This window comes from Rutidosis leptorrhynchoides, chromosome 5, assembly GCF_046630445.1.
Source record: "Rutidosis leptorrhynchoides isolate AG116_Rl617_1_P2 chromosome 5, CSIRO_AGI_Rlap_v1, whole genome shotgun sequence".
NCBI lineage: Eukaryota > Viridiplantae > Streptophyta > Magnoliopsida > Asterales > Asteraceae > Rutidosis > Rutidosis leptorrhynchoides.
In genome coordinates, this window is record NC_092337.1 from 454,107,564 (window position 1) to 454,179,652 (window position 72,089).

The 72,089-nt window shown below is 32.8% G+C and overlaps 2 protein-coding genes and 1 long non-coding RNA gene across 3 annotated transcripts; all 3 read left to right on the plus strand.

Annotated features, from left to right (window-relative positions):
- The first annotated feature begins 2,063 nt into the window (after positions 1-2,063).
- On the plus strand, positions 2,064-4,693 carry LOC139847746 (uncharacterized). Its single transcript, XR_011759655.1, has 3 exons — positions 2,064-2,521; positions 2,730-3,129; positions 3,896-4,693. It is a non-coding gene; the product is annotated as an uncharacterized lncRNA (long non-coding RNA).
- A 4,455-nt stretch (positions 4,694-9,148) lies between these two features.
- On the plus strand, positions 9,149-12,709 carry LOC139850170 (BTB/POZ domain-containing protein At5g41330-like). The gene is made up of 3 exons (XM_071839758.1): positions 9,149-9,590; positions 9,883-9,983; positions 12,554-12,709. Exons 1-3 carry the CDS (start codon positions 9,149-9,151, stop codon positions 12,707-12,709), a joined length of 699 nt encoding a protein of 232 aa, XP_071695859.1.
- A 1,292-nt stretch (positions 12,710-14,001) lies between these two features.
- On the plus strand, positions 14,002-15,936 carry LOC139847856 (BTB/POZ domain-containing protein At5g41330-like). Its single transcript, XM_071837585.1, has one exon. It carries the CDS (start codon positions 14,290-14,292, stop codon positions 15,679-15,681), a length of 1,392 nt encoding a protein of 463 aa, XP_071693686.1. The 5' UTR covers positions 14,002-14,289; the 3' UTR covers positions 15,682-15,936.
- Positions 15,937-72,089: the final 56,153 nt, after the last annotated feature.

Below are 72,089 nucleotides of genomic sequence, written 5' to 3' on the forward strand. Positions count from 1 at the left end.
TCCATGACTTAATACATTTTAACTTATCTCAGATATTTTCACTAAAAACCAAATTTTCAAGCCTGTAAATAAGCACCATTTCTAACTCATTTTTACACATTCATTTTCCAAATTTTACTTCCAATTTTCACACACACTTGCAAGAACTCTCTCAAGTTTTGTTCTACTACTTCTTTCCAGCAACTTTACATTCTAAACTTGAGGTAAAAATGAAAGGATCCGTTCATATACATTATAAACGATTCACAATAGTTGATTACATCGCGAGGTACTTGACCTCTATATGATACATTTTACAAACATTGCATTCGTTTTTAAAAGACAAACTTTCATTTCATTTAAAGTTAACGGCATGCATACCATTTCATAATATATTCAACTATAATTGACTTAATAATATTCTTGATGAACTCAATGACTCGAATGCAACGTCTTTTGAAATATGTCATGAATGACTCCAAGTAACATCTCTAAATTGAGCAAATGCATAGCGGAAGATTTCTTTCTAATCGATCATTTTTATCATTTTAATAGACCACAAGATTTCCATTTCCATTTCTCATAAATATACGTCCCATGCATAGAGACAAAAATCATTCATATGGATTGAACACCTGGTAACCGACATTAACAAGATGCATATAGAATATCCCCATCATTCTGGGACACCCATCGTACATGATAAAATCGAAGTACTAAAGCATTCCAAATTCCAGAATGGGGGTTGTTAGTTCCCGTAGATCTACCTTTAGGATTCGCGTCAATTAGGGGTGCACTAACTCTCAAAATTAGTGATGTTCCCTAATTCTTAGGCTACCAAGCTAAAAGGGGCATATTCGGCTTCAATCCATTCAACCATATAATGTAGTTTCAATTACTTGTGTCTATTTCGTAAAACAATTATAAAAATAGCGCATGTATTCTCAGTCCCAAAAATATATATTGCAAAAGCATTTAAAAAGAGAGCAAATGAAACTCACTATACGATATTTTGTAGTAAAAATATGCATACGACGATACTGAACAATGCAGGGTTGGCCTCGGATTCACGAACCTATATCAATTATGTATATTAACATATATGATAACAACTAACAAGTTTATATATTAATAATTTACATATCATATTACTAAATAAGTTATATTTATCCTATATACTTTAAGTAGTAATTATTTATTTCTATAATACATTTATTAATATTAATATAGTAAATACTTATTAAAGTAGTTTAATAATATAATATTTATCATTTATCATAATCATAATCATCCCTCTTCTTATTAAATTAAAAGCTTAAATAAGTAATATTCTTTTCAAACAAAAAATCTTAGCCATCCATTAAAACTAATTAAATGATTACGTCCATTGGATCTAAAGTTGAAATGATTATTACTTAATACAAATTTCAATTTAATTTAATATTACATCACTACCCCTATTCATAACAAAAATTCAAAAAAAATACGACAAATAAGGAAAATTGCCATTTAAATTTGGGAAACACGTTTTTTTTTTTAAAAAAAAATATTAAATACGGATACAATCAACACGGCATTTAAATAAGGATACATTTATATAGGGATACAACTATCTCGGCCTTTAAATTAGGGATACACGTTTTCTTAAAAGATTTAAATCCATCAAATAGTTTTTAATAATTACCATAAGGGATTATAAAATAATTAAATAGTATAATCAGAAACATGGATTGTGTGTGTGGAAACAAAATATTAACTGAACGAAATAAGGGTATCATTTTTCAAATTATCACAATGAATTAGGTATGGGTGATGATATGTACACAACCCATTTTTGTTATGTACACAACCATTATATTTTACAGAGTATAACATTGTAAAGATTGTGCACATAACAAAAACAGGTTGTGCATTAGATATACTGCCATCAACTGAACGAAACAAAAAATTCGGAAATTATTAAAATTATAAATTATATTATACGGAGTATTATATTAAATTATAAATAATTTATATTTATGTTACCGAGTATAATTTGATTTAATTGCATTTATTTTATTAACATGGCTTATTTTGGCAAATCGTATTCAAACTATCAAAGTCAAACATCCCCCAAATCGCCCCAATTTCTTTTTCAATCACACACCTTCATCATCGGCTCATCGCTCATATAATCTAATCCCACAATAAGAGACATTTGATTATATCAAATCTATTAAATCTTATTCATATATACTCCAACGTGTTCAATAATTTTGGAGCAAATCTTATCCATCCAATATTAGCGGAAGTAATGGTAATATACATATACAATATACAATATCAATATCAATTACAATCGATCGTTTCATACGACTTGATCTTCCAGCCTTTTTCCCACCTCTCTGTTGATTTTTAGAATTTGCAATATTTCAAATTTGTACAATAAAAAGAGACCCAGCCACTTTGGATTCAAACAAATAAATTAATACTGATATTTTATCAAACGAATATTACTTGCTGATCGAGTCAACCGAACACTGAAAACCTTGGATTAAATCAGGTAAAGTTACACAAAATGTCGTAATAATTTGTTTTTAATGTTCTGTTTTTGTTTTCTCATATGTTCTAATATTTAGATTTATCGTTAAGAATTTGTTTTTTGTTTTTTTTTTCAAATTCTTTAATTTTATTAAGGTTGGTTAATAATGTAATTTCCAGTTTATTGATCCAATTTTTAGATTTGTTTTGTTATGTATTGTTTGTTGTAGCATGTTATGGTCAATGTATTATGTTTCTCCGCAACAAAAGTCAGCTAAGCGAGCTCTTTTCCATGAAGAAGGTAATCTGTCTAACTCCTTACAATAGTGGTAGTAGTAGTAGTAATAATTAATAATAATTAATAATAATAATAAGTTATGCATGTCAATAAGTTGTGTTAGTATTATTCTTTCATCTTGCACGTGTTTTTTCTTAGTGGTCACGGCGTTGATGTCATTTCAGCCAATGGGTCAAGTGAAGATATATTATCTCGGTTACTCAATTATGTTTATTACGTGTAGTTTCTGCATTTTTGTTGTTCATTTATTATGCAATTGTTTGCTGTCAAGTGAGTAGCTCTATGTTCTTCTGCTGCAGTTGATCATAGATTCTATGTTGAAGAACACGCAGGTTTGTTCCTAATGTTAAATTCGTGTTTAATTATTCGTCTATTTTTACTTTTTAACATACATAGGTTGGGTGTAGTATGCATTTTGTGGTTTAGTAGCTTTTTTCTAAATGCTTTGTGCTTTGTTGAATAAGTCATAATCTTTGAGCAATTGCATGATGTCGTTGACAATTCTATAATGATGAGTAGAAATAAGTGAACAAAATGTGATGGGATGGTAGTTGCTTTTCTTTATGTTGCTAAGTTTAGTTACAATACTATTTTGCTTTTGAACTTTTGTAACTGGTACTCTTCAGCCAAGAGTGAGTACAAATAAGTGAATAAAACGTGTGGGTATGTGAGTATTATGTTTCTTTGTATACACAGGTGGGAGATTCAAGTATGAGATTCTGACTTTGGGTTATATGATTTGGAAATTTGGCAGGATTGGGTAAAGGGCAGATAGGCTTGGGTCAAAACAGTATCATTAATGTGTAGGTCAAGATGGGTCGGTACATATCGGGTTAGGTAACAGTTAGATATATAAATATGGGTCAAATAGTTGACTTTCATATGATGATGTTTTACAGTTTAGGAAGTCGGCGGCTTTTCACATGTCTAACCGATTTTATTTTTTGTCGGTTAACTTTTGTCCATTTAGGTTTGGTTAAATGACATACCACATATATATGTTATTATGTTTATTTGTTTAGTATTTTGTGTTGCTTTATTTTTCTGCTTTGTTCATCCAAAAAAATTCCTGACCGTTACTTCATTGTGTTTGTTCAGGCGTTACGAGTTACTATTCAGACTAAGGTGACTGAACCTACATGTGTAGTCATTGTAATGCGTTATTGTGTAATCATTGTAATCGATCGTGTGATTATTGGACCTCATTTGGTACATACTCTAAGGTGACATAAATTTGCTGGCTACTTGATGGATATCATTAATATGTTACCATGGATAACAAGTTTGTTAATTTAGTATTAAAGAGGCAAGCATCAATGTTGAAGCCATCTTTGGAAAGGTTAGTCATGTGATTTTGTAACTTCAAGTGAACCCCGTGCTTATACTTTTTCTGTATAACGCCAAAGGTGCCTAACAGATTTATTTTAGTTAGAGTGTGACCGTAGGGTATATAATTCGTCCATTCCCCTTTACTATTTCATATTTTAGTTGTTAAAGCAATAACAAGAATGTTTATATAGTTCAATTAAATACCTATAAAAGTTAGAATGTGCTTGTGTAGAGATGGTGGATTAGAATTATGCTAATATTTGATGTCTTGCTATTAAAATATTGTTCACTTTGCACTATTTGATGGGTTGTTATAATAGTTGCAATATTGAATTTCATCTATTTTATTTTTTGGAATTTCTAATATAGGTCTTAAACACAAAGTAAGAAAGGAGGCAAATACGGGCTGCCATATGAGTCAACTCTACAAGTGGGTTATATTTATATTAGTACATTATGACATATTAGTCGGCATTTGATTTAGTTTAACAAATTTGATTATTGTTTCATTTTATTTCTACTTTATCATAACAAACTTTTTAAAAAAATCCCGCGAATTCGCGGGTCTTTAACTAGTAATATATTAAAATAGAAGTTTATTTCAAGATTTATATATGGTAAGAATATATATATATATATATATATATATATATATATATATATATTTATATTATTGATATAATTTATATATAGCTTACTTAATATTATTTTAGTTATAAAAACTTAGTAATATGTAATATTAATATATTTGTAATGTATTTTTGTAAAATAATATTTATTTGTAATAATAATAATAATAGTGATAAAAATAATGATAGTAATAATAATAAGAGTATTAATAAATACTACCTCACAAGAAAAACTCCAAAAAGAAATAAACTGCCTCAACCCGGGCTTGAATACATGCATTTTATGTTTTACGCCATGGACACAAGTACTAAAAATATATTCTACGTTGAGTTGTACCACATTGCATATCTTCCCTAATAGCTTGGTAACTAATATTTACATGTTGTAAGAACATGTAAGCGCGAATCCTATTGATAGATCTATCGGGTTTGACAACCCCAACCGGGCTAGTCGCTCTAGTATCGTAAACGGTTGCATAGTACTTCGTTTTTACTACACTTAGTACAGTGTAAGGAGATTTCATAATAAAGGGAATATGCTACATTAATGGTTAAGTATGGTTACCGAAGCGCTCAACAACTTATATAATACTTTTATACACTTGCGAGTGTACATATATTTATAACTATGAAATCTTATGGTCTATATTTATATCGATGCTAAACCTATATATCTCACCAACCTTGGGTCAAAACGTGTAAGTTGGCAGAGACACGCTAACCCTGTGTGCCGTAGCACCCACCAATCCCACCCCGAAAGGGACCTGTGCCGGAAAAGTACCTCCTCCCAGTACCCACAGTGATGGCAAGGCGATTTTTACCCCAGCTAGCTAGACCCCCGAAACACTTCACAAATTTCCCCCCGGAGGGAGAAATAATTCCATGCGGGGCGCCCAGACTGAGAATCGAACTTGCGCCTTTCTTGGGTAAAAGCTTCCCCCACTGTGGGCCCAGGGATCAAAGGCATCGGGTACCACTGAGCTATAAGCTCGTTGGTTATCTCGCCAACCTTTGTGTTGACTGTTTAAGTATGTTTATTCTCGGGTCCTTAAGAAAGTCTTTCGCTGTTGCATTATCTGTGCAAGCTGTGCATGGAGTCTCATGCTTTTAATTAAATAAAGTGTTGCATTCAATAAAACCTTTATCATGTATTATATTTGACTGTTATGTCACGTGTGTAGTATTTGGAAACCGATGTATTTTGGGGATTATTTCTTAAATAATCGCCCACTTGTTTAAAATATGCATTATGTATAATAATGGTGTGCTTTTTATGAAACGAATGCAATATTTTCTAAAACGTATCATATAGAGGTCAAATACCTCACTATGGGACCAATGACTAACGTACTGCGTTTATAGTAATATGGACGAGTCGTTTCAGTGTCAATCAAACTTCTTCTTGCGGAACACTCTTTTGTTGCACTGTTCGCGTGCCTTTTCTTTGTCTTTCGTTGGTGACTTCTTTTTCTCCTCGAACCACTGGCTTGCGTTTCTTGTTCAGTTTCTTGTTCGATTTGTTGTTGGTATTCATGTTGGGTTTCTAGTTGGCTAATGTTGAACTGTTATGAGTTTGTTGAAAAGGTCATTGTGGGGTTAACTCGAGTTCTCGTTGAATTTATTGTAGTTTTTGAAGTTTTTGTAGTTGATGTTGAATTTCTTGTTGGCTAATATTGAACGAGGTTGTTGTATAACCGGCAAAACCAAGTGAAGTGCGAGATTGGGTTGAAGATGAAGAGCCGAAAGTTGTTGGTTCGCCGGTGTTGATTAAAATGTTATTATACAACGGCCATTCGTTCGGTTTGAGGTTCACCATTGTTAAGTGTTGTTTAGAAAACATTGAAGAATTAAAAAATTGAGAGAAAATATGGATGAGATTGTATAAAAAAGGTGTTGAGTGGAGTTTATTTTTTTAGGTAAAATGGTATATATTTAATATTATTAAAATTATTGTATTTATTAACTTTTATATCCGTTGCATTTTGAAAATGAAAATGTTTGATTTTTGGTGTTTGAGTCAAACGGTTACCACCAACACCAATGACGAGAAGTCACATCGTCCAACACACCAACACGCGCAACCTTCTTCATCGTGCCAGCCACTAGCACGTCACCACTATTGACCCACCAGCACGCCGCGCTAGAGGCGTGTTGCCGGCGTGCAGGGTGAAAAACTCCTGGAGCACGATGCGTTATATATGGCCTAATATTATTTGGGAAGAAAAGTTAAGTGAGATGAAATCACCTGGGAACTAAAATTACTACTGTATTTGGGAGTAACGGGGTCACATGGACTTCTTATAATCTACCAATATTAGATAGCTTGCTGCGTTTTTCTTAGAAAAATAATAAGTATGGATAAGATATAGGAGTCTAGTGTAAAAGAAATGAACATGTGATTCGAAAAGACTAGTTTTGCAACTAACATGTTTGGGTCAGTTATGGGTTGGTATTTCTTCGCTTCGAGATTTTGACAGTTGGGTAGATTGGCGCGGGTGGTTAATTGTTGTTGGATCATTATCACACTGTTTTGTTTATTTTTTAATTTTATTCTTTATTTTTTACATATTTTTATATATGCATAAAGTATGAGTATTAAAGAAATTTATTATATTATTCTTATCTACTTGTAAAAATTGACAATTAATTTGGAGTAATCTAAAATGAAATACCCGACAATAAATTAGGGGCGGATGAAGTATTTTATTTGGATCCCTATACAATGCCATAGCCCATATATATATTTTTAATCACATCACCTAGTAATGTAATACTCGGTAATCAATTATGGAGTTCTTAGACCAGTGAGAGTTCTTAGACCAGTCCATATGGCTCGCCAAGTTGATGTGGCGTTCGCCAAACTCATGGTCCCATAGACACCAACTCCTCTTAGCATTCACCATAGAAATTTTACCATAGATATGACGAGCATTACTTAACCAACATGGGCTTGCATGCTTTATATTGTTTAGGTTTTATGCTTTAGTATTTGTACATTGTATATCAAGATGAATATTGTCGTAGCCATGATACTATGATAGTGAGTTTTTAATTATTAGTTAGTTATAAGATTTTGGTGATGATGTAAGACTGATCAGACAATTAAGAAGAGTAAAATTTTAGCCACGATTGAAAGTGGTCTTCTGAGATCAGATCGTGACCAAACCACCTGATTATTCATTCTTCATACTTTTATATATAGAGATTTAATCAAGAGGGAATCACTTTTTTGGGGAAAAGTGATTTTTTTCGTTTTTTGAAAAAATTTTGTTCACGAACATTATAGATTAGATGAAAATATGAACATTTAAAAAAGACACTTTGTGAGGATTGTCATTATTTTGGCGGGAAAAATGCTCGAAGAAAAAAATAAAAACATTCAATGCATTGAATGTTTTACTGCTGAGTTTTTTTAAGGGATTAGAAATTAGGGTTTAGAAATTAAGGTTTAGAAATTATGGGATTATAATTTAGGGTTTAGCTATTAGGGTTTAGAAATTAGGGTTTTGGGTTTAGAAATTAGGGTTTAGGGTTTAGAAATTAGGGTTTAGATTGAATATTTTAACACGAACGGTTTAGAGTTTAGGGTTTAGAGTTTTGGGTTGAGGGTTTACGGAGTAAACTCGAAAACCCAAAATCCAAAAACCTAAACTCTAAATCGGGCTAAATGCGAAAAAAACACTTCACACAAGATGAAAACAAAACGATGCAAATAAACTCAGCAGCAAAACATTCAATGCATTGAATGTTTTAATTTTTTTATTTGAGCATTTTTTCGCTAAAATAATGGCATTTATCACAAAGTCTCTTTTTTAAATGTCCATATTTTCATCTAATATATAATGTTCGTGAACAAAGTTTTTTCAAAAAATGAAAAAAAATAAAAAATAATTTACTTCCCCCTTCCTCTAAAAAAGTGCTTCTCTCTTGATTATTACCATATATATATATATATATATATATATATATATATATGTGAGTATATTTTTTGATGTTTTAAACTTATTTATCGATTATCGATTCATATCTTTTAAACTTCAAATTTCCTCTTCGAACATACAAATTATATGTTTTTGTGACCGGTCCAGATTTGTTCAATTGGCATATTTTTTTTTTAAGGGTCCCCAATTTGAAATATTTGTACAGCAGTGAAGAACCCGGACAGCAGTACCTAACCCTTAATATGTTCTGTTTCACAACTGAAATTATTCCACATCTCTTGATTCCTCTTCCATTGAAACGAAAACCAGTAAATTGAGAAGAACCAAAATTGAAAAGAACCAACTACCTATAAACCACCATAGTTGACCCACCATTAAATCCCCTTCAAAACCATCATACTAATCAAAAAGCTTCAGTCTTTCTTAAAAATTTGTTACAATTCTTGTTAAAGATGCCACCTTTTGGGAACCCAAAGAATCAAGAATTCAACAAACTCAACATAGTCACCATTGATGTGGGTGGTCAACTGTTTCAAACCACCATACAAACCCTAACCCTAGCTGGTACAAATACTTTTTTCTCTAAACTTTTCAATTCTTCTTCTGAAGTAAACAATATCCCTTTTATTGACAGGGATTCTGAATTGTTTTCAATTATATTATCTATTTTAAGAACTGGGAATCTGCCATCAAAAGCTAAAATCTTTGAAATCCAGAATATTGTTTTTGAAGCAAAATTTTATGGGGTTGAAAGTCTTCTTGTTCAATCTCAATCAAACCCATCTCAATTTGAACCTTTTGACCTTGAAAAGTTAATGATTTTGCCTGTAAGTGGTGTAAAGACTCACCTTCTGCAATTGCTAGTTTGCTACAACACCGAACGGGTCAGTTCATGTATCTCATGGAAGCAAAGTTACATCTTTTGATTGGTCTTTACAAAGAAAGTCAACTACTTTGACTCAATTTACTGTTATTGATTCATTATTAGCTATATCACCCAATATTTTAAGATAAATGCAGCAAACCATCTAATACATTAGTAATTTTAGTTCCTAGGCAATTTTATCTCACTTAACTTCTCTTCCCAAATATTATTAAGGGATGCTAAACCAATCATCTACTTGTTTTTAGATCAAAAGTATGTTAATTTTTTTTAACAAGCAATGATTTTTAATATATGAATTAGCTTTAGCTATTGAAGGCCATATGCATTCAGTGGGTTATGATTTGGTGCCATACATGGATTATGGTTTTCCACTTAATTTTCCTGTCCATAAAGGCGTTGAGGTAAGTGTGCAGTCTATCGGCCTATTAAAATTTTCTTTTGATTGCAATATGTAGAACTGCTGATACCTTTGAGCGGTTCCTAACAGGTTTCTTTATACTTTTATATCATACTATGAATACAATGAATTTGATTATATAAAAAGAAATCCAGATCTCTAATCTTGTTCTTTTCTTAATTTAATTTAGTCATGGGCATTTTCTTGACCGTCGTGCTATTGGGGTCTTTGGTTACACATGTCATCCAACATCAAATAAGTTTGATCAGCCATTCAATCTACAACGATTAAACCTTTATTAGATCACTTGAAATTTTTGCGTACTGTTTTGCAAGACATCAAAATCTGCTCCAACGGTATGTTTACCTTAGAAATAATCAATTAGAAATAATCAATGTAAGTATTTTTCTAATTATTGATAAGTGGAAAAATTTATGTTACTCCACATATTTTCTTTTAATTTTTATTGTTAAACTAAGTAGGTTTCATTTTTAAATAACATAATACATTTCGTTGTGCATCTTGAAGCTTTATTGTCAGCTTCATTATATATCTTGTGGGACCTGTATTGTGCTACCTTATATTTGGTACTGGCGTAGAGACTATATTTGTTCTAAGTATTCCCCGACGTGGGACAGGGGCGGAAACAGAGTGGGGTGCCCGCCCAGTGGATTTGAAATTTTCAGGCCTAAAATTTTGGATTTTCATATTTTGCCCTTAAAATCTTCAGATTTTGCCCCCAAAGTCTCCATTTTTGCCTCCGAAGCCTCCATATTTTTCCCAAAAAAATTGCAGTGAACGTGAACGCTTTTAGAAAAATTCGCCCCTGGTGAAAAAAATTTCTGGTTCCGTCACTTCGTGGGGTAATATTTATGTTGCCTTTTATATCACGGTGTGTAACCTGACTACTACTATAACTTGTACAAACATGTTTTATATATATTTTTCTTGTACTTATTTGCTTGTTATTGTGTAGAATGTTTCATATGGTTATCAGATTTTTTTCGAGTGTATTATCGTTGTCTAAGAGTGCATTTATTATGGTGGAAAAATTGACCGCCGAGGATAATACACTCGAATAGAATCTGATAGCTATTTGAAACATTTACGAAATAACAAGCTGATAATTACAAGAAATATATATAAAAAACATGTTTGTGTAAGTTATAATATTAATTAGGTTTACAATTCGTAGTATAGAAGGCTACATAGGTATCACCCCTGCATCAGAACATACTTAGAACTAATATAGTCTCCACGCCAGTACCAAAAATAAGGTAGCTAAATACAGCCCTCACAAGATATATGATGAAGTTGACAACAAAGCTTTAAGATGGACAACAAAATGTATTATATTATTCAAAAATGAAATTTAAATAATTTGACAATAAAAGTTAAAAGAAAATACGAGGAATGACATAAAATTTTCTACTTATTAATAAATAGAAATATGCTTACATTGTTATAACAATTTTAAAGTAATACTATTGTTTATCTTCGAGGGAAGCATAGTTGGGGAAGATTTAGATGTCTTGCAAAACGGTATGCAAAAAATCTAATTAATCTGATAAATGTTGAACTGCAGTAGGTTGAATGGCTGATCAAACATATTTGACCATAATGGTGGATAACGTGTAATAAAATCCCTAACAGCACAACTGTCATAATAACGGCTATGAGTAAATTAAATAAAAAAGAACAAAATTTGAGATCTGGAGTTTCTTTTTATATAAAATTTCATATTCATAATATATTATAAAAATATAAAAAAAATCTCTTAGGAACCGCTCAAAGGTACTAGGCGCCAGTTCTACTAATTGCAATCAAGAGAAAGATTGATCCAATTAGGTTGATAGACCCCACAATTACCTAAACTCCTTTATCCATAATCCCATGTATGCCACCAAATCATAACCGACTAAATGCATATGGCTTGTTGTAGTTAAAACCAACCGATATATTAAAAATCCATGCTCGTTAAAAAAATATATAACATATTTTTGATCTAAAAACAAGTAGATGAGGGTTTTAGCCTCCCTTAATATTATTCGGGAGGTAAGAACTAATTACTACTGTATTTGGGAATAACGGGGTCACATGCATTTCTTATTCTCTACCAATATTAGGCGGTTTGCTGTATTTATCTTAATAAATATAAATATGGATAAGATATAGGAGTCTAGTGTAAAAGAAGTGAGCAATATGTGTGATTAGAAAAGACTGGTTTTGCAACCAACATGTCTGGATCTGTTCATAAACATATACTGGGACTTACAAGGTACAATGTGTTTTTCCAGTCGAGATATATAGATCATGTTTATGGATTAACATGTGCAAAATCTTGTTTTAGACCGGCCATTATATGAATCAAGGTAACAAGCATAAGATATTTCAAGCTGGATGGCCTTTTAGAAAGTCTTATCACGATCTCTGAACAAAGCACTACAATAGTGAGGCAAAAGCAGACCATATACTTATCATGGTAGACTGGACATTACACACATTGTAGGCTGTAGCCAATGACAACGCCACAATTTCCCTACATTTATTATTGTAATTGCGTCTTTACCTTAGAGAATAAAATATCTCAGGGACCCTTGGTATTCAAGTGTTGGTTTACTTGAAATTCTGGTAGCCGGTCTCAAAGGTGGTGTTATTGGATTTCCTAGTATTGGTTTAGTGGAGATTTTGGGTGGTTTCTTTGGAGGATGTGTATTGCGGGTTTGGTAGATTTCCTAGTAATGGTTATACTGTTTCTAGTATGCTTAAGAGACCGGGAGTTGTTGGTCCTTGAAGTTGGGAGTTGTTTAGTTGGCTAAGGATCTCAATTGGTTGGCTTGTTTCATTGTTAGGTTTCTTTTTTCAATGATTAATCCCTCGTGATTTATGTGCGGTCTCAAGTTTCATCGGATTGGTACATGTTTATATTTTCAATTTGTAGTGCGGCAACTAGCTCTAGTGTTTCTCTAGTCCCGTAATACAAGAAGACTCGGGGGTTTGAAGGTCTCAATGGTTTTTTGTGTTTGTTTGTTTAGCTTTGTATCAACGTTGTTATTGTTCGAATCAATAGATGTTTGTATGGCAATTAGATCGTGGGATCTATTCAAAGAGACTAGTTAGGGTATGCATAATTTGTAACTCAAGTAGATTTTTGGATCGTTTCAATTTTCATAACTTATGGGTGATTTTTGGATCATGCCTTTTTTTTTTTTTCCTTCAACTTTTCAGTTTTATTTTTACTTTTTACATAATTTTTTGTTAAGTGTATGAAGTAGTAATCAAGAGTATAATAGAATTTTACATATGATTATTATATATTTATGAAAATCAACAATTAATTTTAAAAAATCTAAAATAAAATACCGGACAATAAATTAAATTACGGAAGAATAAAGTATTTGATTTGGAACCTGTACAATGTCATAATATATTTTTTAATCACAATCATCACTAATGTAAGACTCCGTAATCGGTTGTGGAGTTCTTATGAGATCAGATCCTGACCAAACCAGCCTGATTATTCATTCTTCAAACTCTTATAAATATAAGAGTATATTTTTTGAAGTGCAAACTTATACGGAGTATATCAATATATACCTTTTAAACCAACGGATCTTCGGTCCAGCGGTACCGCGGTTACACTTGTGTACTCGCAGGGCTAGAGGTCTCGGGTTCGAACCTCGTCACCCGCTCTAGGAATTGAAATATATTCCTTGAAGGTGGCCCAAAGGGAAGGTTTTACCGACCCGCTCCGGGACTAAGGTCCGGCCCGCCTGCCCCTCGGGATGGTTTAAGGGTCGGATCCTCAGAGTGTGGTTCGGGTTTCCTGCCCGAAAGCGCGTGTGTGTGTGCAAATGATGACTAGGCTTCGGTCCGGACTGATGCAAGCTTGCCTTTCAAAAAAAAAAAAAAAATTATATATATATATATATATATATACCTTTTAAACTTCCAACATACTATATGTTTTTGTGACCAGTCCAAATTTGTTCAATTGCCATATTCTTGTTTGAGGGTCCCCAATTTGAATATACGTACAGCAGTGAAGCCAACCCGGACAGCAGTACCTAACCCCTAATATGTTCTGTTTCACAGCTGAAATTATTCTACATCTCTTGATTCCTCTTCCGTAGAAACGAAAACAGTCAAGACTTTCATTATCCAATCCAGCTTGGCATCCTACGAAACCCTAAATTGAAAAGAACCAACTACCCACCATAGTTGACCCACCATTAAACCCCCTTCAAAACCATCATACTGATCAAAAAGCTTCAATCTTTCTTAAAAATTTCTTACAATTCTTGTTAAAGATGCCACCTTTTGGGAACCCAAAGAATCAAGAATTCAACAAACTCAACATAGTCACCATTGATGTGGGTGGTCAACTGTTTCAAACCACCATACAAACCCTAACCCTAGCTGGCACAAATACCCTTTTCTCTAAACTTTTCAATTCTTCTTCTGAACGAAACAATATCCCTTTTATTGACAGAGACCCTGAATTGTTTTCAATTATATTATCTCTTTTAAGAACTGGGAATCTGCCATCTAAAGCTAAAACCTTTGAAATCCAAGATATTGTTTTTGAAGCAAAATTTTATGGAGTTGAAAGTCTTCTTGTTCAATCTCAATCAAACCCATCTCAATTTGAACCTTTTGACCTTGAAAAGTCAATGATTTTGCCTCTAAGTGGTAGAGACTCACCTTCTGCAATTGCCACAACACCTAATGGATCAGTTCATGTATCTCATGGAAGCAAAATTACATCTTTTGATTGGTCTTTACAAAGAAAGTCAACTACTTTGACCCAATTTACAGCTATTGATTCTTTAATAGCTTTATCTCCTAACATTATTGCAGCTGGTGCCACTGATTTCAGTGGGTTGCAAATTATTGATCTTGATGTGGGTTCTGTTAGACAGACTTTAAATTGGGAAAATGTGACCAAATCTGGTTCAACTGTTCAAGCAATTGGAACATCCCCTGAGTTATTATTCACTAGTTTTGAATCAAGTCGTAGGAATTCGAACTCTATTTTGGTATCTGATCTCAACGATAGTTTTAAAGTTGTAACCGAAATTGGGCATAATGAAATATTCGGAGCTGATCTTGATTCTGCAATTCCATCAACAAAACTGAATTGGATTCCAAGTCTTAATCTTTTAATGGCTTCTGGGTCCCACAGTGGACCATCTGGGATTTCAGGAAACATCAAGTTTTGGGATATACGGTCTGGGAATCTTGTTTCGGAAATTAAAGAAAAATCCGATTGCTTTTCGGATATTACAGCTTCGGATACCCTTTCAGCTGTTTTCAAAGTTGGTATAAACTCAGGGGAGGTTTCTTATATCGATTTTAGGGACATATCGTCTAATGTAACTTGGAATTGTCTTGGTGATCCTAGAAAAATGTCAAATTTGAAGAGACAAGGGTTTGGTTACAAGATCGAAAACCATGGAAATCAAGTATTTTGTAGTAAAGAAGGTGAATTGGAGCTGTGGTCTGAGGTTTTAATGGGTTCATCGACAACGGGTCAAAATTTGAAGGAAGATAGAGTGTTTAAGAAGAACGTTTTGGGTAGGTCGATGGATATTGGAGGAAATAGGATAACAAATCTTGGATTTGGCGGAAATAAGATGTTTGTTACTAGGAAAGATCAGCAATTCGTCGAGGTTTGGCAAAGTTCTGTAAGAAAATGTTGATCAGTTTGTTGTTTTAATACCAATAAGCTATAAGCTATTGATTGTTGTGTGTGTACAGTATTATTGGTTTGTACTCATATGTGTAGAATTATAAGTTTGAGATTAATGTTGTACCTCATAATTTATAATCTTGAATCTGTTAGGAATGATAAGTATACATATACTGTTGGAAACAGAAGTTTGTACACACTACACAGTGATTAATTTGCTAATGTTTACGCTCATTGTTGGAATCCTTATTAAGTGTTCGATGAATTCATTTATACACTCTTGGTAGGCTTTTCGTACATACTTTTCCTCTAGAAAGCGTATAATGGTCTTTGTAACTGCTTAATTAGTTTGTTCATACTATATTGGGTATGGGTCACACTTGTTTAGTCGTGCTCGTGTGAGCTTTGTACAGATTGTTGTGCTCTGCATTGCTTGTGGAGAACAGGACTGTATAATAATAAATACTCCAAGATTTGTCTAATAATAACATGTAAGTTGTTTGTTGATATTTTGTATATGAAGTTGATGTTTACTAATTTTGATCAGTTATCTAATTGCCAAACTAGTTAGTAATAATGTTCTCTCTCGGAAGCTTTGTGTAATTCACATTCCTGTATTTACTTTACTGATTATAAACATTTATTTGAGTATGTTACATATGTGAAACTGAATTACAGTTGCAAATGTTGGAAATTTAGTGTAATTAAGGGATTTAATCTACACTTGTAAACGGGTTAGGAGGTACGGAGTGTACACCCATTAAGTGATAGATTGCCCGGACTCGAAAGTGGTTTTCCATTATCACAAATTTGAGTGATTACGGAAGTATTATTCCTGCAATAGGTGAAACATCTCCATCGTGGAAATAAAACAAACAACTTTATGTAAAGGATTTGTTTTAGATTTGAAAACGATTTCCTAGATTTGGTTGTTGGAAATAAAACAAACAACTTTATGTAAAGGATTTGTTTTAGATTTGAAAACGATTTCCTTGATTTGGTTGTTGGAAATAAAATAAACAACTTTATGTAAAGGATTTGTTTTAGATTTGAAAACGATTTTCTAGATTTGGTTGTTGGAAAATAAAACAAACAACTTTATGTAAAGGATTTGTTTTAGATTTGAAAACGATTTCCTTGATTTGGTTGTTGGAAATAAAACAAACAACTTTATGTAAAGGATTTGTTTAGATTTGAAAACGATTTCCTTGATTTGGTTGTTGGAATAAAACAAACAACTTTATGTAAAGGATTTGTTTTAGATTTGAAAACGAAATTAGTTAGTGAAACATCTCCATCGTGGAATAATACTTATTTTTGGGTGCCTATAAATAAGGACTATCATTTATGAGAATAAGATATACGAAAAACACCTTAATACTCTTATGCAAAAGAGTTCTTGTTTACTGCCAATAACAAGAACTAATCTCTGTCTTATCCCAAAGTGATATTCGTGTAACCCAGGCAATAAGGGTCGAATAATTACTTTCGGAAAGTGATACCACGATTCAGTGATTTATCCGGCTATCGATTATTTTACCCTACCCGAAATTTCAATAAAACCTCCAACAATCGAAAGTAATTATTCGTTATAATCGATGGCAGCTACGATGAAACACATGACGGCGAATTTCTCCAAACTTGATAAGTTTGAGGGAATTGATTTTAGGAGATGGCAAAAGAAGATGCACTTCTTTCTGAGCAGCATGAGTGTGGTGTACGTACTCAGCACACCAATTCCTGAAGATCATGGTGATGATGCCACTATTGAACAAATTCGAAAAAGGTGCAAGTGGGAGAACGATGACTACATCGCTAGAGGTTTAATCCTCAATGGTATGGCTGATTCCCTTTTTGATATTTACCTAAATGTTGAATCTTCTAAAGAACTATGGGACTGTTTAGAAACCAAGTATATGTCTGAGGATGCTTCTAGTAAAAAGTTCCTTGTGAGTAATTTTAATAATTACAAGATGGTCGATTCTAGACCGGTCTTGGAACAATACAATGAGCTCATTCATATACTTGGTCAATTCACACAACATAAGATGAACATGGATGAGTCTATTCAAGTCTCAAGCATAATTGATAAACTACCTCTATCTTGGAAAGAATTTAAACATTCTTTGAAACATAAGAAGGAGGAGTTAACTCTTGTTGAGTTGGGTAGTCATCTGCGTATTGAGGAATCCCTCAGGTTGCAGGATAATGACAAGCCAAAGAGCAACGAAGTTGCTGGTACGTCTGTTGTCAATATGGTGGAACATAAAAAGTTCACTAGTAATAATGACAAAAAGGGCAAACGTAAACATCAAGGTTATAACAAGGCTAATCCGAACAAGAAGTCTAAATTGACTTGTTGGAAGTGTGGTAAAACTGGACACATGAAAAAGGATTGCAAGGTTATTTTTGGTAATAATAATGCCAAAGGATCTAGCACAAGCGGTTCGGGAAATGGTTTAAACAACCACAACTCGAAAAGTCAGAATATATTTAATAATTCAAATGAGAATTATTATGTTTCATATATATCTGAGGCTTATTTTGTGCAGGATGATGATGTCGCATGGTGGGTTGACTCGGGAGCCACCACCCATGTATGCAAGGATAGATTTTGGTTCAAGACTTACGAGTCCGTGACTGATGGATCAATTCTTCATATGGGAAATGAGTCAACAGCCTCTGTTCATGGACGTGGAAGTGTGGATTTGTGTTTTAGTTCTGGAAAAACTATTTATTTGTTTGATGTTTTGCATGTACCACAAATAAGAAAAAATTTGGTTTCCAATAGTGTGTTAAATTGTTGTGGTTATAAACAAGTGATTGAATCTGATAAGTTTGTTTTGTCAAAACATGGTATGTTTGTTGGTTTTGGTTATTTATGCAATAGAATGTTTAGACTTAACATTAATCACTTGAATGTTAATTTTGCTTTTATATCTACTTCTAGCATAAATAATTCTACACTTTGGCATGCTAGACTAGGACATATACACTTTAAAAGAATGCAAGATATGTCTAAAGATGGATTAATACCGGTTTTTGACATGAACAATGAAAAGTGTAAAACGTGTATGTTAACAAAGATCACTAAGAAACCATTTCAAAATGTACATCGTGATACTGAAATTTTGGAATTAATACATAGTGATTTATGTGATTTGCATGCTACTCCTACTTTAGGGAACAAGAAATATTTTGTGACTTTTATTGATGATGCTTCTAGATTTTGCTATGTTTATTTGTTACATACTAAGGATGAAGCATTAGATAAATTTAAAATATTTAATACTGAAGTAGAATTACAACAAAAGGCTTTGATTAAAAGACTTAGAACAGATAGGGGAGGTGAATACATTGACCAATCGTATTTCCAATCCGTTGGTATTATCCATGAGACCACAGCTCCTTATACTCCACAACAAAATGGTATATCTGAAAGGAAGAATAGGGTCCTTAAGGAAATGGTTAATTCCATGTTATCCTATTCGGGTTTAAGTGAAGGATTTTGGGGGGAAGCTATGTTAACAGCTTGTTATTTGCTTAATAGAGTTCCTAACAAAAGAAACAAGATTACACCTTATGAACTTTGGAATAAAAGGAAACCTAACTTGAATTATCTTCGGGTATGGGGCTGTAGGGCGGTTGTAAGACTACCTGATCCCAAGAAGAAAAGTTTAGGTGAAAGAGGTATAGATTGCATATTTGTTGGATATGTTGAACATTCCAAGGCATATAGGTTATATGTAATAGAGCCTAATGAGTTTGTCTCAATCAATTCTGTGATTGATTCAAGGGATGCAATCTTTGATGAAAATCGATTTTCATCTATACCTAGACCAAAGGATATGATTCCAAGTAACAATGGAATCAATAAGGATTGTAATGATGAAGTCTCTGAAAAGGCTGTTGATCAGTCACTTGAGCTTCGAAAAAGCAAAATAAAAAGGAAACCTAAATCATTTGGACCAGATTTTCAACTATACTTAGTTGAAGGTTCTAGGGATGATGTTTCTACCCAATATTCGTATTGTTTCAATGTTGATGATGATCCTAAAACATATGATGAAGCAATGAGGTCTCAGGATGTTGCATTCTGGAAAGAGGCAATTAATGATGAGATAGATTCTATCATGGGCAATAACACTTGGGTGTTAGCTGATCTACCTCCTGGCTGCAAACCATTGGGTTGCAAATGGATTTTCAAAAAGAAGATGAAGGTGGATGGAACTATTGAAAAGTTCAAGGCAAGGTTAGTCATTCAAGGCTTTAGACAAAAGTCTAGAATTGACTATCTTGATACTTATGCTCCCGTGGCACGTATCACTACCATTAGACTGCTGATTGCTTTGACTACGATTCACAATCTAGTTATTCACCAGATGGATGTGAAGACAGCATTCTTGAATGGTGAATTGGATGAGGAGGTTTATATGAACCAACCTCAGGGCTTTGTCATGCCAGGAAATGAAGGCAAGGTGTGCAAACTTGTGAAATCCTTATATGGTTTGAAACAAGCACCTAAGCAATGGCATCAAAAGTTTGATGAAGTGATTTTATCTAGTGGTTTTAAATTAAACCAAGCAGATAAATGTGTATATAGTAAATTTGATGATTCTGGTAAAGGAGTTATAATTTGTCTATATGTTGATGACATGTTAATCTTTGGGACTGACCAAAGTCAGGTTGATTTAACAAAAGAATTTTTGTTATCAAAATTCTCCATAAAAGATATGGGGGAGGCTGACGTTATCCTTGGCATTAGGATCAAACGTGAAAGCAAAGGAATTTAGATTTGTCAATCTCATTATATTGAGAAGGTGTTGAAAAAGTTCAATTGCTTTGAATGTAATCCTGTGAGTACCCCTGTTGATCCAGGTGAGAAGCTTATGCCTAATCAAGGTGAAGCTGTATCACAACTTGAGTGTTCTCAGGTGATTGGCTGTTTGATGTACGCCATGACTTGTACAAGGCCGAATATTGCTTTTGCTGTGGGAAAACTGAGTAGATATACTAGTAATCCTAGTACTCATCACTGGCAAGCAATTAGGCGGGTACTGAAGTACTTGAAGAAAACTATGGACTATAGTTTATCTTATAATGGGTTTCCTTCGGTAATAGAAGGATATTCTGATGCGAGTTGGATAACCAATATTGAAGATCATTCTTCAACTAGTGGTTGGGTGTTCTTGCTTGGGGGAGGTGCTATTTCATGGGCTTCTAAGAAGCAGACATGTATTACCAACTCAACGATGGAATCTGAGTTTGTTGCTTTAGCTGCTGCTGGTAAAGAAGCAGAATGGCTTAGAAACTTGATCCATGAGATACCATTATGGCCTAAACCTATAGCACCCATGTCTATCCATTGTGATAGTGCTGCGACATTGGCAAAGGCTTATAGCCAGATGTACAATGGAAAGTCTAGACACTTAGATGTCAGACATAGCATGATTCGTGAACTCATCATGAATGGGGTGATTTCTATAGTGTTCGTGAGGTCACAATAGAATTTAGCTGATCACTTGACGAAGGGATTGGCAAGAGACTTGGTGAACAAGTCTGCTGTGGGGATGGGTTTAAAGTCCACATAAATTTCTAATTATAAGATACCCAATTCCCTTCTGATGAAAATTAGAAGTTGAATTCAATGTGGAAGGCTTATACTTAGAAATTTGGAGTACAAAATTTTGTATCATCCCAAAGTAAGGTATGTACTCGGACCTGTTGAAGGTGAGGATGAAGTTTAGCTTCTTAATGGTTTATTTGAAAAAGTGCAATAGCAGGTGCATGACTGAAATGAACTACCTATGTGAATGTGAAGTTTTGCCGCTTCAACAAAGCTTGGACTTTTGCTTTAGATACATTCATGAATGGATATGGACACATGGCTTGTAAAGTGTCAGGATAGCTTTAGAGTATTTGAAAACTTATGTGTATGTTATTTTCAGTTATTCAAATGGGTTGAAGGGTTCAATTCTTAGAACACCCCGATTCTCGAATATTTGGAATGTGTAATGTACTAAGGTGAAAATTCAATCTTCAAGATATTTTCATTTATGCATAAGTTTTTGTTTTAATTTGTTTAATTCTCATGAAACGAATTGCACTAAATTAGGGAGGATTGTTGGAAATTTAGTGTAATTGAGGGATTTAATCTACACTTGTAAACGGGTTAGGAGGTACGGAGTGTACACCCATTAAGTGATAGATTGCCCGGACCCGAAAGTGGTTTTCCATTATCACAAATTTGAGTGATTACGGAAGTATTATTCCTGCACTAGGTGAAACATCTCTATCGTGGAAATAAAACAAACAACTTTATGTAAAGGATTTGTTTTAGATTTGAAAACGATTTCCTAGATTTGGTTGTTGGAAATAAAACAAACAACTTTATGTAAAGGATTTGTTTTAGATTTGAAAACGATTTCCTTGATTTGGTTGTTGGAAATAAAACAAACAACTTTATGTAAAGGATTTGTTTTAGATTTGAAAACGATTTCATTGATTTGGTTGTTGGAAATAAAACAAACAACTTTATGTAAATGATTTGTTTAGATTTGAAAACGATTTCCTTGATTTGGTTGTTGGAATAAAACAAACAACTTTATGTAAAGGATTTGTTTTAGATTTGAAAACGAAATTAGTTAGTGAAACATCTCCATCGTGGAATAATACTTATTTTTGGGTGCCTATAAATAAGGACTATCATTTATGAGAATAAGATATACGAAAAACACCTTAATACTCTTATGCAAAAGAGTTCTTGTTTACTGCCAATAACAAGAACTAATCTCTGTCTTATCCCAAAGTGATATTCGTGTAACCCAGGCAATAAGGGTCGAATAATTACTTTCGGAAAGTGATACCACGATTCAGTGATTTATCCGGCTATCGATTATTTTACCCTACACGAAATTTCAATAAAACCTCCAACAGCAAATGCATAAACAAATTTGATACATATGTAAAGGTAGAAGGTGTTTACCTGTTCAAGCTACACGGGATGACGATTAATCTGACCTCATAGTCTCAGCCCAATAGGATTACTGTAATCAACCCTTTTTTCCTTGACCACCACAAAATATTCATTTATGTATGTAGTTTTCTAACTTGTGGAGGTGGTGGTGTGTGTGGAGATGATTTGTACACTCCTTTTTTTAGTCACACACAACTAAATATATATGCATTATATAATAATTACAATGCTTTAAAGTGCGGTTGGTGTTGGTGTTGTACGGTTAAAAAATGATAGGTGTAATATTGTGAGAGTTAAGTTACAAACTATTGAAGTTTAACATATACGTTCTATGTTTTAACACATTGTAACTACTTGGAAGAGTCTGCGACCACTTTCCTGATTCGGGTTTGTTGAGCTAAGCATTTTACAAATTATATTCATTATCCAATCTAAATTTAGTTTAAGGAATCAATTTTAGTAGGCCAAATGATACCTGCTAATACTGATCAAGAAGTATCAATCTTAAAATGATGATCAAGAGGTATCAATTTCTTTGTCCTTTCTTAAGGACACCAAAATACCTAAACTTATATTTTGGACATAAAGTTATAGCTCAAAGATTGAACTTGAATTTCTATTAACGATTCTTAAATCTTAACCACCGGGTTACCCCCTTTCGGTATCAAAAATAGAAGGAAAAATATATATATATATATATATATATATATATATATATATATATATATATATATATATATATATATATATATATATAAGAAGGTAACTTGGAGAAACCATATCAATTTTTTCTATTGATGTTTTTCTAAAGATTTATATAATTCTCTTTTAATTTCATAATTGTAATAGATAGATAGATAGAAGCATTTTTTTTCTCCATGATATGGGTGGCTCTTCCCTATCATTATATACATTGTAAATGTAAATTGTAAATTATAAATGTAATGTAATTAAATTACATGCTATAGTGACGCTAACGTAGAGGTATTTTGGGGTCTTTTTAGACCATCTCCATCCCGACGTCAGATTGGACCCGTCAGTCGAATTGGCATAAACTGACGAAAACTGATGGTCGTTAACACAGTGTTAGTTGTCGTCAGATTTGGACGTTAGTTGGACTATGAACGAAAAAAGGTTTATTACGGGTGTCAATTTTTGATTGGCCCACGTGTCTATAGCCATTTTCCAACGGCTATCTAGCCGTTTTCCTTTTTTTATTATTATTTAATTTCAATTATAAATACAACATTTCTTATTCATTTTTACACAACAAAACCATCAAGTTTCTCTCTATATTTATACAATTTACTCTATTAAATTACGACATCATATTTACTAGCTTCCGATTCCGATTCGGAGGATATTCGTGTTATCCTACTTATTCAAGAATTGGATGAAGAGTCCGAAGTCGAGTCCGTTCCTCGTATTCCTAGAGTTCGCGGGTACATTTCGAGAGATCGTGAGTCAGCAGCGCAATGACTGTGGAACGATTACTTTGCCGACGCACCAGTTTTCTTGGCTAAGAAATTTAAAAGGCGATTTCGTATGCGCATAAATTTATTTCTCCGTATAGCGCAGGGAATAACTACATTTAATGGTAATTATATTCCCAAGCATTTTATTTTTTTTAGAGAAAGTATTGATGCGCTTGGTAGGTAGTCGTTTATTACTTTACAAAAGTGTACTTCGGCTATACGTCAGTTGGCTTATGGATTGAGCCCTGATGCACTCGATGAATATTTACATATGAGTGAGCAAACATCAGTAATATGTTTAGACAACTTTTGTATATGTATCCTTAATTTATATAAAAGTCGATACATGAAATCTCCCACAGCAACCGATGTTGCACGATTATATAGTGCACACGAGAAGAAGCATGGATTCAAGGGTATGCTCAGTAGTATCTGAAAGGACCCGTTCATATACATTATAAACGATTCACAATAGTTGATTACATCGCGAGGTGTACTTGACCTCTATATGATACATTTTACAAACATTGCATTCGTTTTTAAAAGACAAACTTTCATTACATCGACAGTTGACGGCATGCATACCATTTCATAATATATCTAACTATAATTGACTTAATAATAATCTTGATGAACTCGACGACTCGAATGCAACGTCTTTTGAAATATGTCATAAATGACTCCAAGTAATATCTCTAATATGAGCAAATGCACAGCGGAAGATTTCTTTTATACCTGAGAATAAACATGCTTTAAAGTGTCAACCAAAAGGTTGGTGAGTTCATTAGTTTATCATAAACATTCATTTCCATCATTTTAATAGACCACAAGAATTTCATTTTCAGTTCTCATAAATATACGTCTCATGCATAGAGACAAAAATCATTCATATGGATTGAACACCTGGTAACCGACATTAACAAGATGCATATAAGAATATCCCCTATCATTCCGGGACATCTATCGGACATGATAAAACAACATCGAAGTACTAAAGCATCCGCTACAACGGATGGGGTTTGTTAGGCCCAATAGATCTGTGATGACCCAGAAAATTTCGACTAATTTAAACCAATTCTCTATATGATTTAATATTATGTAAACTGGTATATATATATATATATATATATATATATATATATATATATATATATATATATTATAAGATGTACAAGTAAAACACTAATTGCTACTGTTAAAATGACTTTGCTACAGTAAAACACTATTTGCTACAGTAAAAACGACTTTGCTACAGTAAAATATTATTTGCTACAGTAGCACTATTTGCTACAGTAAACACTATTTGATGTCGACGAACTAGCAAACAAAAATGGATAAGGTGGCCATGCGATCGCATGGCAAAAACACTGAAAACTCATGCGATCGCATGAGCTACAGTAAATGGAAAAGTATTATAAATATGCCAGTTTTCTCGACGAATTCCTTACACTTCTTTCTTCTGTAATTTATTTATATTTATATTATAATTATAATTTTAAATTTAAGTTTAATAATAATAAGGTATATACGAGAGTGTTTTTAATTCGGGTTTCAAACCGTTTTAAGCTAGACAAATATTGGGTATTGTTCGGGGTATTGTTCTTGAATCCAAGGCCAACCATACAGTCATCTACCATCATTACGTCTACGCAATTTGCCTACAATATTGAGTCTCAATATTGAACCGTGAGTTTATAGTCTCCCTTTTTAAATACCTTAAATATTTTTGGGCTGAGAATACATGCAATTTATTTTAAACGCAATAAGACACAAGTACATACTAAATTCTACACTGAGTTAAACCGAAAATCCCTTAACTTTGGTAACTAGTAGCTGCCAGTACATAGGATATGGACTGGTGGGCGCGAATAATTGTATATGGATCCATAGGTCTTGACATCCCCGTCCGAGCTAGAGCGCTAGCCTTTTAACGGACGTATGTTATTTGAGTTTATGACACGTTGGTTTGCGTGTATTAAAATGAATAGGGTAATTATCATTATAGCGTTAAGTTTAGTTACCAGGATGCTCTGTTACGTAGAATCTATTGATAAACTTTTGATGAAATCTTGTGGTCTATCTTTATATATGTTTATGACTCGAGCAATTAAACCTATAATTCACCAACATTAGTGTTGACTTTTTAGCATGTTTTATTCTCAGGTCCTTAGACTGCTTCCGCTGTAATGTGCTTGTTGCCTGCATGGAGTCTCTCATGCTTTGTACAAAGTTTATTGCATTCAAAATAAAACTGCGTTGTGTAATAAATAATTGGACTGTGATGTCAACCTGTAAATTAAAGACTTACGTATTTTGGGGTTTTGCTTATACCTAAGCACTCGCCCACATGTTTATAACTTTCTATGTTTAGAAAGTCACTTATTTTAATGAATGCAATATTTTATCAAAATGTATCATATAGAGGTCAAAAACCTCACTGTGGAATCAATGATTAACGTGCCGCGTCAATAGCGATTTTGACGGGTCGTTACAGTTGGTATCTGAGCTTGAGGTTATAGGGAACCAGAAATTACATTAGTGTGTTTAACTGGTAATTGTTAGGATGCATTAGTGAGTCTGGACTATGACCATATCTGTTTTTACTGATTTTTGCTTATCATTTGGTCAAAAACATTATATGTGATATATTTATATACTAACGTAATTGTTGTTTCAATTATGTGATAGATGACTTCTTCTAATCCTATCATTTTGTACGACTCGGAATCAGACACTGAATCTATTCTATCCACAACTGTAAAGAGCGTTCCAATACATATTAAAGAAGAAATTGTGTTAGCTGGGGAATCTCAACTTCAGGTTAACCCAGAGGAGGTCCCAGCTCCACCCAGATTTAGTTTTCTGGAGCCACAGTATCGTTGGCATGGACCCATGATCCCTAGATTAAACGAGGATCGTCCATTTCTAAACGAACATGGACATTGGGCCAGATACACCGCCGACGGGCGGGTTGTGCCAATTACGCCTGGCAGATTTCGGTTCATGACCACCGGTACATATTCTCGTACACATGATTCAGACAGTTCGTCATCATATTCTCCTACACATGACTCAGACAGTTCGTCATCAGACGAGATCAGTGAGGAAGAGGATTTCGCTAATGAAATAAAAGAAGTCACTAAGGAGAAATTCCAACTTGCTATAGATAATAAAAATAACCACAAAAATAAAAAGTCCTTAATTATTAAAAAGGAACAGGACCATTCGATCCATAACCACCCTTATTGTATTAAACCCACTGAGGCAACGGGTACCTCAAAACCCCAACCAAAAATTAAATACACTGCTAGAATGTCTGTCGGACCTTGCACACACAAACAATTGGCAGAGAGAACCAAATGGGAAGAAGTTTCTGATAGTTCCGAATAAACGACCTCGCAACCATAAATCTTCCATGCGCTATTCTATTGCTTATGAGTGCTACTCTATCTTGTTATGTAGAATAAGCATATGTAAAATATCGGTATTGTATGGTATTGTATTATTTTTGTTTATTAATAATAAATGCATGGAATTATTATTTGTATCATTACTACTTCTTATTATTATTATTACATAATAACATAGTAACCCGCTATAATTTTTCATAGTGGAATATTATTAGGATTTTAGTAGTTAATTCCTTGTACTAGCTATTATGTATGAACTTAACGGGTAGGTAATACCCTAGAAATAATTATAAAATGCTAATAAGAAGAAAAGGATTTTATAATAATTGGTTCATATTATTAATATACTACGATTAACTATTGACAACTCATTTTACCTATAATATTCTATATGATTAAATTATCTCTGTTGTATTTATTGAAGAAACATGTCTCAAATGTCGGATGCTGAGTTTGAGGAACTAGCCGAGAAACGTGTGAATGAAAGAATTGCTGCAGCTGAGGTAGCAAAAGCAACAGCCGAAGCAGCAGCCAAAGCAGCAGCCGTAAACACAAACTCACGAAACGGATGCTCATACAAAACTTTTCAAGGATGCAAACCACAGACGTTTAGTGGGACGGAGGGACAAGTCGGTCTAACCCGATGGTTTGAAAAGATGGAGTCCGTTTTCAAAATCAGTAATTGTGCGAACGGAGACAAGTCAAAGTATGCTTCGTGCACATTGCAAGACGGTGCACTTACTTGGTGGAACAATTATGCTAAAGCAGAAGGAGTAGATACGGCATATGATATCTCTTGGCAAGAACTGAAAAAGATGCTAATCGAGGAGTACTGTCCTCGAAACGAGATCATAAAAATGGAATCTGAGTTACGTAATCTGAAGGTTTTCGGCGCGAATCTCAATAACTATGAAAAGCGTTTCATGGAACTAGCCTTGTTGTGTCCCGAATTGGTGCCAAACGAGAAACGAAAGATAGAAATGTATATTGACGGTTTATCGATCAATATCAAAGGAAATGTTACATCGTCCAAACCGAATACGATGCAGGAAGCCATGACAATGGCACACCAACTCATGGACCAGATCACAGAGAGTTCGATTAAGGCACCAATTACCGAAGTCAAGACAACTGAAGGAAAGAGGAAATAGAAAGACTATAAGGGCAAAAGTACTCACCTGAAGAAACAAGAAACTTTTAAAGGTAAACAAGATGGGGCAACTGCAAGTCCAAACTATAAGGGACCCCATCCGTTCTGCAAAAGATGTTACACACATCATGCAGGTTATTGCCAAGTGGTCTGTGATAAGTGCAACAAGAAAGGACATGTGGCGAAAGATTGTTATGCCACCGTTTCTGAAGTGAAGACAAAACCGACCGATGTCAAGAAATGTTTTGGATGCGGGAAGTCTGGTCACTTTATAAATCAATGCCCTGATAAGGAGAAGAACAAAGAACCCGCACGTGGGAGGGCATTTAATTTTAGTGCCAGTAAAGCACGTGAGGATCCTAATCTTGTCACGGGTACGTTTACCGTTAATAATCAACTAGCTTCTATTATGTTTGATACGGGTGCTGATAGAAGTTATATGTGTAAATACTTTAGTTCTAAACTAAAATGTGCATCATTACCTCTAGACGATAAATATACTATTGAATTAGCTAATGGTAAACTGATAAAAGCCGATAAAATTTGCCATGGTTGCGAAATGAATCTCGCTGGTAAAACCTTCAAAATCGATTTGATACCCGTAGAATTAGGAAGTTTTGACGTAATCATTGGCATGGACTGGATGTCCAAAACAAGAGCGAAAGTTGTTTGCGCTGAGAAAGCAATCCGTATCCCTCGTAAGGATGAAACGTCATTAATGATTTATGGGGAGAAGAGCAACTCGAAGCTGAACCTTATCAGCTGTATGAAGGCCCAGAAACTTATAAGAAAAGGTTGTTATGCTATTCTGGCACACGTAAAGAAGATCGATACTGAAGAAAGAAGCATTGATGACATGCTGGTTGTAAGAGAATATACCGGAGTATTACCAGAAGAATTACCAGGGCTACCTCCACACAGATGTGTAGAATTCCAGATTGATCTCGTACCAGGAGCCGCACCTGTAGCCCGATCCCCATATAGACTTGCACCTTCAGAAATGCAAGAATTACAAAATCAGTTGTAAGAATTATCGGACCGTGGATTTATTCGTCCCAGCTTTTCACCTTGGGATGCTCCTATTCTGTTCGTCAAGAAGAAGGATGGATCTATGAGAATGTGCATAGATTACCGAGAATTAAACAAATTAACGATCAAGAATCGGTACCCATTACCGAGGATTGATGATTTGTTTGATCAATTGCAAGGATCAAGTGTTTATTCTAAGATTGATTTACGCTCCGGATATCATCAGCTGAGAGTGAAGGAAGAAGATGTTCCTAAAACCGCGTTCAGAACCTGTTACGGTCACTATGAATTTTTTGTCATGCCTTTTGGATTGACTAATGCTCCAGCAGTATTCATGGATCTAATTAATCGCATCTGTAGACCGTATTTAGAAAAATTTGTCATTATTTTTATCGACGACATATTGATTGACTCGAAGAACAAGGAAGAACATAAGCAACACTTAAGACTGGTACTGGAGGTACTCAAGAAAGAAGAACTGTACGCAAAATTTTCGAAGTGTGATTTCTGGTTACAAGAAGTACAATTTTTGGGCCATGTTGTCAGTAAACATGGAATTAAAGTTGACCCTGCCAAGATCGAAGCCATTAGTAAATGGGAAACACCGAAGACTCCAACACAAATCCACCAATTCTTAGGTCTTGCTGGTTACTACCGAAGATTCATTCAATATTTCTCTAGAATCGTCAAACCCTTAACTGCATTGACTCAAAAGGGAAAGAAGTATGATTGGACCACGGAACAGGAATCCTCATTCCAGTTATTAAAGAAGAAGTTAACGTCTGCACCCATTTTGTCATTACCAGAAGGAAATGATGATTTCATGATCTATTGTGACGTTTCGAGCCAAGGTTTAGGATGTGTATTAATGCAACGCACAAAAGTTATCGCATATGCCTCACGACAACTAAAAATTCATGAAAAGAACTATACGATGCACGATTTGGAACTTGGAGCAGTAGTTTTTGCACTCAAAATATGGAGACACTATCTATATGGCACCAAGTGTACAGTGTACACCGATCATAAGAGTCTTCAGCATATTTTTGATCAAAAACAACTCAATATGAGCCAACGTCACTGGATAGAGTTGTTGAACGATTACGATTGTGAAATCCGTTACCACCCCGGAAAGACTAATGTTGTAGCTGATGCCCTAAGTCGAAAAGAAAGAGTAAAACCTCTTAGGGTCCGAGCTTTGAACATTACAATTCGTACTGATCTCACAAAGCAAATTCAAGCAGCACAGTTAGAAGCTTTAAAAGAAGAAAATGAAAAAGGCGAAATGAGCAAAGGGTTAGAAAAACAACTTGAAGTAAAAGCCGATGGAACCCTGTATTTTGCTGGTAGGATATGGGTACCAAAACATGGTAACCTAAGGCAACTAGTACTGGATGAAGCACACAAAACGAGGTACTCAATTCACCCGGGAAACGGGAAAATGTACCACGATCTCAAGAAGTTCTATTGGTGGCCCAACATGAAAGCCGACATTGCTACTTATGTTGGAAAGTGCCTGACTTGCGTCAAGGTCAAGGCTGAACATCAGAAACCGTTAGGACTACTGACACAACCAGAGATTCCTCAATGGAAGTGGGAATGTATTACCATGGATTTTATCACAAAGCTACCGAAAATAGTGGGAGGTTATGACACCATCTGGGTTATTGTGGATCGTCTCACTAAGTCTGCTCACTTCTTACCAATACGAGAAACCGATAAGATGGAAAAGTTGGCACAAGTTTACATAAAGAAAGTTATTTCTAGACACGATGTGCCTGTGTCCATCATCTCTGATCGCGACAGCCGATTTACTTCAAGGTTCTGGAAAACTTTACAGAAAGCAATGGGGACACGTTTGGATATGAGTACATCATATCACCCCCAGACAGATGGCCAAAGTGAAAGAACCATTCAAACCCTAGAAGACATGCTAAGGGCATGTGTCATCGATTTCGAAAACGGATGGGATAAACATCTACCACTGGCAGAATTCTCATACAATAACAGTTACCACAAGAGCATAAAGGTCGCGCCTTTTGAAGCACTTTATGGCAGAAAGTGCAGGTCTCCCGTATGTTGGACTGAACTAGGGGATAGTCAACTGACAGGTCCTGAGATCATACACGAAACAACTGAGAAGATCGTCCAAATACAAGAGAGACTGAAAATAGCTCGAAGTCGCCAAAAGAGTTATGCTGATATAAGAAGAAAACCGCTAGAATTTCAAGTAGGCGACAAAGTCATGTTAAAAGTGTCACCCTAGAAAGGCGTTGTACGATTCGGAAAATGAGGAAAGCTAAGTCCTAGGTACGTAGGACCCTTTGAAATCACAGAAAGAATTGGAGCAGTTGCTTATCGATTAAAGCTACAGCAAGAACTTAGTAGTGTTCATGACACATTTCACGTGTCAAATTTAAAGAAATGTTTAGCTGAAGAGGATGTCGTAATTCCTCTTGACGAAATACGAATCAATGATAAACTCCATTTTATCGAAGAACCTATTGAAATCATGGACCGTGAGGTCAAACAATTAAAACAAAGCAAAAACCGATAGTTAGGGTTCGTTGGAACGCTAGACGAGGACCCGAGTTTACTTGGGAACGTGAGGATCAAATGAAGCAAAAGTATCCACATTTTTTCACTGATATCGCTCATAAAACACGTACTACTCAAAATTTCGGGACGAAATTTTCTTTAACGGGGAGGTTATGTGATGACCCGGAAAATTTCGACTAATTTAAACCAATTCTCTATATGATTTAATATTATGTAAACCGGTATATATATATATATATATATATATATATATATATATATATATATATATATATATATTATAAGATGTACAAGTAAAACACTAATTGCTACCGTAAAAACGACTTTGCTACAGTAAAATACTATTTGCTACAGTAAAAACGACTTGCTACAGTAAAACACTATTTGCTACAGTGAAAACGACTTTGCTACAGTAGCTACATTGAAAACAACTTTGCTACAGTGAATTGCTACAGTGAAAACGACTTTGCTACAGTAAACACTATTACTACAGTAGATACTATTTCCTACAGTAAAAACCTATTTGATGTCAACGAACTAGCAAACAAAAACAGATAAGGCGGCCATGCTATCGCATGGCAAAAACACTGAAAACTCATGCGATCGCATGAGCTACAGTAAATGGAAAAGTACTATAAATACGCCAGTTTCCTCGACGAATTCCTTACACTTCTTTCTTCTGTAATTTATTTATATTTATATTATAATTATAATTTTAAATTTAAGTTTAATAATAATAAGGTATATACGAGAGTGTTTTTAATTCGGGTTTCAAACCGTTTTAAGCTAAGGAAATATTGGGTATTGTTCGGGGTATTGTTCTTGAATCCAAGGCCAACCATACAGTCATCTACCATCATTACGTCTACGCAATTTGCCTACAATATTGAGTCTCAATATTGAACCGTGAGTTTATAGTCTCCCTTTTTAAATACTTTAAATATTTTTAGGCTGAGAATACATGCAATTTATTTTAAACACAATAAGACACAAGTACATACTAAATTCTACACTGAGTTAAACCGAAAATTCCTTAACTTTGGTAACTAGTAGCTGCCAGTACATAGGATATGGACTGGTGGGCGCGAATAATTGTATATGGATCCATAGGGCTTGACATCCCCGTCCGAGCTAGAGCGCTAGCCTTTTAACGGACGTATGTTATTTGAGTTTATGACACGTTGGTTTACGTGCATTAAAACGAATAGGGTAATTATCATTATAGCGTTAAGTTTAGTTACCAGGGTGCTCTGTTACGTAGAATCTATTGATAAACTTTTGATGAAATCTTGTGGTCTATCTTTATATATGTTTATGACTCGAGCAATTAAACCTATAACTCACCAACATTCGTGTTGACTTTTTAGCATGTTTTATTCTTAGGTCCTTAGACTGCTTCCGCTATGATGTGCTTGTTGCCTGCATGGAGTCTCTCATGCTTTGTACAAAGTTTATTGCATTCAAAATAAAACTGCGTTGTGTAATAAATAATTGGAGTATGATGTCAACCTGTAAATTAAAGACTTATGTATTTTAGAGTTTTGCTTATACCTAAGCACTCGCCCACATGTTTATAACTTTCTATGTTTAGAAAGTCACTTATTTTAATGAATGCAATATTTTATCAAAACGTATCATATAGAGGTCAAAAACCTCACTGTCGAATCAATGATTAACGTGCCGCGTCAATAGCGATTTTGACGGGTCGTTACAAGATCTATCTTTAGGATTCGTGTCAATTAGTAGACTGGTTTACTAATTCTTAGGTTACCAAGCAAAAGGGGCATATTCGGCTTCGATCATTCACCCATATAATGTAGTTTCAATTACTTGTGTCTATTTCGTAAAACATTTATAAAAATTGCGCATGTATTCTCAGCCCAAAAATATAAAGGGTAAAAAGGCAAATGAAACTCACTCTACAATATTTTGTAGTAAAAATATTCATACGACGATACTGAACAATGCAGGGTTGGCCTTGGATTCACGAACCTATATCATTTATATATATATTAACACCTATAATTAACATGTAATAATAATCAAACTCATTTGTATATATTTATTATATATTATTTATTAAAAATAGTAATACAATGTTTATATACTTATCATATATGTAATTGATATATTTTTATATAAATAACTTTTGGTTTGTTAAAATAATGATTTTAATAATACTAAAACAGTGTTGATAATAATATTATTTAGGTTTCATAATGAAATATTAATTTTTGATAACAATGCTAGTTATTTTATTTGTAGTAATAATAATAATGATAATACTAGTAATAAAAATAATGATAATAATAATAATAATAATAATGATAAAATCATGTTTAATGATAATAATGATAATAATAATAATAATAATAATAATAATAATAATAATAATAATAATAATAATAATAATAATAATAATAATAATAATAATAATAATAATAATAATAATAAGAGTAATAATAATACTACCTCACATGAAAAAGCTCCAAAAAGGAATTAACTGCCTTAGACAGGGCTCGAACCCAGGACCTCTCGCTTATCAAACATGCTACTAACCATTGAACTGCTCAACAATTTCTATTTTGATTCACGACTTATATCATATAACTCGTATTTTCGTTTTCAAGCCCAACAGAATTTTTGTATTAATTCGACCCAAAGGAAACCAAGGCGTGGCCCGATGGAAAACATGGCCCAACAGAAAAATGAACCTTGGCCAAGCATTAAAACTTCGGCCCAACTGAAAATGGTAGCCCAAATTATTTTCTCTTCTTCATTTAAAGAAAATAATGAAAAAGAAAAACGCCACAGATCAGGATTGATCTCGTGACCTCTTGGCTAAACCAACAACGCTTTAACCCACTGATCTGCTTGCTCTTTTCTGAAATATATCAACACTTAATTATATTTAACCTTATCCATATATCCTTCTTTTTCACTAAATTCATTTCATGATCATCCTTATTCCACGTCTTCGTTCATCATCGAAATCAACATCTTCTTCGTAACATCATCATCATCATCATCATCGCTAATTATCTATCAACATTCTTCATAATCCCTCGTCATTATTAGCAAACAATCCCCACGGTTCACCTTCTTCCTCCTCCGTCACTAGGGATGGCAATGGATCGGATATGGATCGGATGATGCCATATCCACATCCATATCCATTTAAGTTTTGCTCATCCATATCCATATCCATATCCATTTAATTTCATTTCATCCAACCATATACATATCCGATGGATTTTGCAGGTTAATGGATATCCGTTGGATATCAAATGAAATGTTAATCTAACGACAATTTTATCAATTTAATATGGATTGTAAAAAATAAATATTAAATCTTTATGTTTTTGATTTGTTACATATCTTTTGATTGTAATTTGTCGCCGAATTTAATTGAGAAAAATACGTTATAATATAAGTAAATATACGTTCAAATTAATCTAAATATGTAACTTCGAATATTGTTAGTAACAATTAATAATTATGACAATTATAACCCTTATTTTCATTAATAATTTAAGAATTTGTAGGTTATATGTATATGTATATCGATATATAGATGTATATGCATATATTTTAGTACATATATAAGTATATATAGATGTATTTTGGGTGATAATGGATATATCCATGGATGATAAATTGTCATCCATATCCGATCCACGAAATATCTAGATCATCCATATCCATATTCATATCTGTTAATCGTCCATTTACATCATCCATATCCATTATTAATGGATCGGATCGGGTGGATGTCCATGGATGGAACATCCATTGCCATCCCTATCCGTCACCAACATACATAAACATCGTTATCCACGTCATGGATTTAATAGAAACAGAAACGGAATAGCACTACAATAGTAGTCTGTTTTAGCGACGAGTGAGAAAGAAAAGAGAAGGTGGTTGTTCTTTGTCGATGATGGTTGTGGTGGCCGGTTGTGGTGGTGGAGACGGTATACTAACATGACCGAAGAGAGAGATAGATGAGAGAGATAGAGGGAGAGGAAGACAGGGATATGGTAGCGGTGGCGATTGCAAAAGTTGATGGTGGATCTTCGGTGATTGAGGGATGGTTGTATGGTGGTGATGGCCAAGGATGGTGACGGTGGGCTGTGGAGTAGAGTTGTACAAGAAACGAAAAAAAAAATCAACTGGTTATATATATATATATATATATATATATATATATATATATATATATATATATATATATATATATATATATATATATATATATATATATATATATATATCTATCTCTCGGGTGTATATGTATGTTTATGTGTTCGTGCAGTGAAGAGAACGAGAATTCATAGGTTTTAGTTTTAGGAGGGTACTCGATAAATAAAAGTAAAGATAGAAGATGGATAGTTTAAGGTGCTGAGAGTGATAGAGGAAGTGTGGGTGTGTGATCATCCTCTAACAAGTATTCATATATGTATAACTATAAAGTAAATTTAATAAGTAATAATAATAATAATAATTAATATAAAAATGAAAGTTGGATCACAGAATGCACAGTAATCAAATGATTATTGTAATAGTTCAGCAGCCGGCTAATGGAGTTTAGTTACCGACAGTTTTCAGGGACTGTGTATCGTGCGGAATCAGTGGCAGATAAAAGTGTTCAGAAAAATTTCATATTTTTAAATTAATAATATTTATTTGTTTTGGTCATTATGGTATAAAATTCGAGCATTAACTATTAAATAAAAATTACACTAATTATTCACTCTCAACCCCAAGTAAAATATGAAAAGTTTTAAAATTCAACAAATAGTTTCTAAATACATTTTTAATAAGCCTATAGTTTGTAAAACTCATTTTCGGCTAACCGTTTATTTTAAAATAATATCAGTTTGAATTTTAACTTGTTTAATATCAATCAGAACATCAATGAGTATTACAATTATTTAATATTTATTTTTAATATACTTTATTTGTACATAGAGATATTGAAAGGACCCGTCCTAATTCATCCGGACAAAGTCCACATCGATTATAAACGATTCACAATAGTTGATTACATTGCGAGGTATTTGACCTCTATATGATACATTTTACAAACATTGCATTCGTTTTTAAAAGACATACTTTCATTACATCGAAAGTTGACGGCATGCATACCATTTCATAATATATCTAACTATAATTGACTTAATAATAATCTTGATGAACTCAACGACTCGAATGCAACGTCTTTTGAAATATGTCATGAAGGACTCCAAATAATATCTTTAAAATGAGCAATTGCACAGCGGAAGACTTCTTTCATACCTGAGAATAAACATGCTTTAAAGTGTCAACCAAAAGGTTGGTGAGTTCATTAGTCTAGCATAAATAATCATTTCATAATTTTAATAGACTACAAGATTTCATATTTCCATTTCTCATAAACATACGTCCCATGCATAGAGACAAAAATATTATTCATATGGATTGAACACCTGGTAACCGACATTCACAATATGCGTTTAAGAATATCCCCATCATTCCGGGATCCTCCTTCGGACATGATATAAATTTCAAAGTACTAAAGCATCCGGTACTTTGGATGGGGCTTGTTGGGCCCGATAGATCTATCTTTAGAGTTCGCTTCAATTAGGGTGTCTGTTCCCTAATTCTTAGATTACCGGACTTAATAAAAAGGGGCATATTCGATTAGATAATCCAACCATAGAATGTAGTTTCGATTACTTGTGTCTATTTCGTAAAGCATTTATAAAAGCAGCACATGTTTTCTCAGTCCCAAAAATATATATTGCAAAAGCATTTAAAAAGGGATTAATGAAACTCACGCATATAAATATTGTAAAACAGTTAATAAAGTATTTGCATGTATTCTCAGCCCAAAAACGTAAAGAGTAAAAAGGGCAAATGAAACTCACTATACTGTATTTTGTAGTAAAAATACATATGACGATATTGAACAAGTGTAGGGTTGACCTCGGATTCACGAACCTATATCATGTATATATATTAACACATTATAATATAAATCAATTAAGTTTATATATTTGGTTATGTATCAAGATTAATGTTCTTATATATAATATTATTAATACTTATAATAAATTATAATACTTACTTGATATTTAGTTAATGTTATATTAATAATATTAGTTAAAACAAAATTTATGTGATATTTGTATACCTTATGTAAAAATATATTTTTATATATATACATATGTTGTTTTGTAAAATAAATATTTGTAGTATTACTAGATTAAGGATAATAATAATAATGATGATAGTAAAAATAGTAATTTTAATAAAAATTAATATTTTTACTAATAATGATAAAGTAAAAATAATAGTTTACCAAAAATAATTACTTTTTAATAATAATAATAATAATAATAATAATAACAATAATAATAATAATAATAATAATAATAATAATAATAATAATAAAATTACTACCTCATATTAAATAGACATCAAAAAGAATAGAATGTTGTTGTCAAGACTCAAACCCGCGACCAAAGGTAAATGATTACATGAATATTGTTTCCAAAGTTTTTGAGGCTTAACATTACATACTTTGCTTATTATATCGAAATCATATAAAGATCAAGTTTAAATTTGGTCGGAAATTCCCGGGTCGTCACAGTACCTACCCGTTAAAGAAATTTCTTCCCGAAATTTGAGTGAGGTGGTCATGGCTTACAATAAAAATGTTTTCATGACTCATATAAACTGATAAATAGAGTTTTATTACCATTTAGTAATATAGATAGGATAATTCGATAGGATAATTCGATTACTTGAAGAGTACGAGTGAAGCTATCACAAAAGATTGAAATAGGAAAAGTAAAGATTCGTCTTACTTTTGATGTAGCCACATTTTGAATTCCAGAATTCAAGGGATATAAAGAAAATCTTCGATATCTAAAAGATTTGATTTTTCGGCGAATAAGGAAGTTAAGATCTCTATAATTAATTGTGAAAATATGCCTTGATTGCTCTGTCTGACATTTCCACTATAAATTAAACTCTTTCGTTCCATTATCCTCACCATTCCTATACTTTCTTTCTTAGTTCATACATCCAAAAGATTTTGAAAATGCTTAATCCAGTTCTAATCCTTGTCCTCATCCTTACTATCGCAACAATTATTCTTCTTTTCCAACTTCCACCAGAGGAATCTGCTTACTTCTACTTTATCCTTGGGGTTATAGTACTTATAATTCTCCCATGTCTTTATGTTGCGATAAACATTGATATACACGGTTTGTAATTTAGGTGTTGTTATCGGGCCTTATATCTTTCCTTATATTTCAATGTCCCTATATCTGTTTTCTATAGTCATTGTCATCCACAGTTAATACTCCTTCCTATTTGCTGCTATTTAAACTCCAATTTCTATTTCTTTTGGAGCTTTGTCCCTTCGTTTCTTCTTTTTACGATTGGACATCTCTTGTAATGGTCCAGAATTCGTAAGTATGGAGTTTCGAATGAATATAATGTTCTAAACAAGAAAGAATGTAATAGCACGATTTAATTTGTCAAATTACCAGAATCACTGAGAATAGAACTATCAAGAATATATTTTCTTGATATGCTCAGAAGTTTATCAGAATGAAAGAGTTATGTAACATGTCACATGATGACGTTATAATCTGTGAATCATCATGTTCCATTTAGAAACTCAGCATGACTTACTGTAATATAATCACGTTGATCAAGTGTCATTATATTATACTAACTCATGCATCAGTTCCCAACACTACTTCAAAACATTCGTATTTTAAACTCGAAAGTTTACAGAATATAAAAACTAACAGTTTCTATATGATGTAATACTGATAGCACGATGAGATTTATGATTTCAGATAAGATTAGTTATGAAAATATATTCAGAAATATCGAAGATATTTATAATGAAAGATACGATAATATCTTTGAATATCTAAGATCAGAGGATGATGGAGACTATTGTCCGCAAGGGTTTAGAGTAAGGAGCAAGATATTCACTAAAGACTTCAGCAGGCATTGAATCATTTGGATTCTTTGAAGTCAAACTTATTCTTTGTGATTTGTCCACGGCTTTCTTCATAGTTTCGCATAATCCGCTTTTTGATACTAAATTTTCTATTGAGTATTTCCAATATAATGATACACAAGAAGCACGAGGAGGTAAATAATTTTGGACGAGAATATTTATGAAAATATCCTCAGAAATATCGAAGATATTGATGATGATATTTTGGAATTTCTAAGTTCGATGGTTGATGGAGAAAGATTTTCCGCAAGATTTTTAACATGACTTCGGAGCAATATATTCTCTAAATATTTCAACGGATCCCGAATTACCTGAATCCTTTGAATATAGGGTTTGGTCCTTGTATTTGTCCTTGGTCTCCTTCATGGGTAGCTCAATCTGTTTTTCAATACCCAATTTTCTATCGAACGTTCCTAACACTCCTTTCTTTATCATCAAACTTTTGGTCGTTTAGACCATCTACCATTTTTCTATTTCCTCTGCATTTAATGCTATAATATCTGAATCATCGATTATTAATCCGAGGTGGTTTCAGGAAAAATATGTTTTTAGATGATTAAACGCTGATGGTAATATGGTGGAATATGAAAGGTTCTCTGGTAACAATAAAAGAGCACGCGTATATATCAATGTTATATTAAGGTTGTTTCGTACGAAAAGTCGAAGTTGTCTTGCTGGAGCTGTGACAAAATTGGCTATCTCGAACAGCAGATACAAAGTTATTTTCGGTAATAATAACGCTAAAGGAATTAGCACAGCTATGTGTTAAACGTTTACTCAGGTTCCGAGTGTTTTCAGGTGCATAACTATATGCATAAGTTCTTCTTTTCGTAGATGAAGTGCGGTTGGTTCATCCTCTCGATTGAGGTGTTTTCAAGAGTCATGAAAGGTTTTGAACGCAGATTGTAATCAGCAAGATACAATTGAGGTTTAAGATGAGATCAAGTGGCAAACTTGAAGAATTGTTTAGTTTCATATGTTATAATCAATATTTTAATTCATTTTTAATTGTCCAATCTTATTAGTCCACAGTCGATAGTCCACAATTAACAGTCCAATAATTCATATATTGTTTAATATATAATATTCGAATTAATTAATACGTATCGTGACCCGTATTCGTCTCAGACTCGATCACAACTCAAAGTATATATATTATTATCGAATCAACCTCAACCCTGTATAGAGAACTCGATCATTACTGCATATAGAGTGTCTATGGTGATTCCAAATAATATATACAGATGCGTCGATATGATATGTCAAAACCTTATATACGTGTCCCGATATTTAAAGTGCGTAAAATAAATAACATAAATTAAATGACGATAAATAAAATTGCGAGAATATAAATTACAATAAATAAACTGCGATAAATAAATTGCGATAATTAAATTGCGATAAAATAAAATGTAATACGGAATAAACAGTTAGCTAGGAACAGTTAGCTAGGATCTTGTTAGCGTGGATTCTTAACAAAATTTCATATTATTAATTAGTCTATTTCTAATCAATTTTTATTGTGTCCATTATTTCTTCATTATGCCACTTGTTGGATTCTGATAGGTCAAAATCCAAATATGAAATTGAATGAAAATGGTTATTCTGTGGTGAATCAGATTCGTATATCTGTGGATGTAAGTAGGATGGTAATTGACCGTTGAATCAGGTTCGAAGAATGTACAGTGTAACTTATTAATGTGAAATCTAAATATTCCTCGGGTATTACCTACCCGTTAAAATATTTTCATCATTAACAGTTTGTACGAAAGAATTTTTAATTACAATCTTTATGAAAATATATATACATATATATTTTCTTCAGATGTAATTATGGATTTAATGAGTCAATATGATATTAAACTTATTTAATTTTCGGTTTGAGCTAAGATAAATAATCTCTAAAACTTTTAGAAATCACATATTCTTCACAGAATATTTCTTCAATGAAGTTATGAATTAATACTTCATCGTTCATTGTTGTTGGTACTCCTTGGTATCCATGGTGCGTATGACGTTGATGTTCGCGTGACAGATTATGAAGTTGAGGTTTGCGATGCGGTTGTTTTTGGTGGTGGTAATGGTACTGTTGGCATTGGTGGTGGTACTGGTTATGCTGCTGGTGCTGCTGCTGGTGTTTGTAACCTTCGCACCATATTCTCTAAAGCCACTACCCGAGCGCGAAGCTCGTTGACTTCTTCTATTACACCGGGGTGATTTTTGGTTCGGACTAGCGGATAAATATAATCTAGAATTTGGTATAGTATATAATCGTGGCGAGATACTCTAGAAATGAGAGAAAAGATGGTGTTTCGAACAGGTTCACCGGTAAGTGCTTCAGGTTCTTCGCCAATAGGGCAATGTGGCGGATGGAAAGGATCACCTTCTTCTTGTCTCCAATGATTGAGGAGGCTACGAACCCATCCCCAATTCATCCAGAATAGATGATGACTGATTGGTTTATCCATTCCAGTCACACTGCTTTAGGAGCTTGAGTGGGATTCCATTTCGGAATTCGAGTGACTTGAAGTAATGACGAATTCCATTTCGTACGATTGAATAAAGAATTTTTAGATATGAAATGATTTTCTGGCTAACGGATGGTATTCTAATCACATAGAATATCCATATATATAGAACAAAAGGTTTCGTAGATTACGGAGGAATTTACGGGATACGCCAGGTAAGGTTTACAGTAACAGATACGCTAAGATATGAATTTTTTCTATACACTATTCCTGCAATCAATGCAGCAAGACGTGTCTAGACTAAGAATGCTAAGCAAGTAATTTTCGACACAAAATGATAAGCAAAACTTTTTGACATGCAGACCAGGTCGAAGTCCAGACTCACTAATGCATCCTAACGACTACTAGTTAGACACACTAATGCAAGACCTGGTTCGCTAAGACCACCGCTCTGATACCAACTGAAAGGACCCGTCCTAATCCATCTGGACAAAGTCCACATCGATTATAAACGATTCACAATAGTTGATTACATTGCGAGGTATTTGACCTCTATATGATACATTTTACAAACATTGCATTCGTTTTTAAAAGACATACTTTCATTACATCGAAAGTTGACAGCATGCATACCATTTCATAATATATCTAACTATAATTGACTTAATAATAATCTTGATGAACTCAACGACTCGAATGCAACGTCTTTTGAAATATGTCATGAATGACTCCAAATAATATCTTTAAAATGAGCAATTGCACAGCGGAAGACTTCTTTCATACCTGAGAATAAACATGCTTTAAAGTGTCAACTAAAAGGTTGGTGAGTTCATTAGTCTAGCATAAATAATCATTTCATAATTTTAATAGACCACAAGATTTCATATTTCCATTTCTCATAAACATACGTCCCATGCATAGAGACAAAAATATTATTCATATGGATTGAACACCTGGTAACAGACATTCACAATATGCGTTTAAGAATATCCCCATCATTTCGGGATCCTCCTTCGGACATGATATAAATTTCGAAGTACTAAAGCATCCGGTACTTTGGATGGGGCTTGTTGGGCTCGATAGATCTATCTTTAGAGTTCGCGTCAATTAGGGTGTATGTTCCCTAATTCTTAGATTACCAGACTTAATAAAAAGGGGCATATTCGATTAGATAATCCAACCATAGAATGTAGTTTCGATTACTTGTGTCTATTTCGTAAAGCATTTATAAAAGCAGCGCATGTATTCTCAGTCCCAAAAATATATATTGCAAAAGCATTTAAAAAGGGATTAATGAAACTCACGCATATAAATATTGTAAAACAGTTAATATAGCATTTGCATGTATTCTCAGCCCAAAAACATAAAGAGTAAAAAGGGCAAATGAAACTCACTATACTGTATTTTGTAGTAAAAATACATATGACGACATTGAACAAGTGTAGGGTTGACCTCGGATTCACGAACCTATATCATGTATATATATTAACACATTATAATATAAATCAATTAAGTTTATATATTTGGTTATGTATCAAGATTAATGTTCTTATATATAATTTTATTAATACTTATAATAAATTATAATACTTACTTGATATTTAGTTAATGTTATATTAATAATATTAGTTAAAACAAAATTTATGTGATATTTGTATACCTTATGTAAAAATATATTTTTATATATATACATATGTTGTTTTGTAAAATAAATATTTGTAGTATTACTAGATTAAGGATAATAATAATAATGATGATAGTAAAAATAGTAATTTTAATAAAAATTAATATTTTTACTAATAATGATAAAGTAAAAATAATAGTTTACCAAAAATAATTACTTTTTAATAATAATAATAATAATAATAATAATAATAACAATAATAATAATAATAATAATAATAATAATAATAATAATAATAATAATAAAATTACTACCTCATATTAAATAGACATCAAAAAGAATAGAATGTTGTTGTCAAGACTCAAACCCGCGACCTCTCGCTCAACCACAACCTCACTTAACCATCGAGCTATTTATGTTTCTCTGAAATAATATGAACCTATATTTATATAACCATTACCCTCTTATCAGTCGACCCAACAATAGCAGCAGCCCAAATAACTTGGTTAAATTATGGAAGTCCATTAGCAGTCTACTGTTTAATTAAAAAAAATCTTGCAGTAAGCTAGGATTGTACCCACGACCCCTTGAATAAGCACAAAGACCACTAACCACTGCTCCGCTATTCCTTTTCTGTTTAAACCTACGGATTACATCGTTATAATCCTGTACGTCCATGTTCTTCTTTATACTCATTATCTTTCTTCATTGTCATCACCAACATCGTAGCATCTACACAGGATCATCTTCATCATCATTTCTTTAACCTCATGAGCACCTGGTTACTAATATTATCGCATCATATTCATCGTCTCCTGTACTTAATTCTTAACAGTTCATTTTCGGGTAAATCACCCTTGTGATGTACAATACGAAACTGAATCGTGACCCTCCATTAATCTAGCAATATCTCCTTTCAAAGTTTCAATTTTTCCTTGGCCTAATTAAATAGAATAAGTTTGGTACCCACAAGGAAACATGGTGGCCAAGGTAATGATTTATCTCGGTTTCTATATCGATATGGTATCACTAATCTTTATGTACCGACCCCACTCTCCTACTTACTCCACGATATATTTCAACAATCATAGTTGTTTGAATTGGCTCCACATATTAATTTATACACCGCATCACATGTTCTAAAAAAAAAATATCAAATGGGTGGGGAAAGATGTCGACCATGATCCCTACCTCATCCCACTTGATTAACTTTTTAGTGCACTATATGGAATCTTAAATCTTTTTAAATTGCCAAAGTATTAATTTGCTTTTCAATTGTAATAAGGCATTACAGGCTCAACTTCCTTCTTCTATGAAATTTAATGATACGCATTCTCCTAGTTATTATCCAGTTACAGCAGTGGTGACGGTATAGCAGCAACAAAAATAACTAATATAGCAGCGAACTGGCGAAAGAGAGAGAGAGGTTAGAGAGAGAGTGAGGATAGTAAGATGGTGGTTACCGTGTGTTCGTCTTGGTGAAGAAGAGGTTAGAGCTCGATGGTGGATTGAGTGATGAAAGGTGTTCTTGATGATGGTGTTCAAGTGTCAATGGTGGTGATATGGTGAAGGAGGGTGATGGTTTTGTGATGTTGGAACAACAAAATGATGTTTGTCATGGTGAAGCTAGGTGATGGTTAAAGTGTTTCGTGGTGAAGGAAAAAAGAGAGAGGAGAGAGATAGAGGGACGATGATGGTGGTTTAGGTTCGATGGTGGTGGAAATTGTAAACGATGGTAATGGTTCTCCGGTGAATGAGCTTGATAGGGTTGTAGTAAAGGTGATTGTTGAAGAAGATAGGTGATGGTGTTTTTGGCTCTTCATATATCCATCCTTTAATTTAATAGTTTATAATGGTAATCGAAAAGCATATTTCACAATTGGAATTTATCGTTTGTCAAGTATCTGAAGGAGTTGACAGATAGAATCAAACAAAGAAAAAAAATAAAAAAATAAAAGTTGAATAAGATTGTTAACCGATTTTGGATCATTATGGTGATCAATTACTGATTTCGTACTAATTGTTAGACAGGAAAACAAATCAAGAATAGTTGGATAATGATTGAAAATAGATTATGTAATCTTTTTATATTTAATTATTTGTATACAGTATTTATGTATTTATACCGTATATATGTATTTATTTATATATCTATATTGAAAATTTTTATATATATACGTATTTTAAATATACCTGTATTTGTATATAACTATACATCTACTATATATATATATATATATATATATATATATATATATATATATATATATATATATATATATATATATATATATATATATATATATATATATATTAACAACAAACTTGTTCGTGAATCGTCGGGATTAGCCAAAGGTAAATGATTACATGAATATTGTTTCCAAAGTTTTTGAGGCTTAACATTACATACTTTGCTTATTATATCGAAATCATATAAAGATCAAGTTTAAATTTGGTCGAAAATTCCCGGGTCGTCACAGATATATTTTAAATAATAATTATTATAATATCCTATTTTTTTATTTTATTAATTTTTAATAACAACATCATATAATACTTCAAATTATATTTCGAATTATAATTTATATATACATACACACATATCTAATTACACTTAATTGTTCGTGAATCGCCGAGAGCAGTCGAAGGTCAATTGAATATATGAACATCGTTTCAAAATTTTCTAGACTCAACATTATAGACTTTGCTTATCGTCTCGAAATCATATAAAGATTAAGTTTAAATTTAGTCAAAAATTCCCGGGTCGTCACAGTATCGATTGCATGCATTGGGAATGGAAGAATTGTCATGTTGCTTTGAAAGGCCATTACACTAGGGGTGATCACAAGAAACCGACGATTATGCTTGAAGTGGTGGCTTCATATGACTTGTGGATTCGACATACTTTTTTCGGGATGGCAGGTTCCAACAATGATATCAATGTTTTGAATCAGTCACCAGTTTTTGATGCACTAAAGAACGGGACTGCTCCATCTGCACCATTTGAGGTAAATGACCATCAATACACCAAAGGTTATTACCTTGCCGATGGTATATACCCCGATTGGGCGACATTGATCAAAGGAATGTTGTGCCCCACAGATTAACCAAGGATTAAATTCACAAGATTTCAAGCAAGTGCACGAAAGGACATATAGAGGGCCTTTGGTGTTCTTCAAGGGCGAATTCATATTTTAAGTCAACCTTCACGGACTTTAAAAGTAAACAAGATGCGAAGAGTAATGGAATGTTGTCTCATTTTACATAATAAGATTTTAGAAGACAATGATTTTGCCCTATGTGAATAGGAAGAAAGATTTATAACCGAGGAAAGGGCAAATCGTGCCCAACGAGTAAGGAATAGAGGACGCGATCAAGACATTGTCACAAGAGAAATAAGGGATAGGGCGGTGCACGACCAACTCACTGAAGATTTTACCAAGCATATTTGAAATTTTCCAACGTCATTTCGACCTACGAATTTGTCTTTAATTATGTAATCTTTAAGTTTATTATTTTTAGATTGTAATTTTTTTTTGTATTACTTCTTTTATTTAATGTGTTAAATTATTATATAAATAAAATGTAAAAATAAAAAACAGATGTACACTACATAAAACTGACACTTCAAACTGACATTTGGGGTTATAATATGTCAAAATCTGAAATTGTCCTATCAGAGTCAGATTGCACTTTTTGACCAAAAAGTGTCAAAACTGTCTGTGACGTCACAGTCACTGTTAGAAATGATCTTACGGTGAGATGATTGTGATGTGATAGCTTAATTTTAAGAGGTGTTATGGTAAATGTTGTTTTTTTGGTCTCATCTTTTTACATTTTTTGAGGTAGTATCAATATAATACATACATATAAATTCTCAATCGCTTCATGTAGTTACAATTCTCAACGTTTTCTTCTTAGTTTCCGTCATTTCCGCCTTATAGTTGGTCATGTTATCGATAAACTAATCAGCTTTCAATGAGCTAATACTATAAGGCGAACTCGCAATATCCAAATTTCATTGAATGATGCTCTTAGGCGTCATTTTAGTTTTTTCGTACCACAAGAATATAATGTGCATCATTTTACCCCGCAAAAGATGTTCTAAATATGGTTTACGTGGTGCTTGGTTTATCGATTAGGATGTTATTATTTGATTATTACGTTTTCTAATCACAAATAAGTAATTGATAGTGTTTGGCAAATTTAACTTTAAAATCAATTAATTGTGTTTGAGGAGCTCATTACGTGAAAATGTAAAAGCAAGTCACCTCTTACTGCAGCAAAACGTGATTTTTGGATTATCTAATTCTTTCGGTTTCCGCTTATTTTTTTTTCTTATTTGTTTGTTAATTCATCTAATAATCTGATTTTCCAAACACTTACAAAACTTATTATTAGACCATTTCCAACCGTGACTGTGACGTCACAGGCAGTTTGGCTAAAAAGTGCAAAAAAGTGCAAACTGATGGTGATTAGGAGCTGACCTTTTTTAACCGGTGTGTCAGTCTTTTCTGTCAAATATTGATTATGGTGATGTGGCAAAATCTGATTGGAAATTGGGTGGTAAAAAATAAATTAATATTAAATATATATTTATTAAATTTTTTAAATTCATTCATTGGTTGAAAATAAACTGACGGAGCCAAAAAAATCGTCAGAATGGTCACTGACGGAACTGACGGAATTGGACTGAAACTGCACTATTTTCATCAGTTTCCGTCAGTTAAGTCCAGGTAGGACTGACGGATAGGGACTGACGCCGCGTTGGATGTGGTCTTAGATTATTACGTTCTTAAACAACATAATCAAATTCAAACATCATTAATAATTAACCCATTTTGCTACGTTATTTAATTATAATTATCTAAAATGTATAATCTATTTTCATAACGCAAATTCAAATACTCCCTTAATAACCACTCTTCCTTTGTGCTGCATAAAATTAGGAATTACGGGATCATGGTTGTATGCATAGCTCTGAAAATGGTACGCCACCCCACAAGTCACGTTTACAATCTTAACGCATGGATTTCATGATTTTTATGACACTTACATTGGCCTAAATATTTATTATTGAAAAAAAAAAAACCTCACATAACCTAATAACACATCTTAAGTGGTCAGGTAAATAAAACGAGAACGAAATAACTTACTAGAATACGTACAAATGTACAAATAATAAATATATTTTATATTTGAATAACCTAAACAGAACAAAGTCATCATCGTTGACTCATTTTTAACATTTAGTTTTTGAACATTAAGTATATGCATGTGTACTATGTCATAAAGATGACAAAAGCTATTATCGATGTAATAGGGTTTTTATATAATTCATATATACTTTCGAAAGCTATCTTTTGTTACAGTAGATGACAAAAAATATAATATCTTTATCTTTATTCATATTTAAAGAAGGATATATAATAAACCCTTAAAAATCCTTATCACGCTATATGCTCTCAAAATAAAAATATTTAAAGCAAAAAAGATGTTAATAATTACTACGAGTACTAATAATAAGATTCAAAATAATCATGATCAAATTAATAATAATATTAATATTAATAATTGAACAATATAATAATAACAATATTTATGTAATAATAATAATATTCATCACAATAATAATAATAATAATAATAATAATAATAATAATAATAATAATAATAATAATAATAATAATAATAATAATAATAATATATTCATCGTAATAACAAGAATATAACTATTGATCTATTAAAGACACGATGTTAATAATATGTATAAACTAGTTATATAATAAATAACGGTCATCACGAAATTAATAAGTAGTTACTATATACAACTCTTTTACGCATGCCCCCAATGGGAACCCTTAGAGCCCCCGATTAACAATTCTAATAATATAATAATAATAAATATAAATATAATAATACTATTAATTTATAATAAAAAATGAAAATAATAACTGTATAATTCATACTCCATAAAATAATAATTATTATTATTTTATTTTACTCTTCCATACTAAAACACACCAACAATTGCGTAGTTTTAGTCTATAAGAGTTGGAGTTTTGATTTTGGTTTCACACTTGATTTTATATTAATTTTTCAAAGACACATTCACAAGAGTTTTAACATCTTTTAATTATGAGACTATTTTCCTAATAAGTAATTTTATTTTTATTTATGTTTACATTACTCCTTATATATTAAAGGACTTTCAAAATTTTATAGTTTCGGTAGTTAAAACGACACATTTCTTTTTCTTTTCTTTTTTTTACAGACATCAAAATCTTAGTACAAACAACCAACTACCTAATCTAAGAAATATAAAAATGTATAAGGTTTTCATAGTTGTTTTCAACCCATCCCTCACCACCATTAAATATTCGTCCTAGACATGATTCAAACTCCAGACTTCTTGCAAGAAAAAAATAATTATTTTATTTCAACAGTATCATTATTTTCTTATTTTTTTTTGTTTTAAAATTTTCTTAATCATCGTTAATGATTTTCCACAATAATGCGTGGTTTTACTCGCTGCAACGCGCGACAGTTACCATTTTGTTCATGTATATACCCAGTGTTGCGAATAACGCTATCGAATAATATTAGCTTATGAACCATTACTAATCGACTACAAAAACAGACCAATCAAAACGCACCGCGGCAATGCGCGTGAAATGTCCCGTTCATATTGATTATAAACGTTCCATATTAATTGATTTCGTTGCGAGGTTTTGACCTCTATATGAGACGTTTTTCAAAGACTGCTTTCATTTTTAAAACAACCATAACCTTTATTTTATCAATAAAAGTTTCAAAAGCATTACGTAGATTATCAAATAACGATAATCTAAAATATACTGTTTACACACGACCATTACATAATGATTTACAATAGAAATATATTACATCGACATATGTTTCTTGAATGCAGTTTTTACACAATATCATACAAACATGGACTCCAAATCTTGTCCTTATTTTAGTATGCAACAGCGGAAGCTCTTAGTATTCACCTGAGAATAAACATGCTTTAAACTTCAACAAAAATGTTGGTGAGTTATAGGTTTAACCTATATATATCAAATCGTAACAATAGACCACAAGATTTCATATTTCAATACACATCCCATACATAGAGATAAAAATCATTCATATGGTGAACACCTGGTAACCGACATTAACAAGATGCATATATAAGAATATCCCCATCATTCCGGGACACCCTTCGGATATGATATAAATTTCGAAGTACTAAAGAATCCGGTACTTTGGATGGGGTTTGTTAGGCCCAATAGATCTATCTTTAGGATTCGCGTCAATTAGGGTGTCTGTTCCCTAATTCTTAGATTATCAGACTTAATAAAAAGGGGCATATTCGATTTCGATAATTCGACCATAGAATATAGTTTCACGTACTTGTGTCTATTTTGTAAATCATTTATAAAACCTGCATGTATTCTCATCCCAAAAATATTAGATTTTAAAAGTGGGACTATAACTCACTTTCACAGATATTTCCTTCCTCGGAAATAAGACTTGGCCACGGATCGATTCACGAACCTATACAAATATGTACATATATATCAAAGTATGATAAAAATATAATTACAACCATTTTATTATGTTTTAAAGATTTGAGTGTATTAAGTCAGTTGTCCTCGTTAGTAACCTACAACTAGTTGTCCACAGTTAGATGTACAGAAATAAATCGATATATATTATCTTGAATCAATCCACGACCCAGTGTATACACGTCTCAGGCTAGATCACAACTCAAATTATATATATATTTGGAATCAACCTCAACCCTGTATAGCTAACTCCAACATTACTGCATATAGAGTGTCTATGGTTGTTCCAAATAATATATATACATTGGTCGATATGATATGTCAAAACATTTGCATACGTGTCTATGGTATCCCAAGATTACATAATATATTAGAATACATGTATAATACAATATAAGTTAGCTAGGATATGATTTGTATAGATTTGTTAAACATTTCCCGCAGCTAAAAAGATCAAAAATATCCAATCTTGTTTTACCCATAACTTCTTCATTTTAAATCCGTTTTGAGTGAATCAAATTGATATGGTTTCATATTGAACTCTAATTTAAGAATCCAAACATAAAAAGAATAGGTTTATAGTCGAAAATTTAAGTTACATGTCAATTACTAAAGAGGTAGAAAAATTCTAAGTCCTAAAAACTAGAATGGCGAGAAATAAGAGAGAAAAAGAGTGCGCGTCGAAAAGTGTCGAAAAATAAAAAGGTAGAAAAATAAAAGGCGTCGAAAAATAGGAAAAAAAAAAAACTTATAAAACTTAAAAACACTCGACTAATCCAACCTTATTACTATCACTATCTTAAAATTAAAATTGCAAATTGAGATCACTAATTGAAATTGTAATTGATACATAGGTAAAAGACGTCGAAAAAAAAATAAAAAAATAAAAAAAAAAAGTAAGAAAGTAGCGCGAAAAATGGCGTCGTAAAATTCTAAAGCACCTAAATTTTAATCTAAAGAAAAAGTACTTAAGGGATTTTTCGGCAAGGCCTAAAAATCTAGAAAAAAAAATAACTATGGCAAATACTAGTAAGGAAAACTACTCTTCAGAGGCGGAGGTACCTATTAGGTACTGTGGGCCTGTGACACCACTATCAATATCATTCATTATATCACCATTATCACTCGATTTTTATTATCAACATTAACATACTTTTTCTCCATCGGTTTAAGGAAACATCACCATGATTATCATCATCTAATTTTCGCGTGCATATTGTACATACTATCATCAACTTAACCTTCAACATTCACCTAATCATCGTTTATCACCTTACTTTCAATTAACCATTACCATTAATCATCTAGCAACCTTCTCATCCTCGTGATTCAATAAAAAAAAATAAAAAAAAAAAAAAAAAAACGCAAAGTAGATCCTGAACAGTCAATGGGCCGATTACTTTTTTATTAGTTTAAGTCACAAGCACAATATCTTATGCTTTAATAATTACACATGTACTCACTATTAAAAAGGTAGGCAAGTGGGTATATTTTTGTTTGGTAAATGTCGACAAAAGGGAAAAAGAAAAGCACTCAAAAGTTAATATCCTAATTTATGGTTTGAATAAAAAAAAAAGAGCATTCAAGTGTGGTAACCACAAATATGAATGAAACAAGAAGCGTGCGTGGTCTATTTTTTTTTTACCAAACTTTTAATAATTAAATTAAACAATTGCCTAACATTTTTATCCATACGCTGAACGCACACAAGCCATAATTTTATTATAATTTATTTTTTTTTTTTTATATAAGAAAAACGATAGTGGGAACAAAGATAGTGATTTTTTTTTAAAAAAAAAACTAGTACAACAAAAGAGGGACAAAGCGTGTCATTTTTTTTTCTTTTTTTTTTACAAATATAAATTAAAAATATAGTGTTTCGCCGAGTTCCCCGGCAGCGGCGCCAAAAACTTGATGATGTAGCGTGAGGGTACGAAATAGTATTATTTTTACTAGGAAATACTACAAAATATGACACAAGTTTTATTAATTTACGGATGGGATATACCTAAACCTTGCTACAACACTATAGGCAGTGTACCTAATCGTAGAGTAGTGTAGTTTTTAGTAAGTCCGGTTCGTTCCACAGGGAGCTAGTGATTACGTACTATATTTTTATAAAACTATATTTATAAATATATATATATAAGTAGTAATATTATTATAAAAGGGGGGGTTTTTACCGTTTAATGACCGGTTTGTCGATTTTATATTTTTAAGCGTAAAGATAAATGACAATAATTAAAGTGCGTAAAATAAATAAATGACGATAAATAAAATAACAATAAATAAAATTGCGATAGAATATGAAATAAAAGGATTATGCTTATTTAAACTTCCGTAATCATGATGTTTGACGTTTTGATTTTAATTAATTGTTACTCGGGTTAATTGTCCTTTGTCATGGTTTATTTGATACCTATCTGGTTTTTATCCATAATAGTCCATCGGTCATAAATATAAAGTGCGAGTGTCCTCGTCAAATTACCCTTATACCCGAAGTCAAATATTCCAACTAATTAAGGATTTAAACTGTGACGCAGTTATCACTTCTGTCAACAATTACACCAGTTATCACTGTATGTAATCTACCCCTGTTTTGATTAGATATGAATATTAATTTACCCACTTGATCAGTTTGAATAATCAATTACCCAACCCGAATAATTAATTAAATGATTATAATAGATTCCATATGAACGTCACTAAATAGGACAACCATAATCATTATTAATTATTAGGATAATTAATTTGAAGATAGGTTCGACAGACTCCAATGAGTTGTCACTCAATTAGACAATACCCCCCATCTATTAATAGTCAATAGTCCAATTTCCACAAGTGTCGGTCTTTTGCCCAAACCTTAATTATGGTACAAAGCCCAATTACCCAATTTTAGTAATTAGCCCAACATCATGATTACTTCGTTTTAAATAAGCATAATAATAACTTAGCTACGAGACATTAATATAAAAAGGTTGAACATAACTTACAATGATTAAAAATAGCGTAGCGTTACACGGACAGAATTTCGACTTACATACTCAAACGATCTCTATCATAAATCTTATTATTATCATAATTTAAACTTAAAATTAAGATTATTGTTATATCTTATTACATTAACATTATGATAGAGAATTATAGATATTGATATTAGATATAGAAAAGGGATTTAGGATAGAAAAGGGTGTCGATATATAGATAAAAAAAATGATAGAAAAAGGTTATCGTTTAATTGATCGTTACATAGCCTTTTATAGGCGAAATTAGAAATTGAATTTTCATTTACGACCCCTGAACTATGCTCAATTAACAACTTTTTATTATTTAATATTATTCTTATTATGAATTATTTAAATATTATATTTTATTCTTGTGCATAGTTGACTCGTAATTTTTACACCGTTGCGTCGAGCGCTGAAAGTTGGTTCATGCCCCGGTTCCGGATTTTCGAACGTCCTTTCGTACAATTTTATATCGTGTACTTTGCGTTTTGTAACTTGTACTCTTGTCATTTTTAGACGTTCCTCATCAATAATTTGAACCTTTTTGATTGTATCTTGTACTTTTGAGCTTTTTGGACCTTTTTGTCTTCAATTCGTCGAATCTGCCTTTTGTCTTCACTTTTTAATATTTAAACGAATATCGCTTGTAATTTGAACAATTGCAACTAAAATCTTGTCTTTCTTGGAGAGTAATGCTATAAAATATGTGTTCATTTTTGGCATTATCAATATTCCCACACTTAAGCGTTGCTTGTCCTCAAGCAATATAGTCTTGAAAAACACTTGAATCACTTCTTTATTCTTCACACTTTGTACATCAGTGATTTCAATACGGCGGTATGAACAATGATAGTAACGATGTGGTTAAAGGTGGGTGTGTCATTCACAGTTGCCTTGGGTTTAGGTCAACGACACTTTCAATCAAACAGCCGATTTACTTTCGGTTTCCAAAGCAAAGTGCACATTTGAAAGGCGGTTTACAGTCCCACATGACTATAAAAATTTAGATCCTTTAAGGAAATTGGATCTTTATGAAAACATTTGATCTTTTGAAAATTCAAGCTAGATTTTACCCTAGACAAGTTTTCTGATTTGATCCATCATTGGTGTTGCAAAATATATTTGTGGATCAATATTTTGGCTAAAACTTTTAGGCTCGTGTAATCCACTGCTATACCGGTATCGGAAAGCACACATCAAGTTTACTTGTTCCGTATATTACCTTTCGGTAAACTACCGTCCGGTTGTAAAGGAAAGCGATGAACAAGAAACTATTAAGGCAATGTCCCGTGACATGCAGATGATTATGGTCTTATTAACGTGTCGAATGCTAGAACTATCCTTGGTAGGAGCAATAGTAAAGATCATCCTATAATTTTTCGGTCTGGCACAAGGTCCTGTCTCCGACCATGCTATGCAACCACCGTTCTTACGGTTGACACCCGATTTTGTTCAGGTGACCTAATGAATTCCAGGTGAATTCCTAGGATTTTACGTTCAATGGTAATGAACGCATTGAAAATGGATTTTCAGAAAACAAATCGGTTTGTATTTTTGATCAAAATATTTTCTCGTTCAAGCTCGAGTTTAGATATCATTGAATTCCATGAGTTTGAATTCTCAATCTTTAAGGTCAATCTCAAGGATTGAGTAATATCAGTCTTAAAAGCTGATTTTTGATCTTTTAAGGAGATTATCCTTTCTGGGGATCTGATTCATAAGTCTTATCCAGCTAATTTGCACGGTGCCCCCCATTGTACGAGATAAATCCTTCTCATGGTTAGGATAAATCTGACCACTTAGCGACCCTGTTTGATGCTGAGGTCCGTGGATTTCCTGCTGATTTTAGTGATGACTTTTCTAGATTTTTCGTCAACCTACAGCTGGTCTGGACGACAACTTCATGACCTAAATCAAGAAGCGCGTGTCATTTTCGGAAGACTTTACTTTCTTCAAATGATGGAATTGATTCATCGTGTAGATCTATCTCTTCTTTTCTTTCATCGGATAAAACAGTTGATTATCGTTCCAAAACAAAAGTATTTTCAAAAATTTGTACAAAAATATGTGATATATGTTTTGAATAGTTTGGTAAAGTTTTTTCACACTTGGCTTTTATTTATGTTTTTCTTTGCCTTTTTCTCCTCTATTCCATTCTTAAATGAATTCTAACATTTTGGTTGTTTCTCAATTTATGTCCTTTCCGAGGTAACGATAATTTCGGCTCAATGACCTAGTTTTCATCGTTCATAAATATGTATAAACATGATTTTGAATTCATTTTGTTGAAAATTTTGAAAAATTTACTAGAAGTGGGTAGTCAGTATATAAGACTAGGGCTGTTCCTTGTTATCGGAGAGCACTAGATTCTAATACAACTACTGCGTTACTAGTATTTTTAATGGTAACCAAGTGTTTAAATCAAAAAAAAAATTTAAAATCCGAAAGAATTTAACCCCTTCCCACACTTAAGATCTTGCAATGCCCTCATTTGCAAGAAATCAGTAACAATTTAAATTATTGAGGGTGATTAGCGTAGAAAAATGATTAAATTTTACCAAAACTTCCAAACATATTGGCGTTTGTTTTGAATGATAAATGGTGCACGTCATTTGTTTATTCCGTCTTGTTTGTTATTTCACACATATTTTGCATCTTGTCGTCAAAATTACTTGCTTTTGCTGAACTTAATGCCAGTCTTTGAAAACGCGTTGTTTTACCCTGTCTTGTAAGATAAACTACAAACAAATATATACATACTATTTTTATTTTTTTTTTTATAAAACCTTTAACTTATAAAACAAATATTAATTAATTTTAAAAATTTGTTTCTTTTAAGAATGAGGGCGTTTCGGAACGATGCCCTAGTCCGTCCTTCGACAAAATTTTAAAATTTGTCTTTTTGTAGCGATTGTTTTAAAAGCTAAGATTTTAGGGTTTTTTTTTTTTTTTTTTTTTTTTTTGCATACTTTAATTCAATAAGATTAAAAATAATGATAATAATAACTCTCGTCCCTCCCTCGGGTAAAGCAATTTCGGTTCAATGACCTAGTCTTCAACTTACGACGAATTTTAAAAATCATATTTTTAACTTAATGAGATAAAGTAAATTTTTGTTTTTAAATTCACACAACTTAAATATAAAATTCAAAATTAATATTAAAAATTCACACCAAACTTAAAAATTTGAAATGCATAAAATTAAAAATTCATATTTTAAAAATTAAAAATTCACACCAAACTTAATTTTAAAAATTCATATTATAAATTCACACCAAACTTATATTAATTTTTCAAATATTTACAATTTTAAAAATATTGTTTTTACAAAGTTTACAATATTAATTTAAGATTTAAATATTAATTTTAAAAAACATGGTAAAAATAAAATTAAAAATCTTTTTGGCTTTTTATCCCACTTTAATCAATCAAATATTATCAAAAATATGCGCCCCTCTTTTCGGTAAAGTAATTTCGGTTCCAAGACCTAATTTAACTCATGACGAATTTTTGAAATATTTTGGGTTGATTGATTAAAGATATTTATACCTTAAGAATAAACGTTAAATTTCGCAGTGATGTAATAAATTTTTGAATGATATCAATAATTTTGGTCGCCAAACCTAATTTTATTCAATACCAATTTAATACTTTTTAGCGAACAAATTAGCGTTTATTATCAAAAGGTTAAAAATAAAAATAAAAATAAAAACTGTACAGACATACCTGTGAAATAGATTTCTTAGTTATATGATCTATCCCATTCATAAGATAGTCGGTTTAATTGGTTTTCCATGGCTACATAGGCGTAACCTCGAGCATTCAGTGTCTTTTCTTCTAAACATATGAACGGTCCGTCTCTGCATAAAGTAACAAATTCGGTATTTGAATAGGTTTGATTATTTGAACATTTACCTCCATGTGACCATTTTCCGCATTTGTGACATCTTTCTAGGTGTCGTGCTCTTCTTTTCGCTGCGGATTTTGATTTTCCTTTACCAAATTGTAACTTATTATCTTCGCATCTGGATTCTTTTCTAACTCCGTCCATTCTTTCTCTGATTACTGATACTATTTCACTCGGTAGTATGTCATTATTACGTTTAGTGATCAAAGCGTGTAGCATTAGACCATGGTTTAGTTCACAGGCAGTCTTCATTTCCTAAAAAAAATAAAAATTCAGAATGGGGGGAGAAGACTAGTTCTTTAGGGTCTGCTAGGGAAAGACCATTCGGGTTCCATTTTCGAGAACTACATGAAAACAGACAATCTAACTCTAACAGAAATACATATTATCCTTTAAAGACTTGATTCTCCCCACACTTAGTTAGCTGTGGTGTCGAAATTGTGATTAACTTCGTTGTCGACTTCCATCGGACCATGTATGTAATGTTTAACTCTGTGATCATTAACTTTAAATTCAATCCCATTTGAATTTATTAATTCTATCGTTCCGTATGGGAAAACTCTTTTGACTATGAATGGTCCAGACCATCTTGATTTCAATTTTCCAGGAAATAGCTTGAATCGTGAATTGAAAAGAAGAACTCTGTCTCCTTTTTTAAATTCTTTTGAACTTCTGATTCTTTTATCATGCCATTTCTTCATTCTTTCTTTATAGATTAACGAATTTTCGTATGCTTCATGTCTTAATTCTTCTAATTCGTTTAGTTAACTTAATCGGAGACGTCCAACTTCATGTAAATCAAGATTACATGATTTCAAAGCCCAAAATGCTTTGTGTTCAATTTCTACTGGAAGATGACATGCTTTTCCATAAACAAGTCTAAAAGGTGTGGTTCCAATTGGAGTTTTGTAGGCTGTTCTAAAAGCCCAGAGTGCATCCTCCAATTTAATGGACCATTCCTTTGGATTTGATCCTACGGTTTTCTCTAGAATACGTTTTAAAGCTCGGTTGGTATTTTCAACTTGTCCACTTGTTTGTGGATGATATGCGGTGGAGATTTTATGAGTTACTCCATATCTTTTAAGAACTTTCTCAAGTTGATTATTACAGAAATGAGTACCCCGATCACTTTTTAAAGCTTTCGGTGTTCCAAACCTTGCAAAAAGACGTTTTAAAAAGTTGACTACAACTCGTGCATCGTTAGTTGGGAGAGCTTGTGCTTCCGCCCATTTAGATACATAATCAACGGCTACGAGTATATATAGATTATTATGAGATTTTAGAAATGGACCCATAAAGTCAATACCCCAAATGTCAAATACTTCACATACTTGGATGACATTTTGTGGCATTTTATCACGTTGACTTATTTTTCCGGCCCTTTGACATGCATCACAGGATTTGCAAAGAAGGTGTGCGTCTTTGTAAATTGTAGGCCAATAGAATCCAGCATCATAAACTTTTCTTGTTGTTAGTTGAGGCCCATAATGCCCTCCTGTTGGTCCTGTGTGACAATGGTTTAATATTTTACTAGCTTCATCTCCAAATACACATCGGCGTATTATTCCATCGGGACAACTTTTAAACAGATGTGGATCTTCCCAAAAATAGTGTTTTATATCACTGAAGAATTTCTTTCGTCTTTGGTACGATAATCCTTTTTCAAGGAATCCACAAACTAAGTAGTTTGCATAGTCTGCAAACCATGGGATTTCTTTATAATCTATTTTCAATAGATATTCATCAGGAAAGTTGTCTTGTATGGCTGATTCATTTAGAACTTCTAAATCGGGATTTTCAAGACGAGAAAGATGATCAGCGGCGAGATTTTCTGCTCCTCTTTTATCTCGGATTTCAATATCAAACTCTTGTAAGAGTAAGATCCAACGGATTAATCTTGGTTTAGCATCTTGTTTTGAAAATAGGTATCTAAGAGCAGAATGGTCGGTATAGACCACCGTTTTGGATAGAACGAGATATGAACGAAATTTGTCAAAAGCAAAGACAATAGCAAGGAGTTCTTTTTCAGTAGTTGTGTAATTTTTTTGTGCTCCTTGTAACGTCTTACTAGCGTAATAAATAGGTTGAAATCGTTTTTCAATCCTTTGTCCTAAAACGGCTCCCATTGCAAAATCACGTGCATCGCACATTAGTTCAAATGGTAGATTCCAATTTGGTGTTATCATGATCGGCGCATTAGTGAGTTTTTCTTTAAGAATATTAAAAGATTTTATGCATTCATCCGAAAAGATGAATGGAGCATCCTTTTCTAGGAGTTTATTCATAGGAGTGGCAATTTTAGAAAAATCTTTTATGAAACGTCGGTAAAAACCGGCATGCCCTAGAAAACTCCTAACTCCTCTAACATTGGTGGGATGTGGAAGTTTAGCAATTACATCTACTTTAGCTCTATCCACTTCAATTCCTTCTTTTGAAATTTTATGTCCAAGAACGATGCCTTCTTTAACCATGAAATGGCATTTCTCCCAATTAAGTACTAGATTTGATTGTTCGCATCTAATAAGCATTCGTTCCAGATTAACTAGACATGATTCAAATGTATCACCGAAGACTGAAAAGTCATCCATGAAAACTTCCATGCATTCTTCTATCATGTCGTGAAAAATCGCCATCATGCTCCTTTGAAAGGTTGCAGGGGCGTTGCAAAGTCCAAATGGCATGCGTTTGTAAGCAAAAGTACCATAAGGGCAAGTGAATGTGGTTTTCTCTTGATCCTCGGGTGCTATTGGAATTTGAAAATATCCGGAAAATCCATCTAGAAAACAATAGTAACTATTTCCGGCTAATCTTTCCAACATTTGATCAATGAAAGGTAAGGGAAAGTGATCTTTTCTGGTGGCGTCATTTAATTTTCTATAATCAATACACACACGCCATCCTGTTACAGTTCTAGTAGGAATAAGCTCATTTTTCTCATTTGTAATGACAGTCATGCCACCCTTCTTAGGCACGCATTGAACTGGGCTTACCCATGGACTATCAGAGATTGGATAAATTAGACCTGCATCTAGCAGTTTAATAATCTCTTTCTTAACTACATCTTGCATATTAGGATTTAGTCTTCGTTGGCGTTGCACATACGTTTTATGACCTTCTTCCATAAGGATTTTATGTGTGCAATACTAAGGACTTATGCCTTTGATATCATGAATCTTCCATGCAATAGCTGGTTTATGAGCTTTCAACACAGAAATGAGTTGTGATTTCTCATTATCAGTAAGAGAAGACGATATTATTACAGGTAATTCAGATTCACCATGTAAATAAGCGTATTCCAAATGGTTTGGAAGTGGCTTTAACTCTAATTTCGGAGGTTCTTCTATCGATGATTTGTATCGATATCTGTCTTCTTCTTTTAGTATTTGAATTTCTTCTGTTGTTGGTTCATATCCATTAGCTATAAGTGTAGCTAACATTTCAGCTTCATCAATTGGTTCATTACCTTCTCCTAAAGAACATTCTCCTGTTCCTTGTAATTCTGGAAATTCTTCTAATAATTCTGCATGTGCATCTATAGTTTGAATATAATAACATGTATCATCTGCAGATTGTGGTTATTGCATTGCTCTATCAACTGAAAAGGTAACACTCTCATCCTCTATACTTAGGGTCAGTTTCTTACCGAACACGTCTATCATTGCTTTAGCCGTGTTTAAGAATGGTCTTCCTAATATGAGAGGAACTTGAGAATCTTCTTCCATGTCCAAAACAACAAAATCTACTGGAAATACTAAAGTACCAACTTTAACTAGCATGTTCTCCATTATCCCTCTAGGATATTTTATTGATCGATCGGCTAGTTGTATGCTTATTCTTGTTGGTTTCAATTCTCCAAGGTCTAGTTTCGCGTATAGTGAATACGGCATTAAATTTATACTAGCACCTAAATCTGCTAATGCTTCTATTGAACTAAGACTACCCAGAAAACATGGAATTGTGAAACTTCCTGGATCAGAGAGTTTTTCGGGTATCTTATTCAACAGCACTGCTGAACAATTTGCATTCATAGTAACAGCCGAGAGTTCTTCCATTTTCTTTCTATTTGTGATTAGATCTTTCAAGAATTCAGCATACCTTGGCATTCCTGAAATCACATCAATGAAAGGAAGATTTACATTTATTTGTTTAAACATATCCAAGAATTTGGATTGCTCGGCTTCAAGTCTTTCTTTTCTCATTTTACTCGGGTAAGGAAGTGGTGGTTGGTATGGTTTAACATAAGGTTTATCCTTAACTGTGTTATCTTCATTAACCTTTTCAACTACCGATTCTTTTTCCTTATCTTGATCAGGTTGTGGTTCTTGTGGAGTAGGAATAGCTTCATCAGAAGTTACAGGTATTTCCGGTGGTTTAAGTGTTGTACCACTTCTTGTGGTAATGGCTTTAGCTGTTTCATTCCGGGGGTTAGCATTTGTATCACTAGGTAGACTTCCCGGTTTTCTTTCACCTATTAACCTTGCTAGGTTACTTACTTCTTGTTCCAGATTTTGAATAGAAGCTTGTTGATTTCTAAATGCTTGAGCATTTTGTTCATTGGTTTGTTTCTGAGAGGTGAAAAACTGCGTTTGAGTTTCAACTAGCTTCGACATCATATCTTCTAAATTCGGCTTTTTATCATCGGTTTGTTGTGGTGGTTTGTTTTGAAAATTTGGTCTTTGCTGATTGTAAGTATTGTTGGATACTTGTTGATTGCTAGGACCTTGTTGGTTGTTGTATGGAATATTTCTGTTATAATTCTGGTTTTGATTGTAAATCGGTCTTGGCGGTTGATAATTATTCTGATAATTATTTCCAGGCCTTTGGTTTATGTATGAAATATTCTCTCTTTGTTCCATTGTTAATTCAATACTGAGACAATCTTTTGTCAAATGTGGTCCTCCACACTGCTCACAACTAATTCGTATTGAGTGAATATCCTTAGTCATCTTTTCCATTCGTCTCTCCACAGCATCTATCTTTGCGGAAATGGAATCTAAGTCATGGCTAGAATCGGCTCTAGCTGCTTTAGATGATCTAACGATGTCTTTTTCTTGGTGCCACTCATGTGAGTGGGAAGCAGTGTTATCAATAATTTTGTAAGCATCAGTTTCGGTTTTCTTCATAATAGAACCACCAGCTGCTATATCTATGTCTTTTCTTGTAGTGATGTCGCATCCTTGGTAGAATATTTGTACTATTTGACAGGTGTCTAAACCATGTTGCGGACATCCTCTTAATAACTTTCCATATCTTGTCCACGCCTCATATAGAGTTTCATTTGGTTTCTGTGTGAACGTAACAATTTCTGCTTGAAGTCTTACGGCTTTAGATGCAGGAAAGAATTGTTTAAAAAATTTGTCAACTAAAACATCCCATGTATCGATCGCCCCTTCAGGTAACGATTCCAACAAATCTTTGGCTTCTCCCTTTAAAGTCCAGGGAAATAACATGAGATATATCTGTTCATCCTCCACTTCTCGGATTTTAAATAGTGTGCAGATCCTATTAAAGGTACGTAGATGTTCATTAGGATCTTCCTTCGGCGCACCACTAAATTGGCATTGATTAGTCACCATATGTAGAATTTGTCCTTTGATTTCATAATCTGGCGCATTAATGTCAGGATGAGTAATTGCGTGACCTTGGCCAGTGCGTTTAGCTCTCATTCGGTCTTCCATACTTAGAGGTTCCAGATTCTCCATAATTGAATATGTTGAATCGGTATCACTAGATGATTCTGATTTAATGGTTCGTTCCTCAACAATCTCTGTTTGAATGATTGGTGGTTCCGGAGGAAAGTTTAATGGTTCAGGATCTACGAACCGTTCCTGAATATTCTCTGGATTCTCAATTGTGAGGTTGGGTTCAAAAAATGGATTATCGGAGATTTGAATTGGAGTACTTGGTCGACTGGATGACGATTCTAAAGAAAAATCAACGGCGACAATATTTGCTAAATGTCTTGATCTAGTTACAGGTGGTGAACGTACAAAAGGTGGTGAACGTCTTGCTCGGTGCATTCACTGAATATCCTATTAGTTTTTAAAAAGGAAAGAAAAATTATATAAGTTATCCAACCAATAGACTTTTCTGATTTTGCCCACGTTTCGAATAGCCAAAAGATGCAGCAGAGGGGCAGGATTCGTTTGGTCTCAATATAATTGAGTACTGTTTGGCTCCAATAACCCGGTCCACGTACAAATCCAACTATTACTACGAACCAGAAAATTTTGATGTCTATCAATTTAACCACTTAAAATAAATTTTCGTAATTTTAAGAAATTTAGAGAAGAAGTAGAAAAAATTCTAAGTCCTAAAAACTAGAATGGCGAGAAATAAGAGAGAAAAAGAGTGCGCGTCGAAAAGTGTCGAAAAATAAAAAGGTAGAAAAATAAAAGGCGTCGAAAAATAGGAAAAAAAAAACTTATAAAACTTAAAAACACTCGACTAATCCAACCTTATTACTATCACTATCTTAAAATTAAAATTGCAAATTGAGATCACTAATTGAAATTGTAATTGATACATAGGTAAAAGACGTCGAAAAAAAAATAAAAAAATAAAAAAAAAAAGTAAGAAAGTAGCGCGAAAAATGGCGTCGTAAAATTCTAAAGCACCTAAATTTTAATCTAAAGAAAAAGTACTTAAGGGATTTTTCGGCAAGGCCTAAAAATCTAGAAAAAAAAATAACTATGACAAATACTAGTAAGGAAAACTACTCTTCAGAGGCGGAGGTACCTATTAGGTACTGTGGGCCTGTGACACCACTATCAATATCATTCATTATATCACCATTATCACTCGATTTTTATTATCAACATTAACATACTTTTTCTCCATCGGTTTAAGGAAACATCACCATGATTATCATCATCTAATTTTCGCGTGCATATTGTACATACTATCATCAACTTAACCTTCAACATTCACCTAATCATCGTTTATCACCTTAGTTTCAATTAACCATTACCATTAATCATCTAGCAACCTTCTCATCCTCGTGATTCAATAAAAAAAATAATAAAAAAAAAAAAAAAAAACGCAAAGTAGATCCTGAACAGTCAATGGGCCGATTACTTTATTATTAGTTTAAGTCACATGCACAATATCTTATGCTTTAATAATTACACATGTACTCACTATTAAAAAGGTAGGCAAGTGGGTATATTTTTGTTTGGTAAATGTCGACAAAAGGGAAAAAGAAAAGCACTCAAAAGTTAATATCCTAATTTATGGTTTGAATAAAAAAAAAGAGCATTCAAGTGTGGTAACCACAAATATGAATGAAACAAGAAGCGTGCGTGGTCTATTTTTTTTTTACCAAACTTTTAATAATTAAATTAAACAATTGCCTAACATTTTTATCCATACGCTGAACGCACACAAGCCATAATTTTATTATAATTTTTTTTTTTTATATAAGAAAAACGATAGTGGGAACAAAGATAGTGGTTTTTTTTTTTTAAAAAAAACTAGTACAACAAAAGAGGGACAAAGCGTGTCATTTTTTTTTTTTTTTTTTTTTTTACAAATATAAATTAAAAATATAGTGTTTCGCCGAGTTCCCCGGCAGCGGCGCCAAAAACTTGATGATGTAGCGTGAGGGTACGAAATAGTATTATTTTTACTAGGAAATACTACAAAATATGACACAAGTTTTATTAATTTACGGATGGGATATACCTAAACCTTGCTACAACACTATAGGCAGTGTACCTAATCGTAGAGTAGTGTAGTTTTTAGTAAGTCCGGTTCGTTCCACAGGGAGCTAGTGATTACGTACTATATTTTTATAAAACTATATTTATAAATATATATATATATATATATAAGTAGTAATATTATTATAAAAGGGGGGTTTTTACCGTTTAATGACCGGTTTGTCGATTTTATATTTTTAAGCGTAAAGATAAATGACAATAATTAAAGTGCGTAAAATAAATAAATGACGATAAATAAAATAACAATAAATAAAATTGCGATAGAATATGAAATAAAAGGATTATGCTTATTTAAACTTCCGTAATCATGATGTTTGACGTTTTGATTTTAATTAATTGTTACTCGGGTTAATTGTCCTTTGTCATGGTTTATTTGATACCTATCTGGTTTTTATCCATAATAGTCCATCGGTCATAAATATAAAGTGCGAGTGTCCTCGTCAAATTACCCTTATACCCGAAGTCAAATATTCCAACTAATTAAGGATTTAAACTGTGACGCAGTTATCACTTCTGTCAACAATTACACCAGTTATCACTGTATGTAATCTACCCCTGTTTTGATTAGATATGAATATTAATTTACCCACTTGATCAGTTTGAATAATCAATTACCCAACCCGAATAATTAATTAAATGATTATAATAGATTCCATATGAACGTCACTAAATAGGACAACCATAATCATTATTAATTATTAGGATAATTAATTTGAAGATAGGTTCGACAGACTCCAATGAGTTGTCACTCAATTAGACAATACCCCCCATCTATTAATAGTCAATAGTCCAATTTCCACAAGTGTCGGTCTTTTGCCCAAACCTTAATTATGGTACAAAGCCCAATTACCCAATTTTAGTAATTAGCCCAACATCATGATTACTTCGTTTTAAATAAGCATAATAATAACTTAGCTACGAGACATTAATATAAAAAGGTTGAACATAACTTACAATGATTAAAAATAGCGTAGCGTTACACGGACAGAATTTCGACTTACATACTCAAACGATCTCTATCATAAATCTTATTATTATCATAATTTAAACTTAAAATTAAGATTATTGTTATATCTTATTACATTAACATTATGATAGAGAATTATAGATATTGATATTAGATATAGAAAAGGGATTTAGGATAGAAAAGGGTGTCGATATATAGATAAAAAAAAATGATAGAAAAAGGTTATCGTTCAATTGATCGTTACATAGCCTTTTATAGGCGAAATTAGAAATTGAATTTTCATTTACGACCCCTGAACTATGCTCAATTAACAACTTTTTATTATTTAATATTATTCTTATTATGAATTACTTAAATATTATATTTTATTCTTGTGCATAGTTGACTCGTAATTTTTACACCGTTGCGTCGAGCGCTGAAAGTTGGTTCATGCCCCGGTTCCGGATTTTCGAACGTCCTTTCGTACAATTTTATATCGTGTACTTTGCGTTTTGTAACTTGTACTCTTGTCATTTTTAGACGTTCCTCATCAATAATTTGAACCTTTTTGATTGTATCTTGTACTTTTGAGCTTTTTGGACCTTTTTGTCTTCAATTCGTCGAATCTGCCTTTTGTCTTCACTTTTTAATATTTAAACGAATATCGCTTGTAATTTGAACAATTGCAACTAAAATCTTGTCTTTCTTGGAGAGTAATGCTATAAAATATGTGTTCATTTTTGGCATTATCAATCAATATCTTAATTTGATACATATGTATTTAGTAGACGTTATCATAACGATAATCGTTATATATATATATATATATATATCATTTCGAGTTTCTTAACTTAGTAATCTCATTTCTTATGTATATCACACATTGTTAATATACTTAGTGAGATACTTACTCATCATAATCTCATGTCAACCATATATATATGTCTATATATACCACAATATGTAGTTTTTACAAATTTATAACGTTCGTGAATCGCCGGTCAACTTGGGTGATCAATTGTCTATATGAAACTTATTTCATTTAATCAAGTCTTAACAAGTTTGATTACTTAACACGTTGGAAACATTTAGTTGTGTAAATATCAATCTCAATTAATATATATAAACATGGAAAAGTTCGGGTCACTACAGTACCTAACCGTTAAATAAATTTCGTCCCGAAATTTTAAGCTGTTGAAGGTGTTGACGAATCTTCTGAAAATATATGCGGGTATTTCTTCTTCATCTGATCTTCACGCTCCCAGGTGAACTCGGGTCCTCTACGAGCATTCCATCGAACCTTAACAATCGGTATCTTGTTTTTCTTAAGTCTCTTAACCTCACGATCCATTATTTCGACGGGTTCTTCAATGAATTGAAGTTTTTCATTGATTTGGATTTCCTTCAACAGAATAGTGAGATCTTCTTTAGCAAACCATTTCTTCAAATTCGAGACGTGGAAAGTGTTATGTACAGCCGCGAGTTGTTGAGGTAGCTCCAATTGGTAAGCTACTGGTCCGACACGATCTATAATCGTGAATGGTCCAATGTACCTTGGATTTAGTTTCCCCCGTTTACCAAATCGAACAACGCCTTTCCAAGGTGAAACCTTAAGCATGACCATTTCTCCAATTTCAAACTCTTTATCTTTTCTTTTACTGTCCGCGTAGCTCTTTTGTCGACTCTGGGCGGTTTTCAATCGTTGTTGAATTTGAATGATTTTCTCGGTAGTTTCTTGTATTATCTCCGGACCCGCTGTCTATCCCCTACTTCATTCCAACAAATCGGAGACCTGCACTTTCTACCATAAAGTGCCTCAAACGGCGCCATCTCAATACTAGAATGATAACTGTTGTTGTAGGAAAATTCTGCTAACGGTAAGTGTCGATCCCAACTGTTTCCAAAATCAATAACACATGCTCGTAGCATGTCTTCAAGCGTTTGTATCGTCCTTTCGCTCTGCCCATCAGTTTGTGGATGATAGGCAGTACTCATGTCTAGACGAGTCCCCAATGCTTGTTACAACGTCTGCCAGAACCTTGAAACAAATCTACCATCCCTATCAGAGATAATAGAGACGGGTATTCCATGTCTGGAGACAACCTCCTTCAAATACAATCGCGCCAACTTCTCCATTTTGTCATCTTCTCTCATTGGCAGGAAGTGTGCTGACTTGGTGAGACGATCAACTATTACCCAAATAGTATCATAACCACTTGCAGTCCTTGGCAATTTAGTAATGAAATCCATGGTAATGTTTTCCCATTTCCATTCCGGGATTTCAGGTTGTTGTAGTAGACCTGATGGCTTCTGATGTTCAGCTTTGACCTTAGAACACGTCAAACATTCTCCTACATATTTAGCAATATCGGCTTTCATACCTGGCCACCAAAAGTGTTTCTTGAGATCTTTATACATCTTCCCCGCTCCGGGATGTATTGAATATCTGGTTTTATATGCTTCTTTAAGTACCATTTCTCTCACATCTCCAAACCTTGGTACCCAAATTCTATCAGCCCTATATCGGGTTCCGTCTTCCCGAATATTAAGATGTTTCTCTGATCCTTTGGGTATCTCATTCTTCAACTTTCCTTCTTTTACAACCCCCTGTTGTGCCTCCTTTATTTGAGTAGTAAGGTTAGTACGAATAATTATATTCATAGCTTTTACCTGTATAGGTTCTCTGTCCTTTCTACTCAAAGCGTCGGCTACCACATTCGCCTTCTCCGGGTGGTATCGAATCTCAAAATCATAATCATTCAACAGTTCAATCCACCTGCATTGTCTCATATTCAGTTGCTTCTGATTAAATATATGTTGGAGACTTTTGTGGTCGGTATATATAATACTTTTGACCCCATATAAATAATGCCTCCAAGTCTTTAATGCAAAAATAACAGCACCCATTTCCAAATCGTGAGTTGTATAATTTTGCTCGTGAATCTTTAATTGTCTAGACGCATAAGCAATCACCTTCGTTCGTTGCATTAATACACAACCGAGACCTTGCTTTGATGCGTCACAATAAATCACAAAATCATCATTCCCTTCAGGCAATGACAATATAGGTGTCGTAGTTAGCTTTTTCTTCAATAACTGAAACGCCTTCTCTTATTCATCCTTCCATTCAAATTTCTTCCCTTTATGCGTTAATGCAGTCAAGGGTTTTGCTATTTTGGAGAAATCTTGGATGAATCTTCTGTAGTAACCAGTCAATCCTAAAAATTTACGTATATGCTTCGGAGTTTTGGGGTTTCCCACTTTTCAACGGTTTTGATCTTTGCCGGGTCCACCTGGATACCTTCTTTGTTCACTATGTGACCGAGGAATTGAACTTCTTCCAACCAAAATGCACACTTTGAAAACTTAGCGTACAATTTTTCTTTCCTCAATACTTCTAGCACTTTTCTCAAATGTTCTTCGTGCTCTTGATCATTCTTTGAGTAAATAAGTATGTCATCGATGAAAATAATGAACAAATTGTCAAGATATGGCCCACACACTCGGTTCATAAGGTCCATGAACACAGCTGGTGCGTTAGTCAATCCAAACGGCATAACCATAAACTCGTAATGACCATAACGCGTCCTAAAAGCAGTTTTTGGAATATCATCCTCCTTTACTCGCATTTGATGATATCCAGAACGTAAATCGATTTTTGAATAAACTGGCGAGCCTTGTAGTTGATCAAATAAGTCGTCAATTGTGACAACCCATAAATTTTCGGCAAAATTTAAACCAAAATCTTTATATGATTTCATTTAACCTTGACTAATTCCGACGATTCACGAACAATTATTTGTAAATAATTACGCATTAATTTGATATATTAATATTATTATTATTAATATCCTTTTTAAACAAGATATCAATAATTAATATCTTTATTATCAGTATTGTTATTATGAATAAAAAAAATATTGACAAATATTCTTGGAAAAGTAGTAAATCAATTTGTTTATTTTAAAAAAATATATAAAAAAATCCTTAAAATAAATGATTTTTTTAATAAAATAAATAAATAAATTACTTTTTAATTAAAAATTATAATGGAAAACTACTTTTATTATTTTATTTTGTGCATTATCCCATGACCTAACATTTAATACTTTTGAATTTTAAAATCCCATTAAAAATTAAAATATTTTTTTTTCTTTTAATTATTTTATTCTTTTTACCTAATTTTTTCAAGTATAAATACCCCTCATTTCTCATTCAAACTCACACCAAAATTTCTCTCATTCTCTCTTTGAAGAATTACTACTAGTAAGTATTCTTTTCTTACTTTTTACTTTTTACTTTTTACTATTTACTTCGGTTTATTATTTTTTTAACCGAAACATGTAAATAATGTTATAAATTATATACAATTAAAATTAAAATAAATAACATGTTATAATTAGTAATATATGTTACTAAAAATTATAAAAGTATTTTTATGAATTAATATATAGGAGTTATAATTAAAATCGAATTAATGAATATATATGTATATACGCACCTAACGTGAAGGTTATAATTAAAGATAGCATACAAAGACTACAAACAT

What these genes read in the sequence shown, in the direction of transcription:
- LOC139850170 (XM_071839758.1), top strand. Translation starts at nt 9,149, where the DNA reads ATGCCACCTTTTGGGAACCCAAAGAATCAAGAATTCAACAAACTCAAC. An exon ending in CACCGAACGGGTCAGTTCAT is followed by an intron (nt 9,591 to 9,882) that starts GTATCTCATGGA and finishes TATATGAATTAG; the next exon opens with CTTTAGCTATTGAAGGCCAT. An exon ending in CTGTCCATAAAGGCGTTGAG is followed by an intron (nt 9,984 to 12,553) that starts GTAAGTGTGCAG and finishes TCTTTACCTTAG; the next exon opens with AGAATAAAATATCTCAGGGA.
- LOC139847856 (XM_071837585.1), top strand. Translation starts at nt 14,290, where the DNA reads ATGCCACCTTTTGGGAACCCAAAGAATCAAGAATTCAACAAACTCAAC.